Source organism: Dermacentor albipictus, chromosome 10 (assembly GCF_038994185.2).
Source record: "Dermacentor albipictus isolate Rhodes 1998 colony chromosome 10, USDA_Dalb.pri_finalv2, whole genome shotgun sequence".
Classification (NCBI taxonomy): domain Eukaryota; kingdom Metazoa; phylum Arthropoda; class Arachnida; order Ixodida; family Ixodidae; genus Dermacentor; species Dermacentor albipictus.
Genome location: NC_091830.1, coordinates 49,373,527 through 49,440,683, shown reverse-complemented (window position 1 = coordinate 49,440,683; position 67,157 = coordinate 49,373,527). Strand labels below are relative to the sequence as shown.

Here is a 67,157-nt window from a genome sequence, read left to right as displayed (position 1 = left end):
GGAGCGGGAGATGAAAGACGCTAGCCGCTGACGGCGGAGACGAATGAGAATGTCCCCTTCAGTGACTTGAGCGCTGGAAGCTGGCGTCATGCGGACCCGCCCGACCACTTGATGCGTACTTACTTCATGTCTCAGCCGGACCTCTCGTTTCGTAATATCATCTCCTCGCATCAGCTCTTGCTCGCGCTTGTTTAGCTTGCCTGCTTGGGTCTCGTTCGCGCTTGATTCCATAGTCATTGTTTTCCCCGTGCCAGCCGTTATATCGCAAATGAGAACACGTATAGAGCTGCGGACAGAAAATTAATGCATTCGCGCAAACGCTGCCGCCTGTATCGGATACAACAAAATGCACAGTGCTCAAGGCGATGGCACTGGAATTGAGACCAAAAGGAGGAACGGCGTCGTGGTAGGTCGGCTTCACGGCAGCAATTTGCAGTTCCACGTGACTGCGCTTGGCGAATGCCAAGAGAGCAGCACGTGGAAAAGCGAAGACCAACCTTGGATCCCTGCGGGAACCATATACAGTAGCTCCGGGGTCTCAACAACGTCTTACCAACACATGCAGAAGGAGCTCATAAACCCGTACGAGTGAAATTGTTCCAAAGTGTGAACTCAGCGTTGAGGACACCCAGATCCGAAAGAAGAGTCGCGCGAAACATTAGCGTCTTCACAACGCAGCGAAACGTGTTGCAGAATGTCTATATGTGTAGAATGCATACATACAATTATAATAACGAATTCAATTACGTGCAGCCCCATAACTTAGTTAAGCACCTCTGCAACGATGCGATGTGCCCTGCGAGGCAACGATAATGCTCAACCCTCTTAGAGATTGCGAACAATGACGCACAACACCTCAAGCAAACGCGTCTCCTTTTGTGTTCCGTGGACAAAGAACAATGGTGCACGCAAGGCAACGTTTAATATCAACCCATCATTTTCGCATTGGACACAACACCGAAGAAATTACACATTAGTCGGCAACATCACCGCTAATCATCGTCAGTCAAAGCAAACAGCGTACAAAGCTTCGCTTACATCGATTGCCACAGTGCGAGAAGTCCCCACATTTTTACTCTCTGCGCTGTCGGCGATCTTTAATGGCATGTACTGGTCCCGCTGCCACCAAATTTACGCGAGATGGGGCATACAATGTTTTCGCATGATTAAATCTCCACAGCAGCTATTATCATGGGAAAAATTGTTTGGATATTTCTCAACACGTATCTTCAACTTTTACAACGGAGATTTGGCGTTTGATTGAATGTTTTAAAAAGGTTGATCAATTACTGGTAATTTATTATCTAATGGATGCATGGATGAAAAACTTTATTAGGGTCCTCTAGGGCGCGCACTAGCGCGCAGCGGGCCGCTCCCACGTCGGGACAGAGAGGCCGAGTCTCTCCGCCGCGTCGCGGGCCCATTGGACAGCCCATAACTGTTCTTCGAGGCTGGGGCTGTGTAGGACCGCATCCCAACGTGAAGAAGTGTTGTTTTCATCGCTGTGTAACGTGGGACATCGCCAGAGCATGTGAGGTAAATTCGCTAAATCATTGCATAGTGCACATGCATTTGTTGTCTGAATTTCGGGGTACACCTTGTGAAGAAGTAGGGTGTTTGGGTAAGCCCTCGTCTGTAGCATCCTTAGTGTCAAAGCTTGAGGTCTATTGAGTTTGCAATGTGGGAGGGCGTAGATCCTCCGAGCCAAATAAAAGTGCTTAGTAATTTCGGTGTAGGAGGAAGGAGAGTCCTGATTGTCAGTAGCCCCAGCGTCACGCTGCCCGGTAGCTACGCGGTTGGTGATCCCTCGCGCAGCTCCGTGTGCCGACTCGTTGAGGTTGGGCGGGGCACCCTCGATCTGTCCCATGTGGGCTGGAAACCAGATCAATGTGTGTGGCTTGATCTCCTTGCTTCCTAGTATCCTTAGGGCCAGCTCGGATATGGTTCCTTTGGCAAATGCCCTAACAGCTGATATGGAGTCACTGTAGATTGATGTCCTCTTGTCGTCCAATAAGGCCATCGCTATTGCAGCCTGCTCTGCGATCTCAGAGGACGTCGTCCGAATCGGGATTGCGTTTTTTATTTGCCTTTCATGATCTACGCTAACTACAGCGAAGGCCTGTCCGTCGGCGTAGCGCGCTGCGTCTACAAAACTGTTCTCCGAAGCCCGTTCACGAGCCTTTTCCAGGAGAGCCTTCGCGCGCGTCCGACGTCTTCCCACGTTGTGCTCTGGATGGACGTTTCGTGGGATCGGGGCGACAAGGATGCGGTCCCGCTGCTCTCGATGGATGCTACAGAATTTTGTTTTGATTACTGTGGGGGGAACGCCCAGCTCCTGTAAGATGTGTCTTCCGGCTTGTGTGGTAGATAGCCTGACGAACTGGGCCCTCTCCTGTGCTTCCGCTATTTCCTCTAGCGTGTTATGCATGCCAAGTTGAAGTAAGCGTTCCGTGTGAGTGTATATGGGGAGGCCGAGAGCTCTCTTGATTGCCTTCCTGATTAATGCGTTGAGCTTATCCCGCTCCGATCTTTGCCAGTTGTGCATAGCCGCGACGTAAGTGAAATGACACATTACGAACGCATGTACAAATCTCACGAGGTTATCTTCTCCGAGGCCTTGCTGCCGGTTGGCCACTCTTCTGATTAGTCTGATGGCATTGTCCGTCTTCTTAGTGAGTCGCAGCACTGTCTGGTTGTTTGAACCATTCGACTCTACCATCATGCCGAGAATCCGGATAGCATCCACCTTCGGAATATATCCTCCGTCGTTTGTGCGCAGTTTTATGTCGCATTCGGCGAGTGGTTTCCACCCCTTTGGTTTCGGGCCTCTTCGCTTGGGTCGATAAAGTAGCAGTTCCGACTTGTGCGGTGAGCACCGAAGGCCCGTGGACTCAAGGTATCTCTCAGTAGCATCAATCGCCTCTTGCAGGGCCATCTCCACCTGTCCGTCACTACCTCCCGTACACCAGATGGTAACGTCGTCTGCGTATATGGTATGACTGATACCGTCGATAGCAGAGGGTGTCCTGGATAGTCCAATCATGACGAGGTTAAAGAGTTTTTTGAGTTAAAACTAATTAGAATACTAAGTTGGTCGCATTTTCGTAACTGACACGTGGATTTTTCGAAGGTTCGCCCTACTCATCTTTAAACACCCTGTATATAGGTCTGCCACCTCTATTTGTTTCGGAAGGAAGAAAGAACAACGCCATGATTGCACCATGGCAGCACCACCTGTCTGTTTCAGGCTAAAGAGGCAGCCATTTTTGACTCGCTTGCTCCCTTCACCGGAAGGAAATAGTGTTGTAGACTGTCGCTACCCTTCATCTCATCTCGGTAGGATGGATAGCTGGCCGTATTATCTTATCAAGTTGTATATCTGTGATTTGAAACATGCCTTGTGCTTTCTGTTCAATGGCGTATGCCTTCCCACTGCCACATGACAAACGAGCCGGTGTAGGCACATTGCGGCACTTCGTTAAATCGGGTAAACAATAGCAACAGCCAATTTAACATTTGTTGTTGATCTCTGATGTCTGTAAGCATAAAAATAAATTATGCAGATCCCACGCACTGCGATAATCAATGTAAGGTAAGCTTGATGTGCTCGTTGATTTGATTCGCGATAATTGGCGATGGTTTTCACGGCGTTTGTTTAATTTCTCCAGCATTTAGTTCGACACGAGAGTGGTCATTTGATGGTAAAAGTTATCTTGCGTCCACAACTGCTGTTTGTCCGCGTAGTAGGCAGAACACAGAGCGAGACGTGTTTGCTTGAGGCATTGTTCTTGCGCACCACTGTTCTTAATCTTCGAGACGGCACATGGCGTCGTGGCTGAAATGTTAAACTTTAATTCAGTTATGGGGCTCACAGACCACACAGCACACAGACCACACAGCGAGACGTGTTTGCTTGAGGTGCTTTTGTGCACCATTGTTCATAATAATAATAATATTTGGGGTTTTACGTGCCAAAACCACTTTCTGATTATGAGGCACGCCGTAGTGGAGGACTCCGGAAATTTTGACCACCTGGGGTTCTTTAACGTGCACCTAAATCTAAGCACACGGGTGTTTTCGCATTTCGCCCCCATCGAAATGCGGCCGCCGTGGCCGGGATTCGATCCCGCGACCTCGTGCTCAGCAGCCCAACACCATAGCCACTGAGCAACCACGGCGGGTGATTGTTCATAATATTCGAGAAGGTTAGCACTGTCCTTGCCTAACACGGAACACGGCATCATGACTGAAACCTTACAGTTTAATAGAAGTGTGTGTCGACTACTGAGTAGTGCAGAGGACACAGAGTGAGACGTGTTTGCTTGAGGCATTGTTACTGCGCACCATTGTTCATAATCTTCGAGATGGCACATGGCATCGTGGCTGAAATGTTAAATTTTCAGTAGTTCAGTTAAAATTCAGTTAAAATTCAGTTGTGGGGCTATAACTGCGTAGTACACAGATAACAGAGAGAGACCTGTTTGCTTGAGGTGCTTTTCTGCGCCATTGTTCATAACCTTCAGGAAGGTTATCATTGTCATTGCCACACGCGGCACATCACAGCACATGCAGTGTGGATGCGGCTATACGTCTGCACGCAGTTCGTTAACTGTCTGCTTGACAGGGTTGCATGATGCTTATTTTTCATAAATGGCAAAAACGTCCAGCACATTACCTTGAACATAAATTTATCCACTTTTACAAAACTTGTTGCTGAGCTAGTTGCTTCATGACCTAAAGACATCCGTAACAGCGGATGTCTGATGACATCCGATGACATCCCCCCCCCCATATGGCTCTGTCATGCAGTGCGTCAGTGGCGTGTTCTCATGATGGGGCACCGGTCAAGCCCTGTATCGAGCTGCCGCTGCTATTAAAGCCGTGTATCCATGGCTATTAGCTTGGAAGTGCTTGTGTAGTGGTGCGCGAGCGCGTATTTCGTATTTTGGATGTTTCGCGCGCTTTTGTTTTTACTCGGAAAAACCAACGAGGCACAGCTGATCACGAAACAAATGCTTCATTTGGAAGTTATTTGAGGTGCCCTACAACTTTGTAATTTATATGTTTGCAATTCAAGCAATAATTTAAAAGTGCACTAATTAGAAGTATTTATCTACTAGTACTTTGTGATGAAAAAAAAAACACATACTGGGTGTAAGTACATATGACTACGGCTACCATGCAGTCGGTACAATTTCTTTAGTGCTCTTGGGTTCTTGAAAATCATCGACCAACTTGACTACGGACACCCAACACATATATATATATATATATATATATATATATATATATATATATATATATATATATATATATATATATATATATATATATGTCCTAATTTAAAAATGACATCCGTGTTACCGGCGTTCTGAACTGAATTCATTTTCTTTTCTTCGCCAATCACGTGCGTCTTCATCACTTGTGTAATATCATATGAATCATGCACCTCTCAGCATTCTTACAATATCCACGAGTTTATAATTACATAACATTAAAGGAATGTTTAGCTAACCTTTAAATAAAGCATCGCTCTATCATCAAATAAGACATCCACCACCACTTCGATGCTCGTTGTATTAGCATTGATAGACAAATCTCAAAATACGTGGTTATGCCTGAATTCTTGTTCATGCTTTTGTATTGGACAAGCCACACTGCTAGGATTCTCTCTGAATGTCAACCTTCTTTACGTCACTGTATAGGATATATTTTATTAAAAATATAAAATGTACTATCCTATACAGCAAGGCGGTGTCTTGCTCTCCGTCTCAATGCATTGGCGAGGCTTATGTTGGTTCGATCGCACTTATTTCACGTATTAGAAACGACCGCTTGTGTAACTTAACTCTGAAATAAAAGGTAAAGTTAATTATGCCAATTCGGATGTTATATAATTAGAAAGTAGTATACATTTGCAATATCGACCTCCAAGCATCCAACTAAAGATGAGCCTCATTTCCTTGAGACTGAGTGCTCAAGAATGAATTTGACATTTGCATAAGACTCGCGCTTATGGTGTCCTGCGAGACACTTGATGCAATCAGGATAGGCGACCGCCGTCAGGGCACCAACTGCACATTTTTAGCGCTCATTGTTCAAATGACTTGGTTTAAGCATAATAAGCTTCGAGTTTCACTCCGATTTCGCAATGTGAGGATGAACGTCAAGATAGCGGAAATTTTGGCTCGTTGGCTTTGTGTGTCGACTTGCACTTCTTTTTGTGGTCGTTACGTCTGGGCTGCACAATCCGAAGATCAGGATGAACTTTGTGGTGTTTCTTTACAATAGCTTACTGCTGTAAGCGGAGCCAAGGTCTATATTTTTACTGTTGAGCGTTCACATAAGGTGGTACAAACACAATAAGCCTTCAGTTTCAGTTGCCGTCATCGGTGGCAGGATGAACTTTCCGGTGCTTTAACATTATGAACCAGGACGCATTGAGGTGCGAACATTGTGAGTTTTTTGGGGTCCACTATATATCGTAGAAATACGTGTCGCTGCGCATTTCAAAAAAGTGAACACAAGCATTCTACATCGCGCTTTCTATGAACATGGGCAAGCCATACATGCTTGTAACATTGTCTTTGCTTTCACTTTTCCAATCAACTTTTGCTGGTAAATGTTTCACGTTCCTTGCATTTCCCACCCTAGTCGAGGTACTGTTATGTAAAACTCAATGAAATGTGCATGCAGTTAAGCATTGGTTGGAGTTGTTATTGCCAGGAACTACCCGCAGGGTTCGTTAAACTTAATTGCAATTTTTCTTGAAGCGCGGCCCGTGGCGCCGTAGGGAGGTTAAACTTGTTGAGTCATACAAACATGCGCTTAAATGCTTAAATCTCTTTATTTCATTTATTGCCTCTTCTTTAACGTAATGGAAACTGGGCATGTTACTCATCATTGCACAAACGTTCCTTAGCCCCACATTGGTCGCATCTTCAAACAACGTTATTCACTGCGAATATCGAGAAAGGTTGTGAATACCCATCTGTAGCGTTTTTACAGTCATTCGCAACGAATAACGTTATTTTAAAATATGAGCAGTGTAGCCAAGAAAAGTGTATGCAGTGATGAGTAACTACGCAGTTTGCGACACCCGACTAAAAGCTACGACCAACAGGTATTACAAAACCTTGCTTAGCATATTCGGTTGTACATTGTCCAGTGCCACATTACGAATAAATGGACTGTTTATACGGGGCGCCGCTCGTCATGAATAAAAGGGAGTGACGGTTGCTACCTCAAAATAAATTCCACTAAAGAAGAGAATGCATAAAAAGCAGTTAAGCCCTGCGCAGTCTACAAGAATGTCCACGGATAGTCCTCGTAAATGGTCTCTCCCATAACTTAAAGTATGTGGCAGGAGTAATGGCAGTCTTTTTTTTCTATTTTTAAAATGTTAAACTGCTCTTGCTGCACACTGCGCCAACAGGGTAAATTTGGTATGTCATGCTCATTCATGGCAGCTGCTGTTCTGGCATCGGTTCTGTGTTTCGATGAGTTTGATAAGCACGGTGTTACGTTCACCCACAAAAATGCATCTGCCGGTTTTAGTTGGCCCCATAAGGGTGATATTTGGCTGCGTTTATTACATTGTTCACATTATTTGCTAATCTCATTCGCATCTCTAACCTGAAATGCACCTTTCTTGCCCACACTTTCTCGTCCTTGTTGCTTGTTTTTGCGGCTGTTTCCTAAAGCGTTGTCAAGAACGTCAGGAATCATAAAAAAGGTAACTGAAATTTGCACATTTTGTAGCTGAACTCTTTTTCTCGAACAAAAATATATACAAAACTGTCATCACCAAAGGGAACCCCGCGAACACAGTATTCACGCATTATCCGAAGTAATTCGAAATGCACGAAGTCCACATCAAAGCTTTGCCCTTCCCAATCCTTTAGCACGAGGTCAATGAGACCAAAGCTGTTGAGTAAGCTTCTGAAAGACGTGGTAGTTTTGTCGCTATCCCTGTCACTGCAAAATGAAATCTCAATTCATTCTCACCGACCAATCGTCAATCACAATTTCGCACATATCGCACACATATCGCACATATCATTTCATTCAGTGAAATTCTCACAGACTGATCTATAGTAGGCGCACTGAGTGCCCGAATGACGACGTCGCTGAGCTGATCCGGAAAGAAAGCCGTGCACTTTAAGCTGGAACTAAAGGCGAATATTAGGTCAACCTACATGGACAGAATATTCTTCTAGAAATTTCCAGCATAAATTCCCGTGTGCTGACACATTGCCTCGTCACGTACCAACATGCCCCGGAAGGTCCGGCTGCTGCTTCTAAATTCTAACAACCCGTCCTGTATGGCGGATCTGGCATAATCCCTCTCTGAAATGTTCCTAAGCTCTTCTGAGTGAATGTACACTGCATACCTTCCTAAATTTGGTGAACTTCCCTTCTTTCCTTCAACAGACGAGCCTGTTAGAGAAGTAAGCCGCAATTATGTCCTATAGGACATGCATTGATTGCGATAGACGCTTATTAGACAGCTACACGAAGTTAAGGTTAATGGTCTTGCCTGCCGCGTAAACAGCTGTAAAAAATTCCTTTACTAAAGAAATCAACAAGTTTGCAGGTACTGGATAGCATTGACACCTGTCACTCGATGACTGAGGTCACTCGCCGTCACAACGACGGCGTCATGAAGAGCGGTAGCAGCGGCGAGTTAATTCACCTGCGGCATCTCCCTTCAAGGTGACGTAGGGGCGAGAACACAACACACACGAAGCTTTCTACCATCTTGCATTGCACCCACCACAGATTACTCCGAGGATGTGGCGCTCAGCCGTTCCATGCGGAGGCCGGAGCAGAAGAGCAGACGCACGGAAACCTGGACACTTTCTGTTTTCTCGTACTTGTCCGAGGATCGCGCGTGTGCGGGCGTCGCGAGACAAACGGGGCAACTTCCGCTTCTCGGAATCTGCCTTCCTCTAGGTTATGCTGTACCACGGAGTAAAGCATGTTTTGCTCCGCTTTTCGCGAGCAAAGCTGCACGGCATGACGTCAAATAGATACTTCGAAATGAGCTAGCCATATGTTCACATATCGTGGTGCCGCGTCAAAGCGTTGTGCACTGACTGGAAGGTTCGAATGGCGTTTTTGATATACACTTTTATTTGCATTAATATATGATTTCCTTCTTTGAGTACTGCATCAGTTGTTCACTCACCACCACGGTTAACACGGAGGGTTTCTGCTAAGGGGATCGAAGCGACCTGGGTTTAGGTGCCGCTTTACTGCCACGGACCAATGAATAACGACGTGTTGCCACTGCGATTTCATTTTCCAGTAAGACATTCCTTTTCAGATTATGCTTAAACTCTTGTACATAGCAGTGCGGCGCATACGCGTAGCGTCTCCATGTGACACGTACTCCTCCTGCCGCCGTCGACCAAGGCACTGCCAGTGCTGGACTGCCGGAGCACCAATGACGCACTGCGAAGCCGCAGAGTTTTGCAACGTGAGCCAAGTTGACACGGACCAGCCACTAAAGACAAACACAAGCCATTTCGGCACTACAGACTCTGTATCAGTCACTATGATGCCTTTTGGACGGTGCGTTAGGCAACGCTTACATGGAAGCAAAGCGAGCCGGCCTCAGTGGTTCGTAGGCTAATGCACATTAGAAGCAAAAGACCACAGCAAAAAGTCCCCAGGTCCCGAAAAATTCAACAACAGTTCTCAGATGTCTCTCTCGCAACTCACTCGGGCGCACGGCGCTCGGACAAATGCGAGAAAAAGAAAAAGCTCTCGTCAAGCCAACCTGCGCCCCTCCTAGCACGAGCGTATCTCTCCGCTCGCCCACCCAGGCACGCGTGAGAAGACCAAGCCACCATTAATCTCCGCTCACGCTCGCATGCTTTCCCATCTACAGCTTACGGTGACCGTGATCTTATAGCACTTGGACGTTATACGGAAGCTCGTGGCAGCGTTGACGTCAACCCCGACGACGTCTGTGCAAATTGACCAAGAGTATCTGTACAACTGCTGTTGCAATGCAAGATGACTAAGCGATTTGGTAGTCCAAAAACAAGAAAGGGGCTGACAGATGGAATGGCACACTGTGATATAAAGTTTGTGAACAGGGATGAAGTGCCTCAGACAGGCTGGCCAACGTTTCGATAGGAGGACCTTTGACGAAGATAGGTCCTCCTATCGAAACGTTGGCCAGCCTGTCTGAGGCACTTCATCCCTGTTTACAAACTTTATATCAAAGCGATTTGGTAGTAATACAGGTATATTGATGGTATATTTTGATGGTGCGTGTTGTTCATTACCTTTCTTCGGCAGAACAAGACTTCTATGTGTATCCAACTATTCTGCAAGAGAGAACAAAAGACAAAAATTTGGTTCTACGCCTCAGCGACAATCTAACTCTGAATCTTGAAAAGAGCTCGGTGCTTGCTGATAAACTACTGCTTGTTACGAGCAGTCACGAGGGACAACTGTTGGACACGGTAAGCAAGCTTTAGGGTTGCGGCAAACTAGATACCTAGATAACTTAAACGACCTTCGCGATTAGCCAGCTGTGCCATAGATTCCCCGTTTTTTAGTGTGGACACGGCCCCAAATATAATACACGGGGAACATCTGCGTGTTATTGCCAAAAAGAGAAATTTCACGGTCTTCTCGCCAACTTTTCAGAACTCACTGACGCCTGCACTCCTGCGTAATTGCAAACTTTGCGACGACAAGGACGCGTTTAGTACCGGGTTTAGCATAATGTGCAATGAGTACATTTAAAAATTTAATGCAGCGGAAAGAGCGTTTTCGTTATCGCTGTCAGCACAAGAATGACGAGTTGGTCCACGCTTACAAGTGGAAAACAAGCGTTCTGAAAAAGACTGAACAGCTTTCGTATTCAGAATGTCCCGAATATATCTTCTATTAGTTATTAGTCTATTAGAAATTCTATTAGTTGATCCTATAATTTCACTCGATCATATAGAAAGAGCAAGTGTGGGCGCTGAAATATACCATGCTTTGTGACCAAGCAATACGCCAATCGATCCACATTATGCTTGCACATACGGCCGTCTGACATGCATTGATATCTAAGCTAAGCCACAATCTTAAATATATTCAGGGCTGCGAAGAAAGAAGTTGAAAACAGCGCGATGACGGTCTCTCGGATGAACGGCAACATCAGCAACTATCTTTCCAGCCTATGACATATTCTAAACTGCTCCTGTAAACAAAGTCTTATTTAGCGTAACAGTAAAATTTTAGCTCTTTATCTTGCCCACAGGCAGTCTGTTTTACGAACATTGTTTCAGGTATGTTGAGGCATTGTAGTGTTCTTGGTATATGTAATGATATTGTAGATGGTCGAACAAATGCGAACAAAAAATAACTAACATTTGAATACGAAGTGCTTTTATTCTGAAGGCCAAATGCCGAAAACAAGCGATTGCTAGTAATCCAAGCGAACTTTTATTTATACAGAAGAGATAATTATCTTTGGTATATAGCGCAATTGTACTGCGGTTTGCCGCACTCGCAATGTGCCGCACGTGACAGATTGTCGACGCCAGTCAATATATTCCTAAATGAAAACACGCACGCTCGAATTTCGCATTAAGGTGTATCGTAATCATCGGTGAATTTTTTAGGGGCCCTTTAGATTTACTAACACATGTGTAGGCAACCACTGCACCAAATTTGACTAGCTTTGTTGCATTTAAAAGAAAAACCTAAAATGTAGTGACTGCTCTTTTCGAATTTTCGATTTAGGTCGTCAATTTTTCATTAAAAATTCGCGAAAATCGCAGATTTTCATTAAACGAAATTATCAAGTTTACAGCTCTGTAACTCCGCAATGAAAATTTATATCACAAATCTGTGAATTACATGTAATAGTACATCTAAAGCGGACAAAATTGATATGTTACACATGAATCTGAAAAAAAATTGTAATATCGAAATACAGCTTTTGCAGAACCGTTGTAAACAACGTAAGAAATTCACGTAAGACACAATATGATAAATCAAATTTGTCCGCTTTCAATGATCGAGTGGATGCCGCTTACAGAACCGCGATATTTATTCTTGTTGCAGAGTTATTTAGTTGTAAACTTCGTGCTTCTATGTCTTTCGAACTTTCGAATTATGAAAAAAACGTTTAAACAAATTCTAGGCATTAAATCGAAATACCGCTTCCAACAGTCAGTACGATTTAAATTTCTCTCTCAAATGCAACAAACCTCATTAAACTTGGTCCAGTGGTTATCTTATAAAAGGATTTCTGAATTTTACATATATTTGAATAGGCCGCGTCGGAGTTGGGCCTGAGCTAAAGTTTGCTCTTAACATAATAGATATACTTCTGTTTCTTGCGGACAAGATCTTAGATAGCCCAAGCTCCTCGATCTTGTAGTAGAACGTGTTGTGGTTGTAGACGAGACTGTGTTGCTTGCACCAGAGCTCTTATACTGCACGCGAGATTGCAGACCCCCTAGAATATAGTGCGGGCTCTTAAAACGTATATACATGTCGTGCGATCGTCAAACGTCTCATGATGATAAGCAGAGCGCTTGCAGTATATTGTACATCATTTGGAAAATTACTAGGTGATAATCTGGAGCAAGTACTTTGAATGTTGTGGAATGTAGTGCTGGAAAGGCGGAAAAATCGAAGGCGGAAAGACAGAGAGCTGTAGATGTAGGCGTGGAAAATTTACATTATTTCGCACTACGATATTTTTTCTAGTGTAGTGCTTTGTACTGAAGCCCTTCTTTTTTGTCATTTTTTGCGCTTCTTTTCGTCATTTTGCACCCCAATAGCCCAGAAAAGCATAAAGTATTTTGAAGGTTTGCAAGGGCCGTAAAAAGTGTGGGCCAGCGTACTCCCGTGAACCGACTTTGCTGCGAGGAATGTTTTACTAATTTGTGTTTCCTGCACAAGAATTTGTGCCATTATCATAATTTAGTCTCTTGTCTTGATTGTTCCTTCCAAATGAACTGCATTATACACCGAAACAGTGATTCTTCTGCATGTTATGTGGAAAATATCTTTCATTCCGAAAGTGCATCTTAAATTAGTTTAGTAAACTTACCTGAGTTATTTTGTGGCGAAAAAAAATTTCTAGAACTCTTCCTAAATTTACTATGAGAATCGCCCATTTATTTGTATGAAAAAGTAGGCGTTTTTTGTGCACAAGTTAGGATTGGGGTGAAGCAGCAGATCGTAACCATTCGTACAGTACTACTTAAGCTAAATAAAAATTTTTCTGTGGAGCTATAAAGCAATAGTACAATTTTTCGCACAGAATGCCACAGAAGCATCAAATGAAGAATCATAGATTCTTCAACTGATAGCCAACTCCAAAAATGACGTGTATACGCAGGTTGACACTTCAGCTATTCAAGAGGTCCTGTACCAGGACGTGCACCATCAATCCTCTCTCGTCTTACGCCAGAGGGAAGGCGTGGCGCAAGTCGTAAGTCCTTCCTTATGCAACTAGTCTGGCTATACTCGCTGGAAAATATTGGTAATGCACTGCTCCCATATTCCATAACAAATATCGGTAACATATTGGGTAGCATATACCTAAAGCCTCTAGTGTGTGGCGTCGTCCTATACTATAGGCGCGCAATATTCGATATGGCTCTCCTGACGTTACTAGAGAAAATCTCAGTGACATTTCAACCTAGGTTGGGAGTTGAGCTCCCACTACGGGAAAGGCTTTTTTTTCTTCGTTTCTAACTTCCATTTGGGTTGTGATTTGCATACTTCAAATAATGTTACAATTAATTTTCCTAATGCTATCTTTGGCTTCGTTACCTGTGGAATTCATGCGGTAACGGGTACTGTCGCTTTTCTGTGTATTTACTGAGGACTGAAAGTACGAACTTATACCTCGCTCGTTTGAAATATTTTAGGGTGTGAGTCCGCTGGTATGTCCGTCTCGTACAGTAGTATCATAGTTCAAGGCAGCGTTTTGCCCGAAGGACACATCAATATAGCACGAAATAAGGCTCGTAGTTCTACACGCAGTGCAAGTTTCAGCAAACATTCGCTTTCTGAGTACGCACCACCTCACACGTCCTAACACACGAGAAGATAGTCCACCCGACGACCGCGATCACTCCCGGTAACAACACTTACGTTATGTGAAGAGTATTCGGGGGTCGGCCACGAGGAACATGCATAGATGTAAAATGGGCTGCGCTGACGCTACTTGTCGCTGTTTCGCGCCTCCAAAATGTAGCAGCGCATGAGAAATCCAGCAGAGCGCTCATCGAAGCCAATTTATTTTCGTCTGGCCCCTTGCTGTCCGCACAGTATGCTACTCCTGCGCGCGCAGCAATCACGTGACTTAAAACCTGCAGCTCGCCGGCCACACATGCACCCAGTGATATGCTCGGGAAAGGTAGGCTCCGCGAGCAGCTCGTGTTTTCATGACTTGCCTGACTGCATGACGCCGGCATTGGCACCGATGATGCGAGCACGTATCACGTGTCTCTAAAACTTGATTTCGCAACAACATTGCCCCACCTTGCACGACGCAATCTGCTCCTTCTACAAGGGACAGTAGTATTGTCAGAGCGACCTTCGTCTAAAATTCACGGTCTATGGACAGCAGGTGGTGCATCTGATACTCTTTACACACGAGCACTCCACAGCCCTTTGAAGTAAGGGCCGCTTACTGGAAAGGTATTTGACACGAGGGGGCACGCGACAAAAGAGCTTTTCCTTACTGGTAAGTGTCCTTTACGGAAATGGAGATGGCTAAGCGTTTACCGGTGCAACGGCATCATCCCCATCAGGGTTCACTTCAAACGATTTTAGTTCTCCCGTGTGCCCGGTGCATAACATTTCGGCGTAAATCGTTCTTCGCGTTCCCGAGAGTAACGTGAAAGTAGAAGGGCAGATGGCTTCTAAAAGGGAAACCTCATCCGCAGCCCATCAGCAACAGAAAAGTTGCCGGAACACTTCATTTTCTTGGTGGTAGTTTTATTGCTATAAATATTTTACTACCACTAGTGTACCCACAATTTGCCTTGCAGCAAACGACTGTTATTAGAGCCATACACTTGAACGCATGCAACTGGCCCCCAAGTTGATCTCGCCACTGTCACACCGCCATACTGGCCTCGGGCAGCTTCGTCCGCGTGTTTTTCATAGGTGTAGCGTCCTCGCTCTCTGCCCTATTGCATGGAACTATCTAATCTGGCCCTGGAAGCAAACACCCACGATCAGCTTTTCGTCCAGTGGCCAGAGAAAGCAACATGAAATGCTTATCCACATCTGGCAGACATTTTGGACTCACTGCTAGTAACACTGATATTACCAAATGTGCGAATTATAAGGCTGCAAAGCATTTCAAGCTTTACACTTTCTTTTCTTATGCGTTATGCTTTCCTTGTTGTTTCGCATTCACGAGATGCAGAATTTTCTTGCGCTTTGCTCTGCTGCTTACTGATAGCATGAAAAGGAAAACGTGCTATGTGGGTTGTCACTGGGGAAACACTGTTCCGTAAGGGGTCCTTCATCACAGTGTGAACGGATTTACTTCAAAAGCCTTCACCTTTCCCGTGTGTCACCTTGCGCCGTAAATTCTTCTTGGCATTCCTGAGAGTCAGGGCGACTAAAAAGCTAACCAAGTGTGTATTTCTTGAATGACGTCCTTTGTGGCCATTATAAATTAAGATGGCCCGGGCAAGGTTTGACTTGACTCGTAACAGTGCATCGATACCTGTTTCTTTGCCTTCGTATCTTTCTTGAGCCCGTTCAGCCAGTCTTGCGATGCACATGGAACGCTACGAGACTTTTAGTGTAGAACCACCATTCGTAACCAAGGTTACGACGTGCACGTCACTTAAGAGGCAGGCTTAAGATGTATAACTATATTGCGCATCACTGTCTTTTAAAAATATTGAGCCGCCATTCCACTCTGGGAAACTGGATGTACAGCGAAACTGTTGCCAGCTTTGGACAAGCACGACCGACGTTAGGCGACGACCAGACAAGCGGCGTATGTTACGCTCCCATGTTGGTGTGTGGAAGTGCGGTCTACATGCTCATTCCTCTAGGTCCTCCGCTAAGCGCTAGTTTAACTGTGTCCGGGATTGCTCCCATTTTTGTGTGAGCCCCGCACACGCGGACACGAAAACTTTCAGCAAACTAGAGACTAACAGCTCCGCTGTAAAACTTTAGCATAAGCAGATATTTTGTTTTCGTGCACTTTGAAAAGCCAAATATATAAGATATCGGTTTGTGTGTTTTTGCCTGTGAATGAGTTATATTTCCTCCTATTCTACCAGGAAGGTATTATCAACCACGAACTGAGAATAAAGCCTCTACCACAAGACGAACGTTCGTTACAAGATAAGATGCCGCATAAGATCTACAAAGTACAAGAGATACAGGGTACCTATAACGACTTCGGTAAGCGAATTGTTTTTCTGTATGTTAGTCATCATTTTATTGATGCAGAATTTGAACGGGTGGTTTAACCAATCTTATGTCCACATATTTTAACTCCAAAAATGTTTATCACCCATCAAGTTCTTTACAAAGCTTTAAGCATTGAGATTGAAACGCGACTTGAACGCGATTGAAAGGCGCAGCAATCCGTCTCGAACGTTAATGAGGAGAGAGAGAAATTAGCTTTTATTTTGTGAAACGGTAATCCTAGTCCGGGCCAAGTCCACCCTATGTGGGAGGATTCCTTCATCCAGGAACACTCTGGTTAGCGATGCCTCTTAGCCCGGGTAAAAACGCTGCGTTGGCTATACAGGTCGTCAGAGGAAAGCTTGGCCCCCCAATTTTCTGTGGTGGTATTGATCTGCGGTGAGTTGGGGTGCTATTCTTGTGCTTCTATGGGGCGTCCTTCTTTGGAGTCATATTGTGGAGCTTGTGGTGTGGGGTCTGTGGATGTGTCACGCGGGGGGGAATCCTAGGCCATGTGATGAAGGGTTTCTGGGACGTCGCAGTGGGTGCACGTGTGCAAGTATTGCTAGGATAGAATGTGTTCATGATTATTCCCTGTACGTAGAAGTTCGTCTGTAAGCTGCGGAAGATGACTTTTTCCTCTTTGCTCAAATTCTCGTGTGGTAAAGGGCACATTCTTGTGCTGAGTCGGTGGTGTTGCAGAAGCTCAAAGTGCTCTAGGGCGATGTCACTGACGTTGTTGGCCGGCATGGTGTCGGTTGGCATATGCGTCCTTTTTGGCAGCTGCAAGCTGCTGATTGGGACTCAGTGAGCATTACTGCCACTTCCGGGCAGATTGTTATCGCCAGAGGGATTGATGTTTCCGCTGCAGTCTCGGAGGCTCTTGCTTGGATGGTGAAAGCTGCGAGTTCTCTGTCTTGGTGACCCACGACGCTTAAGGCAAAGGAGTTTCGTTTTATATACCGGGCAGCACTGGTGCGCCTCGAATCAGGGTCTCTCGCGTGTTTCTTGCTATGTGCGCGGATTCTGCTTCACCGACACTCCTTGTCGTAAGTTGGATGCATATGGCGCGGTATGCCTGCAAAGCTGATACTGTACTGCAGGACGGGTGGGATTCTTGCTTTCTGGTCTGTGTAGGCAGTGTAGCTTTCACTGTAGTTGGGGTAGCGCGAAACTGTATGCACGTCCGGTGGCAGTGAGCTTGAGCCGCTCTAGTGTGCCGATTTTAAGAGGGTCGGCAAGCGCTTCCCACGTATTGTGGACGCCGAGGTTGAGGAATATCTCCGTTAATGCAATGGGCGGGAGGGTCAAGCCTACGTTGATTGCCTTTCGAATGACAACATTCAGCTTCATGATTTCAGGCGGCTTGAGTGTCAGGTTCCGCAGGTGACACGGCCTGATATTAGGGCTTGGATTATCCTTAGTGTGCCTTGCTACCCTTTGGTTTGTGTTGAGGAAATATCACTTTTAATGCTCCTTGGCAGGGTAGCCTGTTTACTGCAAGAAGTGTTCACCGTAGCTCTCATGATCACTGCAGAGTTCCTTTAAACGTTCTCGCCCTGTAGTTATAATACAATATTGGGGAGTGGGGAAGCTATGCGAGAGCATGAGAACAGGTTATAAATTGCCATCATTTGGTTCTCTTGCCTGCTAAAGGACACGTATTGAGAAGAATCACAGATTTATGATCGACACGGAGTCGATATCGGCCCGACATCTTTGAAATGCAGGTATGTATATATATATATGTATATATATATATATATATATATATATATATATATATATATATATATATATATATATATATATATATATATTTATATATATATATATATAGCATCGGGGAAAGCTTCGCTAGGAACTTGCAAGGCAGAGCTCGTCTGCTTAAAGTTCCGCTCCGATCTCACCTGGAGAGGTTCACGTCAAACCAGCACCGATCACAGACGCGGCAGCTGTGCCCGAACTCTATGCCGAGAAATTCGCGCTGGAAGTGGCCGTTCGCACCTCCCACGGATTTGCGGGCTTGGGGTTAAAAGTTCTCGGTGACACGCAGGCCCGAAAGCGATTCCCGGAGACGCCGCGCATTCAGTCGGCAGAGTTCCTTGTGTCTGGTCTATAACTCGGGATCCTCGGCTCGGCGATGGCGTTTGTCGGCGGCCGCCTCGGCGCGATGGGCCGGATAGGCTCTACTTCGTCGATCGTAGTCCTGCTGAGCTGCGGCAGGCTTGACGCTGGAAGTTTTGGAGCAGTCGCAGGCTGGGATCGCTTTTCGGCGACGTCAAGCGTTTGGGCGACAACTCTCGTGTTCCCTAAACTGAAACTCGAGATACACGACTCGACGTCGCCTCTTAGTCGCAGCTTCGGCGCGGAGTTCCGGATCAGCTCGGCGGGACGCATAGCTTCTCGCTTGGCAGTAGGGCGCTCTTCATGGTAAGCCGCTCCATCTTCGGGCGTCCGGACTTTCTTCGGTCTTCCCATGGCAGCAGCACGTACGCAGGGAGTACATGAGGCGAGAGGTGTGCCACCACGCGGGCTCGAGCTTTTACTAGCCTGTGACATCACAACTCCGCCCTACGCGCGTGGGGTGTGAGGAGGTTACGTGACTCTCGCAGCTGGTTGCTAGGCAACGCGAGGCGGTGCACAGCTAGGCTGAATTTTCTGGTAACGCTCCACGGCAAAAGAAAAGCTTAAACTGCTCCCTGTTAAAAGTGCAAAGGCGGCTTCAAGATCTCCTGGCACACACGTTATTTAAAATATTTTCCTCACTGGTTTGAGTTGTAACCGTCACTATTGCGAAAAATAGTTGGGGAATGTAAAACATAGCGATGCTACATCAGACTCCATCAAGGCAGTGACGTTGAAACAACCGACTCCCTTTTAGCATGGTACGAAATTCTCGTCGACTAGTCCATTTCCCGGTGTAATATGTGTCCCGTTTCGTACTGGTATACGTATATAGCACCTGTTGCTTAATAAATATGTCTGATGTTCTCTCTGCGTATAGGAAAGTCAATACGCTTTAATGTCTATCACCCGCACATGATAACAGCAGCTGGCAAGCACATGACTAGTTGTTATGCCATTACTTTTCCTTTGTTTAACCACAGCTTCAATACGACTCAATAATTTCCAACTTACAGTGCAGCGAAGCAAATATGTATATCTTTTTTTTTGCAGAGCCGACGCTCTCACAAGTTTACCAACGTTCGTATGAGCTCAACCAGCGTAAGAAAAGAGACCGAAGAAATCGGAATGGTAAGTATTGCAGATTTAAATTTGAAGAAATTGGTTATGTTTCACTATTTGTCCTTTTGTTATAATCCGCGCCAATGCACTGAAAAGCATTATCTATCTATCCATCTATCTATCTATCTATCTATCTATCTATCTATCTATCTATCTATCTATCTATCTATCTATCTATCTATCTATCTATCTATCTATCTATCTATCTATCTATCTATCTATCTATCTATCTATCTATCTATCTATCTATCTATCTATCTATCTATCTATCTATCTATCTATCTATCTATCTATCTATCTATCTATCTATCTATCTATCTATCTATCTATCTATCTATCTATCTATCTATCTATCTATCTATCTATCTATCTATCTATCTATCTATCTATCTATCTATCTATCTATCTATCTATCTATCTATCTATCTATCTATCTATCTATCTATCTATCTATCTATCTATCTATCTATCTATCTATCTATCTATCTATCTATCTATCTATCTATAAATTGACGTCAGCTGCGATAACATTTTAGTGGTTGGAGTGCGAGGTCTGTAGTTCTATATATTTTTTTTGTAAAGTAAAATATATGCTAAGTAAATATAGACATATGCTCAGTTATAAAAGCTTTTGCTGAGCTGCACTCTAAAAGATACGAGGGCACTTAAGCACTTATGAGTTGCGAATGCGAAACAATAATTGTTGAATTGAGCGCTTGCGAGCAGTTCTTCGAGTGCTGAACTCCTCGAGGGCAAGCGAGCACATTGAGATGTTTGGCCAATGCCTCCTTGATAGCGTATTTCCGTTGCACATCGATCCGCGACGTCGTGCTACCTCGCACAACTGCCATACAATCTAATGGTGACGCTCTCGAATAAACCACGGTGAATTTTGACGCCACCACATTGCCATGCCGGGCTTGGCAGTGGAAATTTCGACCCGAGTAGCGCGATGTCATAAGGCAGAGTGCACAGGCCTGCTATCAAGGAGGCGCTGGTTTAGACCATTGGGTAAGACATTTGGATTCTGCGCGAACGGTCACTTGTTCGAAAGATACTACCGCCAAAGTGTTTTTTTTTTCGAATTTCTTCTGTTTTCATGCACTAATTTTTGCATAGCGATTACCTAGGCGAAATTAGAATGCAGGTGAGAGCTTGCACGGGCAAGAAACGTGCGTATAACAGAGACTTCCGAGTGTCATGGTGACATGACGTCACGTCGATGCCCTGTCCCCTCACGCAACAGCTGGCGCGCCTGTGTTGCAGCAGTTCCTTTGAACTTCTCTGACCCGTCGAGGTGCGCACGTGAAGTGGTGTTATATATATATATATATATATATATATATATATATATATAGCATCGGGGAAAGCTTCGCTAGGAACTTGCAAGGCAGAGCTCGTCTGCTTAAAGTTCCGCTCCGATCTCACCTGGAGAGGTTCACGTCAAACCAGCACCGATCACAGACGCGGCAGCTGTGCCCGAACTCTATGCCGAGAAATTCGCGCTGGAAGTGGCCGTTCGCACCTCCCACGGATTTGCGGGCTTGGGGTTAAAAGTTCTCGGTGACACGCAGGCCCGAAAGCGATTCCCGGAGACGCCGCGCATTCAGTCGGCAGAGTTCCTTGTGTCTGGTCTATAACTCGGGATCCTCGGCTCGGCGATGGCGTTTGTCGGCGGCCGCCTCGGCGCGATGGGCCGGATAGGCTCTACTTCGTCGATCGTAGTCCTGCTGAGCTGCGGCAGGCTTGACGCTGGAAGTTTTGGAGCAGTCGCAGGCTGGGATCGCTTTTCGGCGACGTCAAGCGTTTGGGCGACAACTCTCGTGTTCCCTAAACTGAAACTCGAGATACACGACTCGACGTCGCCTCTTAGTCGCAGCTTCGGCGCGGAGTTCCGGATCAGCTCAGAACTTAGGTTCCGTTTCTCTACTTTTCGCTCAAGCAGCCATTTAATGGCGTCGCATCAAAATAGTTGCATACTTTGTAGCCTGTTTTTCTCGAATAACAAGACATCAAGAACAAGGCAAGAAGAACAACCTCCTGTATTTTTAAGTTTTCGCGTCTGCTACGCCACTCCAGGAGCGTCAACGCCATCCCGAAGTTGACTGAGTTCCTGAGGAACCCCAGATGTCCCCATGTTTTCAACATTTCGCTTCACATTCTTCATATCTTGGTCAATGCAGTCAAAGAGTTTCTCAATTTCATCAAGTTGAGCAGACAGCCTATGGATAGACTGCTCGAAGCCGTGTATGTTACATGCTAAGCCCAAAAGCAAATAGTGCTTCAAATCCTTCTTGTGAACTACAATATGACATTCGATTCTGTTTTGCGACCCTGGCCAGAAGCAACACCGTTGTTATGAACGCATCGGCGTGTCTCACACTTTTAATTTGTTTAAACGCTTCTCGTCTGGCCTTCTCGTTCAATCCAGAACACATGCCGAAATTGAAAGGATCCTACAAACGGAGGTAGACAAGTCCGAGCCATTTTCGCTCGTTGGAGAACAAGAAAACATTAAAGCCGCTATGGCAAGTAGTTCTTAGTGTTGATAGTGCTACAATTCGTTACAACTCAGTTTAACTAGAAGTAGGGTTGAAATGTTGAACTTTCACCAACCTAGAGAACATACAGAATACCGTTCAAAATTTGGTGTGCGGTGTGCTCCATCACTTCAGCCAAAAAAGAATGCCAAGTTGGAGTATCAAAATGAATCGAGGAGTTCGTGCTCACGAAAGCAATATTCGTGCTATGGGAATGAAAGTTATTTCATGCTGGCAGCTTTGTATGGCAGCATCATTGGCTATCATTTCCACTTTCGCCATACACACATTGGAATGATTTGGAGCCCGTTGCAAGTAGCGTTATACATACAAGGAATACTACTAAAAATGTTTACTTTGCTTTCATGTGTGGCACGTCATAACATGGAAGACAAAGAAGAGGAGCGATCAGCGAACCGAGATAAGTTTCTGTGGAGCTTCACGTTATTTCTGACTCGGTGCACCAAAAGTCATTTAAGAAAAATGAGGAGTTAATTGCTTATCTGGCAGTCATGACAAATGCAGTGAGTACCTCTTCTGACTTCTTAAGGATGCAATTCTGAGTTTTTGCATTCGAAACATTTATGTTTTCTTACTGGGAATCGATTTCTCTTGAATTGTTTATTTATTTCGAAAGGCTGTGCCTGTTCACGGATTATTTACAATATGCTGACATATTTAGGTAAGTGGACTAATTAGTGCGGGCTGTTGTACTCCGTTAACTTGGGAATGGAATTTTCTGTTCTGCCGTTCTTGTGCGGCCGTTATTTGTACCCTCTGGCAAAGTATAGTCGGTGACACCAAAATTTCCCACCGGTCTCTCTTCACTATTACGCAACGACGCATCATTGTGAAGGCGAAGAAATGCTTTTGTGGACCGAGCCATGAAAAGGAAGCGTACCGAACATACGCTTTTTAAACATAGTGCACTTCCAAGTTAGACATACAGTGTGGACATAGATGGCATACTGAAGATGTTTAAATCTGTGGACCCATTCATGGAAAACAAAAAACGTCAGAGAGCCGGAGTATAACTTGACAAATACGCGCATGCGCACGCTAATCCCGTTACTTGACACAGCCATCGAGCGAACAGTCTTGTGTATGATTCATATGAAAGAAGCGCTGTTTCACTTAAAGAGCTAGTGTTCTTCTGTCTTATATTTTGAGTTGCCATTATCTCTCATGCGTTGTGATTATTATATCTGCCGAAAATCTACCTTTCCCAAATGGGGCTCACACATGCAAGCATTGCAGTGCTCGAGAAAATGCCCCTCGTCGTGTTTTTAAAAGTTTTAGGCCGTGCTCCTTGGCTCGTTAATTTAAAGAGTGCCCGGTCTGTCCGATGTAGGGTAGCCGGGAAGCTCGGTAGAAGCAACACTAATATCAGACGTGGTAATGGAAGGGTACTATTCGGGAAAGAGAAACAGTATGATTTACACATCGCTACAGCTATTTCAGTGAGAGATGGCGTGGTTAGATGTCTTGTTGTCGGAAGTATCGAGGACAGTGTGTGCGTGCGTACATTTGTCCACTTATTCGTGGGTCTGTACGGTAAATAAATCCGTTGGAAGTGCCGCCGGTGTCATCGCCAGTGAGTCTTCGCTGTTCTTTGTGCCCTTCTTTGGGCCCGTATGTCTTTCAGCAAGTACACACTAGGCCAAAACAGCTTTTCTCCTGAAGGCTTCTGGATGAAAGTATGGCAAGTATCACTTAGGGTGCGAGAGTATTTAAAGAAGAATTTACAGTTCATTTTAGCTACATACACCGTTGGTTACTAAGGATAGTTCTCCTAAAATGCTAGTGGTGCTACCATGGACTAGGGGGCTTATGAAATATTTGGCGTTCTTGCAAAGCAGTCTCTGGTTGCCAAGACACTCTAGCCGTCGTGGAAGATGTACTGTTGCCGACATTGCTTATAGTGCGAGCGCCTGTTGATGACCGTGGTGTCGACAATAATAACTTTGATGTTCTAGTTGAGGTGATGTCTCTAATGTCCGTAAGAAAATGTGCTTGCGTGGCATCCTTCACGTTAGCAACTTAATATTCAAATTAGGAGCCTTGGATTTTTTTCAACCTGTTGTTCTGCACAGTGGGATGCCACTGGCCTTACTTGAGCCAGACGTTAGCATAGACATGATGGGCCTACGTGACGACATCGAAAGTACCGCCACTGTTGCCTCCCTTGATGATGTCATATTACCAACTGCATTGAACATCTGTCGTCAATGAAACCAGGAACCAAGGTTCACATTCTCTCAAAGCATAGTCTCATCCGTGACTCTAACAAGAATGACAAACCCCGAGCAAGCAAGTTTGAGTAATGCCTGTACAAACTATCGTATAATAGAGTATTAGAGGTTGGATTGCGCCACATTTTGACAAGACACACAGAAGAGAACATTGGCTGCTATAGAGACTAAAACTCCAGGCTGATCCGGCAGAGGTCATATCGAGTCTCACTGGTTGAGTAAAACTATTGATGTACATGTCAAAGAAATGGAAGTAAGCACATTCATTTAAAAGACGTCGGCTGCATCTGGTATCTGGATAAAGAAAAATATGGCTCGTGCTGGTTGTGCGTCGATTAATTACAACTCAGCCATGTTGCAAATAAATAAAGAAAAACACCTTACTGATCTGCCTACAACTGCATTCATTCACTACTGTTTGCTTTGTATTTTTCTTCTACGGACTTGAGAACTAGATTTGCAATGTTTTACAAGCATGAGGTCTTTATATTGGCGACTTCCAATACCTTCGTAAGATAAACCCAAACATCTTGTTCAAGATTCCGATCTGTAATGCCATCTTGTTTATGTAATGCCCCTTATTACCTTCTGCTGTATATGGACGTAGTTATCTGTAGCCTCAAGTAGACAATCTCTCTTTCATATATCCCCAAGACGTTGTCATCCTTTTCAGGATTACTTTCCACGAGTACATTGAGCACAACTGTCCTTTTGACGTAGTCTTTACATGTCTCGACAGGGCTGCACTGACTTTGATCTCTCAGTGCCACCTTTGTGACCTTGAAACTTTAGTCCTCAGCCACCTGAACCAATGAGCACGGCGTTCGATCGGACCTACAGCAAGTCGTCACAGTCACCAGCATGACGCTATCACGCTAGACACGAGGTCATAAAATATTTTTGAATCTGTCCTCTTATATGCGGAGTCTTGCTCCCAAATTTGCTAAGGTTGATTACCGGCTCGCTAGAGCGCTCAACAAAGACGATTTTCATTTTTCCAACATAATCAAGTTTGGATTCACTTAACACTCTGTGTCGCACTTAGGAAGCTAGCGCACACGCGTTTCCCGTACTTTTAATCTCAAATATTTCAAAGTCTCCCTAAGATAAACGACCTAAGTAGATATCATGCACAAAAGGAGATGCGGTGTGGTATTGGACTGCACATCACAAGCGTGGCCTGTGCCTAAAGTTCATGGCCCACTACACTGGCCCCTTCAACATTCTGGCATACCTCAATGACGCCACTTACGCGATTTTCGGCATCACGCGCATCGGAAGCCACGATCGCATTACCAGCCTCGTTCATGTCGCCATTGTTAGAAGTTTGCACCATGGGATTTCCGATCAACTCCCTCTGTTGGCACCGTCTGTAACGTGCATAGCGCTACGATATGGCCGACGACTCGTGAAGAGGAGTGCTATGCCCTCCAGTACTCTGAGTGGCCTTAACACTACACCTCTCGCTGCCAGAAACCATCATATTATATCAAATAAACGCCCCACCTTAACAAAATCACCGAAAAATGGTACGAGAGAACGTGTTTATTGGATGTTCATTTTTGTAGCTAGACTACATTCCCTTTCATTGCCTAATAATACCAATTGTGAATATCTTAAAATAATGCTAACCAAGTTTCAGTGTACTATGTGTGAGGAACAAGTTCGGTGAGGAAGTCATAACTGTAAATGATGGTGTATTTCAGGTGAACCTAAGATATCTGGACATGAGAAATCCGCGGATAAGCTTCATCCTCGTTGGACTTACACGTAGCAGAGTAAGTCTTGCAATCATTGTTCACTGGAATAATAGAACACCACGGAAGAGAATCCTTGGTTCTGCTCTGTAGGTCCACAGTATTAGCGTTGTTTCCACAAGGAGAGATAGTACGTAAGATCTCGAGTGAAGTTGTTATTGGTATTAGCGTATTGTGGCGATATAAAAGTGTGACCAAGAGAAAAGAGCACTTGATACTTTGTTCTGAAGCTTTTGCTCTATGTTCCCACTCACTAGTTGAACAAAAAAACAGCTTGTTTAGGCCAAGGCTGGTTTAGTCCTTCCAAGGCACCTGAAAGATGCCGCTCTTTCCTTGGGATCATTTCCCACATCGTCAACAAACTGACCACGTGTGCCAGCAAGAGGCATGAGGTCGATTATTTACTCCGCCGCAGTATAAGCTTGTCACTAGCGAGCGACTTCTCAGCAAACGGAGGAATAGTGCTTGGAGGGGCGCTCCTCCTGCCGTCCCACAAAGTTCCAGTCCCATCACAGCAAGTTCAAGAAAAATAGTAGGGGAGGAGTAAGAGTGATTTTCGGGACATAACTGCAAAATCACTTAACAAGGGGCTTAAGGCGTGGATAGGGCCACGCAAGTAGTCTGCATTATACGGCACTGATATCTAGAAAAAAATGAAGACCGGGATTCTGTAACTGTAATTATCGGAAGCGTGCGAAGCGTGTGCTCGTAGGTAAGACTGGCGTGCCGTGGTTTTTTGCGCGCTGCTTTGCCAAGCAGCTGGGGCGCAACGTTAACTCACCTAGGCAGCGCCACTTTACTCTCCGAACTAACTACTTTACACATATAACGGCTCTGTGAGAATCACGTGGGACCCATTGCGCACGATCAGTGCTGCCTTCCGCTGCCTTCGAGGCTGTCGCGCAGGCACCACTATGAAGACAAGAGGGCACAGCCTCCCTTCCCGTCTTGCCGCGACCACGAATTACCGCTCAATGTGAGTTCCCACACTAGGAGCACTTATAGCATGCCTTTGTGCCCATACCTGGCTCCAGGCCACACACTTCGCGCCTAGAACCCGTTTTTCAATGCAACGAGAGTTTATTTCTTTCTAGGAGATTAATGACATCACTTTAGAACGTGAAACACTGGTATTGCATTCCTCATGACGTATATCTTATATATTAGGCAATTTATAATTTTTTTATACTATATTATTAGGCATATGGATAGAATTGAACATGCTCTCAGGAACGGAAGAAGCCTAAAAGCAGTGAAGAAGAAACTAGGAATAGGCAAGAATCAGATGTATGCGTTAAGAGACCAAGCCGGCAATATCATTAGTAATATGGATGAGATAGTTCAAGTGGCTGAGGAGTTCTGCAGATATTTATGCAGTACTAGTGGCACCCACGAAGATAATGTGCAAGAGAATAGTCTAGAGGAATTCGAAATCCCACAAGTAACGCCGGAAGAAGTAAAGACCGCCTTGGGAGCTATTAAAAGAGGGAAGGCAGCTGGGGAGGATCAGGTAACAGCAGATTTGTTGAAGGAAGGTTGGCAGATTGTTCTTGAAAAACTGGCCACCCTGTATGCGCAATGCCTCATGACCTCAAGAGTACTGGAATCTTGGAAGAACGCGAACATAATCCTAATCCATAAGAAAGGGGACGCCAAAGACTTGAAAAAGTTATAGACCGATCAGCTTACTGTCCGTTGCCTACAAAGTATTTACTAAGGTAATTGCAAATAGAATCAGGAACACCTTACGCTTCAGTCAACCAAAGACCCAGGTAGGATTCCGTAAAGGCTACTCAACAATAGACCATATTCACACTATTAATCAGATAATACAGAAATGTGCGGAATATAACCAACCCTTATATAGCTTTCATTGATGATGAAAAAGCGTTTGATTTGGTCGAAACCTCAGCAGTCATGGAGGCATTACGGAATCAGGGAGTAGACAAGCCGTATGTAAAAAAAAATGGCTGTGGCTTAGCTAAGGTTACGCCCAGGATGCGAAGCATACTAGCCTTTATTTTAACGCGACAGCGTTAAGGAGCTCGTGTCGCAGAAAAGCCGGTGTCGTCGGTGTCGGTGTCTGCGGCGTTGCACTTCATGAATAAATCGTTGTCGCGCCGAACGCTGCGTTGCTCGACGCTCACCGCGTCCGATGCGGGGGGCGACGCCGCGAGCGACGGCGCGAGTTGGAGCCCCGTTTCTCCTCTGTCGTGACGTCACGGTGTCACGTGGTATTGAAGGCGACACCGCCGCGCCTGAGGAGCTGGGTTGAGCTCTAGTAGTAAGCTTCGCATAAAATACTGAAAAATATCTATAGCGGCTCTACAGCCACCGTAGTCCTCCATAAAGAAAGCAACAAAATCCCAATAAAGAAAGGCATCAGGCAGGGAGATGCGATCTCTCCAATGCAATTCGCAGCATGTTTACAGGAGGTATTCAGAGACCTGGAGTGGAAGGAATTGGGGATAAGAGTTAATGGAGAATACCTTCGTAACTTGCGATTCGCTGATGATATTGCCTTGCTTAGTAACTCAAGGGACCAATTGCAATGCATGCTCACTGACCTGGAGAGGCAAAGCAGAAGAGTGGGTCTAAAAATTAATCTGCAGAAAACTAAAGTAATGTCTAACAGTCTCGGAAGAGAAGAGCAGTTTACGATAGGTAGCGAGACACTGGTAGTGGTAAGGGAATACATCTACTTAGGGCAGGTAGTGACCGTGGATCCGGATCATGAGACTGAAATAATCAGAAGAATAAGAATGGGCTGGAGTGCGTTTGGCAGGCATTCTCAGATCATGAACAGTAGGTTGCCATTATCCATCAAGAGATAAGTGCATAACAGCTGTGTCTCAACAGTACTTACGTACAGCGCGGAAACCTGGAGGCTTACGAAAAGGGTTCTACCTCAATTGAGGACGACGCAACGGGCTATGGAAAGAAGAATTATGGGTGTAACGTTAAGGAATAAGAAAAGATCAGATTGGGTGAGTGAACAAACGCGAGTTAATGACATCATAGTTGAAATCAAGAAACAAAATGGGCATGGGCGGGACATGTAATGAGGAGGGAAGATAACCGATGGTCATTAAGGGTTACGGAATGGATTCCAAGGGAAGGGAAGCGTAGCAGGGGGCGGCAGAAGGTTATGTGGGCGGATGAGATTAAGAAGACTGCAGGGACAACATGACCACAATTAGTACGTGACCGGGGTAGTTGGAGAAGCATGGGAGAGGCCTTTGCCCTGCAGTGGGCATAACCAAGCTGCTGCTGCTGCTGATGATGATGATTAGGCATTTTTGAGCCACTCTTGGCTGGCTAGAGTGATGCTTTAGACGCTGGTGTGAGTAGTTATATACTACTTTGCGTTAAAAGATAAACGTCGCGTAATGGCGCCCAGTTACAAGTACACCGTGCAATACAAAGTATTGTCATCCGACGCGAAATCGAAGCCGCATCTCCTGTCACGACCCCAACCCATGGCCCCGAAAATTACCATGTGACAGTCTCATTGATACAGTCTGTCGTGCGCGAAGAATTGGCCAATGTTGGCTTGATCAACGTCTGCTCAGTTAATCGGCCTCACTACACTCCGTCCTGTAGTGTCATACGCGCTGTAAGATTCATCGGACGATCTCGCCGCTACCACTATTTGTGAGAGTTGTCGGACGATCTACCTCGAGCTGTAGGCCGATCTAACCGCTGCCATTCAGATGTAAGATTTGTAGTCGTAGCTGTAGGAAGGAGCTTGAATCTTCGTCTGGACTTACGAGAGCAGGATTTATTTACATGATATTCGCAGTTGAACATGAGATACATCGACAGTCTAGCGTGACTCCCAAATGGAGCCCGCAAGACGAGCATACAGCAAACAAGCACACAGCTCACGAGTACATTTGGAGAACGACAACAAGCACACACTAGCAGCCGACAATCGCTACTTATAAGCACTCTGCTAGACGTCATATTTCGACGTCATTGAAGATGACCCGCCCTTTTGGAGGAGGAGGAGGGCTCACATACACGTGCCGCACACACACACAGGTGTAATGGTCCGGAGCCGACGTCAGAGGGGCTTCGTAGAACTCTCAGCCGAACCGGGTAGCGCGTCCGTTAAGCACATTGTCTTGCGTCTTGGTCGGCGCGTGGGAAGGAGCCTTCGTCGGCGTTCCCGCGGCAACTCCCCCACTCATAGCAGAACAGGAGGGCGTTGCGTGTTGTGCACAAAGCCTGCTTCGTCGAAGTCGGAGCCATCCCGGGTGGCGTTCCCGGGTAGCACATTGTCTGGTGTCTCGAAAAGCGCATGGGGAGGTTCCGCCAATTACCTCCCGTCGAGAACTTCCATGAGCTGACCCCTCGCCACGTGGCTGCCGGTTATCCGCAGTTCTCTGAAGTGCGCCACCGTCCTGGTTGGATCGAAACACGTGCAGCGGGCTGAAATAGCTGCAGGCTGATCCTAACAGCGCCCACAACCTGAATGCCCCAACGTGGTATCGCAACCCGGCCGAATGGCGTACTCCAGACGACAGGCCTATATGCTTCACTTGTGGCCGTATCGGCCATATTTCACGTCACTGCCGGTCTTCGTGGAATTCGACCCCCTGGTCCTACCACCCATCCCACGGCCCTCATGCTGCTCCTCGGTTCGCCCCGCAAGTGCAGCCAGCAAGTTCCTACCCTCTTCCTACCCGCTCTTCCTACCCGCTCTAGCCGCTCTCCTTCGCAACGTCGCCGCTTGTCCCGATCGGCCCCATCTCGCCAATCACCGTCCCCCAGCTCCTTCTGGTGCACCCTTCCGGAAACCCAACGGGTGCAGCACCTAGAGGTGATGCTGCAAAGCCAACCCGACGCAAAAATCCTCTTCTGACCTTGCCGACACATCGGAACCTCATTAAAGTGAACGTGGATGGTGTACCTGTTACGGCTCTGATTGACACTGGTGCGCACGTATCTGTGATGAATGCTCAGCTTCGGAATCATCTCAAGAAAGTCCTCACTCCTGCTCCGTCGCCTGTGGGCCAAGTCGCCGACCGTGGAACACCAGCCGTTATTGGCATGTGTCCGGCTCGCGTGAGTGTCGCCGAGCATCATACTTCTGTTTTATTTTATGTTCTAGAGCACAGCCCTCACGACCTTATCCTGGGCCTTGACTTTCTGTCTACACATTCCGCTTTGAATGGACTGTTCTGCTGGTGCTGTGAAACTCGCTCTACCTGCTGCTATTGACCCTCCCGATAGTGCTCCGATACGGCTATGTTTCACAGAGCATATTCGCCTCCCTCACCGTGCCGTTACCTACATAGGTGTCTCCCCCGTTCCCTCTGTACCAGATGGTGACTACATCGTATCCCCTAATCCAGATGTCCTGCTCTCGCATAACGTCGCTTTTCCTCACACCGTCATTACCATCTCGAATAACACGTCCTGCCTTCCACATGTGACCTTTGGACTCGGTACACGAGTACTCCCGCGCGGAATATCCCTGGCGCAAATAGCGCCAGCCAGACTATCACATTTCTGCTTTAACTTGTGACAACTCCTCGTGTTCAACTCTTGCTTCGCCATCTGACCCTTCAGACTTGAATGCCCTAACAAAAATGATTGCTCCCGATCTTCCGCCCCAGCGTGGTCAAGAAATGCGTTGCCTCCTTGCCTCATACTAGGACATATTCGACCTTGGAGAGCGCCCTCTAGGACAAGCATCTCTCGTAAAACATCGAATAAACATCGGTGACGCGAGCACGATCCATCGGCGACCCTACCGCGTCTCGCCTACTGAGCGACATATCATTCAACATGAAATTGACAAGATGTTTTCTCGAGACATCATCGAACCTTCTTGCAGCCCATGGGCATCGCCTGTTGTACTAGTTAAAAAGAAGGGCAACAGTTAGCGATTTTGCGTCGGTCATCGACACCTCAGCAAGGTAACAAAGGAAGACGTCTATTCGCTACCACGCATTGACGACGCCCTGGATTGCCTGCATGGAGCACTATATTTTTCGTCCATCGACCTTCGCTCCGGCTACTGGATAATTGCCGTCGACGACATGGACCACGAGAAGACAGCATTTATTACTCCCGATGGCCTGTATCAGTTCAAAGTGATGCCTTTCGGTTTATGTAATGCCCCGGTCACATTTGAACGATGATGGACGCCCTCCTACACGGTTTCAAGTGGTCCATCTGCTTATGTTACCTGGACGCTGTGATCGTCTTTTCGCCGACTTTTGCGACACACCTCGAACGCCTATCGACGATCCTATCTATTTTCCGTCAGGCCGGGCTACAACTAAATTCGTCCAAGTGCCACTTCGGTCATCGGGAAATTTCTGTGCTCGGGCATCTTGTCGATTCTTCTGGTGTACGCCCTGATCACGGTAAAATACGGGCAGTGAAAGACTTTCCCGTGCCAACTTGCACGGAGGGTCGAATAATGCAATAATTTGCATTATTCTACTTACTGTGTTGCATTGATTTATTGTATGTGCAATTGTGTCCTTCGTACATGTACATGTATATATAAGTACGTATATGTGTGTATTATGTGCGTATTATGTGTATATATGTATACATTTTTTTTTGTTGCACTGTTGTCTGCTGTGCTCGTGGGGACAGGGGCCTAGTTAGGCGTGAATAGTCTCGCCTTTTGCTCCGGTGCTATGACAACCTTGTATTGTCAAAATTTTAATAAACTTAAAACTTCAAACTAGTGCATAGGATGTTCGCAGCTTCTTGGGCCTTTGCTCCTACTTCCGTCGGTTTGTCCGAAATTTTGCAAACTTTGCGTGCCCTCTCAGTCAGCTCCTCAAGAAAGACACTGCATTCATTTGGGGCCCTGAGCAAGCTGGTGCTTTCACTGAGCTGATTGGGCTGCTTACGTCCCCGCCAATCCTTGCTCACTTTGATGCGTCAGCCCCAGCAGAAGTCCGTACCGATGCCAGTGGCCACAGTATTGGCGCTATTTTGGCACAGAAACAACAAGGGCGAGAACGTGTTATTGCCTACGCCAGCCGCCTTCTTTCCTCTGCTGAGCGCAATTATTCCATCACTGAACACGAGTGTCTGGCTCTCGTTTGGGCAGTGGGTAAATTCCGCCCCTATTTGTACGGCCGCCAATTGACAGTCATCACTGATCACCACGCTCTGTGCTGGCTTTCGTCGCTCAAGTATCCTTCAGGGCGCCTTGGCCGCTGGGCTCTGCGCCTTCAAGAATACAACTACTCAGTTGTATACAAGACTGGCCACTTACATCAAGTTGCGGACTGCCTGTCGCGCCATTCTGTCGACCCTCCTGACGTTTCTGCGGCTGGCATACCTGTCACCGTTCTCTCTCTGGCTGGTTTTCGCGATATTGGAGCCGAACAACGTCGGGACGCCTCCTTACAAGACCTTCTTCAACGGCTCACTTCAACGACTCCCCATCCTTCCCGTCGCATGTTCGAACTCCATGATGGTATATTGTACCGCTCTAACATGCGCCTGGAGGGCCCTGCCCGACTCTTCATCATTGTGCCTGGGCATCTGCATCAGACTGCTCTCGCCCAGCTTCATGATGTACCGACTGCAGGTCACCTTGGCGTGTCACGGACTTATGACCGCGTTCGTCGGAGCTTGTTTTGGCCTGGTCGATACCGTGACGTCTGCCATTATGTCGCTACGTGTGACCTTTGTCAACGACGCAAAAAGCCGACCACACTCCCTGCTGGTCACCTTCAACCACTTGACGTACCATCAGAACCATTCTTCCGTGTAGGTGTTGATCTTCCAGGCCCTTTTCCTACGTCTGCTTCGGGAAACAAGTGGATTGCTGTAGCAACAGACTACGCCACCCGATATGCAATCACACGGGCTCTTCCGACAAGCTGTGCAACCGATGTCGCCGACTTCCTCCTAGAGAACGTTATCCTTCACCACGGAGCCCCTCGACAGCTCCTCACCGACCGAGGCCGTTACTTTCTTTCTAAAGTTGTCAATGACATTCTACACTCGTGCGCGACTAAACACAAACTTGCTACTGCTTATCATCCACAAAGGAACGGTCAAACTGAGCGCCTTAACCGCACCCTTACTGACATGCTGTCCACGTATGTCTCCGCTGACCATCGCGACTGGGATGTTGCGCTGCCGTTCGTTACTTTCGCCCATAATTCGTCTCGCCATGATATCACAGGCTTGCCTCCATTCTTCCTCTTGTTTCGCAGCGACCCTGCGCTACCTTTCGACACCGTTCTGCCTGCTAGTCTGAATTCCACATCCGAGTACGCCCGTAAAGCCATACTCAAAGCACAAGAAGCACGCCATATTGCCCGACGTCGACTTGTGGAGTCGCAGGAGAATCAGCGGCGCTTATATGACGCCCGCCATCGTGACGTCCATTACACACCGGGCGCCCTGGTTCGCCTTTGGTCACCGTCGCGACGTGTTGGCCTCTCGGAGAAGTTACTTTCACGCTACTCTGGCCCTTACCGTGTCTTGCGTCAAGTAACTGACGTCACGTACGAAATCGCCTCTCTTGAGCCAACCATGACTCAGCAACGCTCCGACGTAGTCGACGTCGCGCGTCTTAAGTTGTATCATTCGCCCACCTCCTAACCAGCACCGAGCCGGTGTTTCAGCCGCCGGGGGTCATGTGGCACGCTGACGAAGAAGATGTTTTAATCCTGGTCGGAAGAACACGACGCTCTGAACTTCGCCCGCTGTCTACCACGTTGTCAGCTGCTACAATTATTGTAAATATCTTGTAAATATACGTCTGAATGTTTTTAACCCCGTAACAGTACTTAACCCAGTTTTTCGGCGACCGATGGCACTTGGCGCTCTTTAGTGACCTCCCTTTGAAGCACCGACCAAGAACAAAGCTCCCTATAAACTATACTTCGACTAGACTCAGCCTTTGCGGTATTGCGTCATGAATGTTCACCAATGCTGGCAACAGAATTAAGAAAATAGGTGCAACTCCATTCTCGCACTTCTCTTTTTCAAAATATGGGCGTAGCTAGCAGACAAATTCGCAACGGCATGATAACCAACTGAACCCCATGGATCTTGAGCAAAGGTGGCTAGTGACTTTAAGAGATGGAAATATAGCAGTGCGCTTTTTGTACCACAACTTTATTGTTGGGCGTCCTATAATACAAGAAAGTAGATAACACCTTAAAACATGTAACACACAAATGACGTCTTCTAGGTTCATGCACTCGCCATTAGCACAACTGAAATGCAAAAAAAGCCACAGAGAAAAGAGGCATACAGTGGAGAAAAATGTTACGTTGTTCTTTCTTTGATACAAAATTGGGCTGGTTTGCAGGCTTCAACACACATTCTATTAACAAGCAGGGCGCAGAGGTTCTTTGTCATCAATATGGCCATGACGATAAAAATCAAGTATGAATTATGTTCTTGGCAGCGTCAGTTTCCGGACTATGTATTTTCGGCGATGTCCACACCACCGGTATTTCGCTCATGACGTGCTATGGACATTGCTGGTTTGAAAGTTCTTTGAAAGGACATCGCCTTGAAAGTTCTTTGAAAGTTCTTTGAAAGGACATCGCCTACGGTTTCGGCCCAAGGAGCTCCTCGCGTGCGATCTCCAACGGCTTAAACCCCCTCAGGACCTCAATAAAGTTCTTGACTGACTGACTGAAAGGACAAGTACTTTCGATGCAAAAAACTGAAATGATCACAGTCTCCTACATTTTCTCAGAGGTACTTGTAGTGTCCTGTACACCTTTCGTATTGGGGTGTGTACAGCGCGCTGGTGCGTTCTTCCTTTGGAACCACTGATGATATAGAAAACAAGCAAAATGCCCTCAAAGAATGAAAATTACTCCAATATTACGCATATGCGCCTCAAAAGCTTTCCCTTGCATTTTCACGCAGGACGATCCTTTCGCTGAACATAAGCAGGGCTTTCTTTATGCGCCAGGTACCTTAAGAGGACTGAGAGAATATAATAATAAAGGCAAAATACCTGGAAATGCTGACATGGTGTATCTTATAACCGGGTAAGTAAACGTATTTTATGTATTTTAGGTTACTCTTAAAGCCGGACGTTACGCTAGCTGCATTATCAGGTGTGCTCGGTCCACCATAAATAAATGTTAGAAACAAATCATTGCAGTTGTGCGCAGAAATGTATAGAGCACCATTTTTTTAGCAAAACCCCATCTTAATAATCTTTTATTACAGCCAAGATCTTGGAAATGAGCAAGATGGAAAGTTGACCAATTTTGTAACAGGTGAGTCGAATATGTTTCGAGGGGACTAAATGTACTTGTGCACATCCTACAGTACTCCATGACTGCGGTGTTAAGATATGTACGACGTAGGTATGTCTACCCTATTTACTCTCATAGACTTAGTGAAGTATCCAACGAAACTTCGATAACTTTGTTGTCATGCGAGGGATTGCAGTCGGTTAATCTTGTCCTGTGTTAAGTGCAGAGCTGAGTTTGTCCTACTGGTCCCCTCACTACGTATTTCATTAGGTGGTCTAAAGGTAGTCTTTTTATTACATTACACACAATACCCCAACAGGTCCCATGTTGAAAAAAATCAATTCACATACTTCTCGCACAAAATTTGAAGTCAGGAAAGTTAAGGGGTGGTGTTAAAATCATAAGAGAAAAACCCTAATACAGAGCAGAGCTTTCCTTTCATTATCAGTCGTCTCAAGAAATATTCGCAGGGCTACCACTAGAGGCAAAACTTAACCACAATGTTCGTGCAGAATTGTCGTATAAATAGTACGTCTACCGACCAACAGCGTTTCGATTGCTTACGAGACACGTACACTTGCTCATAGAATTGCATTTATAGTTTAATAGCAATGTGTGCTATTGAATTCAATTCGCCATTACCAGCACTTTTGGGCAGCGTCATGAACATGGGCTTGGGCGCAGAAACGTACAATTCTCATGAAGCCAGGCGATGTCGAGAGCAAGAGGATAAAATCATGGCCGCCGAGGTTTTATGACGTCGCTCGCTTCTGCAAAAGCACATCCCAGTGATCATAAATGGCACGCTTCATTTTTCTTGTGGCTATTCTCATAGGTTCAATAAGTCATCTGGTGCGTATTGCGATACAAATGATTAACTTCACCTCTCGCACTTTTAAGGTATATCTTTTTCATACAGCGTGGGTCCTTGGTGCAACTTGACGATCAATAAGTGAGAAATTTCGTCTTGTCATGCGGTGCCTCTCTTGCGGAAAGCTAGCTAATACTAAGACTCGAGCTTCCAGTTCTTTCTTACTTTTGAGCTTTGACTACGGGTGAGGCATTAAACCCGAATATTTGTGATTAGTCACTTTGACCTTGGCACAGTGTACCAAACGTTTTAGCTGCAATTTCTGCGAGGCATTGCCAAGACAACGCATCTGGCAGTCTTTGCAACACCTTTGCACATATTCTAATGAAGAATGAATAATTAGGTCGTTAGGAAAGGCAATAACTTATCTGTAATTACCGCAGTCATCAGCAAGGAGCCCAATCTTTACATTAGTCTATAGGGGGCAAATCAATAATAAATACCTTGAACAAAATTAAGATTCTAAATACTTTGTTGTGCCCCTGATGTGAGTGGGCTTAAACTAGATGCAGTGACGTAATGGTAGAAATTATAAGCGATCACTGAAGTAAATTTTAATATCATGAACAGTACTGCTACTTCGGAGGATTGGTTCTAATTGTTTTACTAGTTACTTTTGTGAGACGCCGTAGAAAGCTTTAAAGAAATGTAAAATACAGGTCGATTTGCTTGTGCTTAGCAATGGCTACAGAACCTCTGTTTTTTCTGCAACCTCGATAATTGTTGATAGGCCTTTGAAGAAACAAGAAACCATGCTGGGCCGGAGACAGGGCCGGAGATGGTTCAGGCAGCGTTTGCGTTTTTCAAAGCTCTTACGGTGGCGACGAGTGATAACAGCACGTGCAGTTACCGCAACGACTGGCTTTTTCGATCGACATCGAGAGGCGCATAGCACTTGCCTAGTCGGTTGTCGATCGCGTCGGCTAAACGTCGCGACGAGTGCCTGGCGACAGCATGTCATATAGGCATAATGTGCGAATAACTTATAATTAAGTTACCGCGGATGATTTGTTGTTATATCCAACGAGTGGGGAAGTCTGTCCTGTTTTCGCGCCGGCACAATATGGCTAACACACGATCTACCTTGGATGGCCTTGGTTCCTGCCCGCTGGCGGGATCGTCTTTCTCCGGTGTTGTGCTGTTCCGCGATGTTGTAGGCGCGCGCAGTGGGGCAACTCCGAGTGAAAAAGTAGAGCGCTGGCTCCGCTTGCCTTTGCATTGTGGCTCCCTGTTCTCTTAGAAGCAAAACGGTGCGCTCTTTGCTCAGCGTGCGTGAGAGATACATTGCCATGTTCGGGACCAGCCTCTTACAGTTGAAACAGGAGCTTACGGAACGTTTTGTTCTCTCTTGTCGCAAGAGTTCAACGGGCATTTCTCTCTCTCTCCCAGAAGGGAAGAGTGAAAACAACATTGCACTCTCTCTTGGCCCACGGAGTGAGCAAAGCGTTTAACTCCACTCGACAGTTTGCGGGAGTAAAACAATGCTACGAAGAGTAAATAGGCCCCTTTATTCCTGCGATACTCTCCCTAATTTGTAGAGTAGAATTCCAGCTTCAGTCATCAAGAATGACACTGAAGATGTGATAAAGCGGACACAGTACTGCGTAGATACAGATGGACACCTATTCGAACCCGTCCTCTAAGGAAACGGCTGGTGTTCAACGGCGCTTACGAATTCATAGATAAGGACCATTGAAATGCGGTTGTTTTCTTTTTCTGCTGTTTTTTTTTGGAGAAGTCCCGATTGCCCATTCAGTTCCTTTAGAAGTGCGTGTGTTTCACAACTTTATTTAAATATCCTGCAAATTAATCGCCTACGTCTACGGCGAGCCAGGGGCAGCAGAGAGACCCTGTCTCCCGGCAGCTGCCCGGGCTTTCTGGACGACCCATCGTTCGTCCTGGAGATCTGATCTAGTCAGTGGGGCACATTTAGTTACTTGAACGCAGCGGTTTTGCCAATTCTCTACACGTGGGTCGCTTCCCTCTATGTTTATTTGACTTTTAGCTTTTGCCACGAGCTTGTTTGCTATCGCAATAAAAGTGAGCGAGTTGGCATGCGTTCGTGATGTAGTTCGCGCAGCGCTCACGAATGGACAAAGAACGAAGAAGGTACACACCGGACATGCGCTGCAGAGAGGAGGTAGCAGCAGGAGAGCGACAGCAATCCGTATTATGCGCACAAGAAGGTATCACCTGGGTGCATCGTTGAGTTACTGCCGCACCCTTGCAGTGTCGCCAAAAAGGGTGAAGCATAGACGGCGATAAGAAGCTTTAGCCTTGTGCTTGGACTTCTTTGGTGGTGTTGATCTGTACGCTGGTACAACCATTGTCCCGACGGAGCGCGCAAGGCAAGTTCTGCTGAGCGGAAGGAACAGCACCTTGGCAGGGCTGCGAGGCATCTCACAACCCTGGTGTAATGAATACGTACAGTCGACCAAAAAAGTTTACGGACCACGGGATCTCAGAAAATTCACAATATACAAAATATACGAGCAGCCTTTAAACGCAGCCAGTGAAATTGGGCATCATAATGTTGTCCGCATATGCCACAAAAGGCTGGAAATGGGAATAACAGGCTGTGTCTTGAGACTGAGGAGATATTCAGCTATTTGTCAGATCTCTTGGTCCGTAAACTTTTTTGGTCGACTGTACATACATCTCAGAACACTCGCGTGACGAATGCATGCGCTCCTGATGCGGGCAGGAACGATGGTGTGCTTTTAGTGGCGTGCGCCGAACGCTCTTGAAAAGTCTTCAACTTGAATATTGTTAAGTTCAAGTTAAAAGCAGAAAGGGTAGTTCTTGACACGATTTTTAATGCTATATTATTTTCCGTAGGACTCGCATTTGTCGACGGTGTTTGCACACACAATTTTGTGGGCGAAGGCGAAGACACTGCTAGAACTTACACCGGGACCCACACGATGGCTCATGAGCTCGCGCATATGTAAGTAAACCAAAGTTCAAAATCCTTTTGTTTTAATTTGACGAAAGGTATGAAGTGCATTCAACTGCGTTGTATATTTTTGACACCCTTGCCACCTCCAGCTGCTCGATTTCTGTTTACTAATATTTTGGATGATTATTAATATAGCCAGAGAGTTTGCTCCGTCATTTATTCCTTTAAAATCAACGTCTAAGTAAGGTGTGCGCTCCAGAAGAATGACTATCAGCAATTAATGCATTCGTGGACTCATCGCGCAGACTCGGAGCACCACATGACGAAGCCCGGCCTAAAGATCCAGAATGCGCCTGGTCTCAGGGATACCTGATGAGCTACGTGGACGGCGGAGTGAAAAGATATCAGCTTTCTCCGTGCAGTGAGGACAACATACGGACCGCGTTCAAGTAAGCTGTAGCACAATATTTGACTTGAACCATACATTAAATTTTCAAGTAGGCGATATGGTAACAGCGAAGTGACATCTTTCATTCTGACGTAGTCTAAATGCACTGTCAGTCCTTCGCGCAACTCTTTAAAAAATTATGGGATTTTACGCGCCAAAACCACTTTCTGATTATGAGGCACGCCGTAGTGGAGGACTCCGGAAATTTTGACCACCTGGGGTTCTTTAACGTGCACCTAAATTGACAGTTTAGCAACGCTGCTAAACTGTCTTGGAATTATTTTGCGTGCACGTAGAATAACATGTTTAACTTGAAGACAATTCTAAATGAATAACAACAAAACGCATTTTCGATTTCTCAGCAAGCTTTATGCCGAAAATTAATTTTTTGTTTTTGTTTTTAACGTCGATTGCTTCAACAACCTCTACAGCTGCCACGCATTAAAGCATTTCATTTGTTCATGGGCAAATAATTGTACTGTAAAACTTACTGTACAGTGTATCCATGCATTGTCTGAAATTATTTCTATTGGGAATTTCTTTGTAGACGAGTTGCATAATGTAGCAGAATCTTGCAATATATATATATATATATATATATATATATATATATATATATATATATATATATATATATATATATTGTCATGAACAGTGGTGAAGACAAAGACGTAGTGTGTGGAATTTACTTCCCGTAACGTATTTTTGGCGGACGTTGCGGGCTCTATTCCTCCCGGCCCTCGATCTTCGGAGCCGACGCCACGTTTTTCCCGCCTACATGGCCGAAAACAGTACGCCGTCGTTGCAGGCCACCCTCGCGGCTCTGGCAACCGTCGTCCTTTCGCGTCCCCTCGATCCCGGCACATATTGTGGTACGGACAACAATGACGTCGACGATTGGCTCGAATTGTACGAGCGCGCAACCAAGCACCCCAGGTGGGACGAGAGGCTGATGCTCGCCAACGTCATTTTGTACCTACGGGGCACAGCTCGCGTACCCACGACGAAGAACTGGCGAGTAGCATCGTATGTAAGGAGAAGCTGCGCGAATTCTTCGGGCGATCGGTCGGACGACAAATGACAGCCCGGCATGAACTCGAGGCCAGCTATAACTCAGACGTCAACGGAATCGTACGTCGCATATATCCAAGAAGTACTAGCCTTGTGCCGCACCATTGACAAAGACATGCCAGAGGCAGACAAAGTTGGCCACGTGTTGAAAGGCATAGCTGAAAATGCCTTTAACATATTCGTGCGTAAGCAGTGCAGCACGATTGATTCCATCATAACCGGATGCCATTGGTCTGAACAAGCAAAAAGCAGACGCATTACTCATCGCTTTATCGAACACGGACTCCGAACACGGCTGCGACATCCTCATGTGAAGATCCCGTGACGTCCCCTCCGTTCTCAACGCCTAACTAAACCAGAATTGTTCGCCAGGAGTTCGAAGTCATAGCTCCAGTCGCTTATCAGGCACCTGCTCACGACTATTTGTCGACCATATCCCTCATTCAAGCCGTCTTTCGTCAACAGGTTTCGAATATGGGCATTCCACAAGCCACTTGTCATGCACCTCAGCCCATGTGCGCTTCCGGTCCTCACACAGAACGCTTCTCTGCCCCAATTGCTGCTGCTGCCGCTTCCGCCCCGTGGTTCACACCCCGCTACAGAAACCCATCTGAGTGGCGCACTCCAGACGATTGATCAATCTGCTTTTCTTGCTTTCGCGTTGGCCATATTTCACACCGCTGTCGCAATCGTCGTTATTACCGACCATGGTCCCCGGTAACCACTGACAAGATCGTGACCCGTCTTCTAACACACATCTTCTCGGCAACCCCCTTCCGGCCCATGAATATCACCGTCTATTTTCGCGCTCTGCACCGACGCACGCCGATATTGCCGCTTCATGACACTGGTCTAGCCAATTGCCGTCACCTCAGAGTCGCCAATCGCACTCTCCTCAACGCTGTCGCCTCTCTCCCCCACTTACTCTGGCGACCCACGGGATAACTAGCCAGTGCAGCTCCGGGAGGTGAGGCTTCGTTGACGACAAGGGCCGAAAAACCTCTATTGACCCCAACTTCAAGTGCAATTTGCTCTGTGTTCTCGTCAACAGCGTGACGTTTACTGCTCTCATTGATATTGGCGCACACATATCTGTTATGAGTTCTACGCTCTGACACTGCCTACGAAAAGTGCTGACACCTGCCGTCTGTCCTACTGTGCGAGTAGCTGACGACGCCCGAACACCGGTTCTTGGCACGTGCACTGCCCGCGTTACTGTTGCCGTCCACAACGCTTCAGTTCTATTCGCTGTTCTCGACGCTTGCCCACATGATGTCATTCTTGGCATTGACTTCTTGACCACCCACTCTGCCCTCATCGATTGTTCTACCGGCATATTGCGGCTCGAACTGCCATTGTGTCCTGGTGACGCCGCATTACGTAACACTGGCCTACGTTCTGGGGAGTTTCTACGACTGCCTGCTCATTCTGCTACCAACGTCCTTCTGTCCCTGTTTCCTCCAGTCCCTGATGTCGACTATGTTGTCGCTCCCCTCACAGATCTGATCCTCTTGCGCAACATCTCACTTCCTCACACCATAGTGGTTGCTACCAACAACAGAATGATGCTTCCAGTCCTCAACTTTTCTACTTCGACCCATATTATTCCTCAAGGAATTTCACTGGCCGAACTGTCACCGCTGGAAGAACGTGCAGTTCCTGCATTCGCTGCTGACGCTGAGACCATGCCGCAACCTGTCATACCGGCGCCAACCAAGGCACTTGTGAACAAAATGATATTCGCCGACATATTACCTTCCCAAAGTGAAGTCCGATTTTCTTGCATGGACTTTCTTGCTGTTGAGAGCAGTCCACTATGTCATACACACGCCGTGGCCCACCGCATCGACACTGGAGATGCCATTCCCCTTCACAAGCACCCTAACCGCCAAGTCAACCAAAAGGAGGTAGAGAAAATGTCTGACAAAGACATGATAGATCCTTCCTCTAGCCCTTGGACTTCTTTTGCATCGCTGATTTCAGCCATCACAGCACCACCTGTGGTGGCTAATTTTGACGCAGCTGCTAGAAAAGAGCCTTGCACCGACGCAAGCGGCCATGGTATCGATGATATCCTCGCCCAAACCCAGAACGGAGCTAACCGTGCGATAGCGTGTGCTAGTCGCCACCTGTCCCAGTCGGAAAAAATGACATCATTATTGAGCGGGAGTGCCTAGCTCTCGTATGGGCTTTCATTAAATTCCGTCCGTACCAATATGGACGGCCGTTCGTGGTCAGAACAGACCATCATGCGCTCTTCTGGCTCTCAGCGCTTAAAGACACCACAGCGACGCTCGGTCATTGGGCATTACGATTACAGGAGTACACGTTTTCGGTTGAGTACAAATCTGGCAAGTTGCACGCTGACGCCGAGTACCAGTCCCGTTACGCCGTTGAACCATCCGACTCCACTGAAACAGACCCCGACACCTACTTCTTAGCAACCACAGAATTCATCCATGTGGCCGACGAACAACGTAGGGATCTATCGTTGCTCTCTCTTATTGATCGTCTGCAATCCGGCAGCCCCGACTACTCACTCGACATGCTCTTGCTTCAGGATAACGTTCTTTACCGCCGTAACATGCACCCCGAGGGCGCAGAACTGCTGCTAGTTGTCCCGCGTCATCTACGCAGAGATGTCCTCGTCCAGTTTCATGACACCTCAACTTCCAGGCACTTAAGCGTCTCCAGAACTTATGATCCCATACGACGAAGTTTCTTCTGGAAGGACCTTTAGCGTTCCGTTCGTCGCTACGTATAATCTTGTGACGTGTGTCAGCGGCGCAAGAAACCTGCGACTCAACCTGCTGGTCTCCTTCAGCCAATTGACGTTCCCACCGAGCCGTTTTATCGAGTGGGCCTGGATTTGCTCGGCCCATTTCCAATTTTTATGCAAGGCAACAAATGGATTGCAGTCGCTACAGATAATACCAAGCGATATGCATTTACTCGAACGCTGCCAACTAGTTGTGCCATGGACGTAGCCGACTTCCTACTGTACGATGCCATCCTCCAACATGGGGCTCCACGTCACCTACTCACAGATCGCGGTCGCTACTTCCTGTCTCGTGTGGTTGACGACCTACTTAGATCATGGGCTACTTATCACAACTTCACACGCCTCATTTCACCCTCAAACCAGCGGCCTCACAAAACGTCTCAACCGTACACTGACCGACGTGCTTTCCTTGTACGTTTCTGATGATCACCACTTTTAGGACCTTGCCGTTCCGTTCATCACATTAGCATACAACTCATCGTGTCATGACACTGCCGGCTACTAGCCCTTCTGTCTTCTCTTCTAACTTCGTCCTCACCTTCTCATCTAACCCTTTTTCAGTAGAGTAAGTTTCTAACCAGTAAGTTTCTACTAACCCTTCTATCTTCACCGTCCAATATTACCCTTTGACATCTTGATCTCTTCTGATCCCGCGTCCACGTCCACGACTTCCTACCCGCAAGACGCCATCACGCATGCGCTCGTCGTGCGCACAGTAGCCCGCGCTCGGCTCTCGTCATCGCAGAGTGCACAAAAGTCCCTTTACGATCGCCGACACCGGGATCCTGCTTTACCACCCAGCTCTCTCGTCCTTCTCTGGCTCCCATCTCGTCATGTCGACCTCTGTGACAAGTGAATGTAGCGGTACGTTGGGCCTTACCGCGTGCTGCGCCAGGTGACTCCTGTTACCTATGAGATAATTCCCATGGCACTCACTTCATCAACGGCCACAACACGAAGCGACATCGCACATGTTATCCGCCTCAAACATTACAACTGTGATAACCCATTTCGACCACAACCAGCCGGTGATAATGTGACGAACAGTGGCGAAGACAAAGAAGTTGTAGAAGGGCTGGGGTAAAGTCTCTCCTGTCGGACAGAAAGACCTGCTAAAACTTCTGTGCCCGTGCAGTCTTGACTAGCATGTCCAAGCCGTTTACTGTCGATTAAATACCCCCTGTAAAAATATATATAAAGAGTATGAGTATTTGAACAGGTCAAAGTTGCAAAAAGAAATATTTCATCGTTTCGGCCGGAGGCAGGTCTTTTTCAAGAGTGGTTTTACAGGGGAACGGCAGCTCAATTATACACAGAGTAGAACTTTGCTTCAAGATGGTGCACTCAGTAAGCAAATAAGGAGTTGTAAACATAAAAATAAGCAGAGGATGCGTTGGAATACACATTACAATACAACTTGCTCTTGCGGCATGGCGCCAACGTCAGGCCTGGGCTCGCATACCACCAAAAACAAATAGCGCATTCGCGTGAAATGTTACGTACGCGCAGGAGATATGCTTAAAATGAGGTAACATAATCATGGACGTCCAAGTTTTCAAGAACTACGCGATTGCGTCCTCACAATCTTCCATGAATGTGCGCAAACTGGTAACATAGCGTTGTTGCAACATTTCACCAATATAGTTGCGAAAGTATAATTCCCAAGGAGAACTATGAGAAAACGTCGTCACCACCATGGTCAGACGACTGCTAACAGACACGTAACATATGCAGACGAAAAAAATTACACAATAACGAACGAACATGTTGCGAAGAAACATATCTTTTCGAAGGCATCATTGTGCCTCCGAGTGAATAAAGAAAGGGGAATGAGCAAAGAGGGAGGAGAGCCTGCTGTCACCATGCAAGAAATGTGAGGCGGAACTCAACTTTGAGGTTGCTGGGGATACATCGTTTCCTGGTAGCGCAGTGGGTTAGTTCATGGAGACTGAGTGTTTCCACAATTATATAGGCGCGTGCTACCATTAACTGCATCGGGATGTAAGCTGCTGGCCACAGGTTAGGCGTAGCATAGTACAGGAAACATAGGAGAATGAGACGGCGGGAATCGGAGCACTACAAGAGCTAGGTTTCTCGTGACATGTAAATGAAAAAAGCAGAATGAAAGATGGTTAAAGATTTAAAGAAAGCATAAAAAACTAAAAGAAAAATGACAACAGTGAAAGAGTGCGGATATATGTTTGCCAGTGAGTATATGCGTGCGCGACATAAATGAAGTGATGCAGAGAAACGTAACATCCTTTTTCCTCTTTTACACCATTTGCGGGCTAATGGTGGACTATTCGGATATTTATCTGAGTGTGTTATTGATTTAGTTGATGCACTCCAAATGCGCAATTAATTTATAAATGATATATGATTCACAAGCGTTCTTGACGAGTGGCCTTGCAATGCAGGCTGTCGAATGGTGACCATAAGCCCCTGAAAAGGGTTCCCATGTATGCAATATGTCTTTAGAGTGGGATCTGAGTTTTGTGGTTTTTTTTAAATAAATGAATCCTTTCTTGAGACAATACATTGTCTGGGATGTAGGGGCTAAAGGCAGATGCAACTGCCTGACAAACGTCGATGTTCTGACTATTATACTCTATGCGGGAAAAAGTATCTGTCTCTCCAGTGTATAGATGGCATTACAAGTGGCCGAGTCAAAGTCAACTCATTTTTGATGAAGTTCAGTTTACTTGCAAACAGGCCGTCTATCGTCGTTTACTGCAGGGCACGCAGCCTTGACAAGCTTCACCATTTATTTTAGAAAAGTAATATGTATTTATTGGTCGCAGCCACCATATAAATTTTTTTCAGAAAATTCAGAAAGAACTTCACTCATTTTATGATGCTCTATTATTATGTCCCACTGTGTTCGAGGTATCGAGCTTGTTTTAGGTGTCGAAGACAAAAATTCTAGGACGAGATTAGCTGTATGTGCATCTGACTTAGCAGATTTGTTGCTGTATGAAAGCGTGGCGCGCTTTTCTTTCGTGCTTTTTTCTTTTGACTCGTGAATAACCAAGGATGGGCAATTCTGACGGGCTATGTCTGAATTTTTTGAATTATGGTTTGAATTATGGTTTGAATTATGAACTGCAGTTCTTGTCCTTTGCGCATATGCGCCTAAATTGAGGAGCTTGACTATTGGGAATCGATGTTACACAAATGTTTACGTGGTTAGTGTTAAAGTGAAAGTGCGTAGACTTCTAAGTCAAAGGTTTAGAGCAGAGAGCAACGTAGCTTTTCCGTGTCCCATTTTGATCAAAATTGCTCATTGTTGAAACGTTGCACGCTTAGACGATTGATATTTTATATATAACCCAGCGCCTTTTATTGCCACCCCAAGAACAAAAACGCCACACATTCATTTCGTGCGCTTGTAAGGTGAAGGTATTCTGGCCGCTTCTAGCATCAGTACTTGTAGCTTTCTTATCAATTGAATATTTCAGCTCAAACTTACTTGAGAAAAATGTTTTCTTTGCTAAACGGGCATTGTGGTGCTGATCGTGACAAAGCTAAAAAAATATTTTTCTAAGTGAGTCTGAGCTCCGATTGCTTTGCCGACCAATGTTTCGCACACTCATTAAAAAAGCCTATATATACTATATATAAGTGAGACCCCGCCACCTTTGGAAAAGGTAAACAGTGGTTGTGTTTTTATCATATGGCCACCGGTGAACTCTACGCTGAACCTGTCTAATGATGCGGCTACCACATCGAAGCGAAGCCTCAGCCCACAATATATGCAAATTTATTAGGAATCTAAACAAAGTCTTTGAAAAGCATTTGCAGTTCCACGCTCATATAATATGTAAGAATTTATGAGTACAACATACTAAGCCACAAGTCCTTTCCGCAAGCATTAGCAGTTTGTGCTGATGTCACGTTACTGTCGAACATGTTTCTTTATCCAAAATATGCGCTTTTCCTAAGTGGCCCCCATAGAAGCCGTTATAATGCCTTAGCTCCACAAGGCCAATATAAGTAACCTGCACCGTATTTCCCACATTCAACCAATGCAATAATCATTTACGCTCATTTGTCGCAGGAAGCTAAAATCGGAATGCCTAGAGGTGAAGGCGAAGCACAACTACCAGAAAGACTACAGGAAGTTCCCTGGCCAAACAGTTCGCGAAGAGTTCTTTTGTAGGAAGGTCTTGAAACACCCCAAAGAAAGCCGAGAGAAGGTGGTAGTGAAAAAGATGAGCAACCGAAATGCACGTATATTTTTCTTCCACAATGAAATTACTGACTACATTAATAAGGAGTCAACGAAATTTGTTCCTGGCTAGTTGGTTCATGCTTTGCTCATATTTTATTAATAAGGAGGTCGTTGTTCTTTAGGTCAAATGTTTAGATCATTTCTGGAAGCCTGGCTTATTATGTTTGACAGGTTTATAACATACATTTTCTTTCCCATTCCTCCTCTCGCTCAGCAGCCGTCTTCTTACGCACTCGCGCTTTTTTTTAGCGTGCCAGAGGTTAGCTCAGCTTCAATGGGACCCATAAACGTTCTGCTAATTCAAACCCTCTCACTCATCTTTCAAAGCTTTCTAGGCTTTCAAGGCTTTCAAGGTTTGTCAAGTTTGTCTTTCAAGATTTATCACTGACAAGGTCGCAAAGGGCTCTGTGCTGCAATGGACTCCAATTTACAATGCAGTTTTTTTTATTTTCCTTTTTTTGACGTGCAACGTCCTTCGCTAGGTCAAATGGAATCGCTTGCTATAACCGCATGTAACGAATTTGTGTTGTACTATCATTGTTTTTTTTTCGGCACCGTACGACCCACGTACCTTACTTTGCTCTCGTTGAGTAGATGTAGGCAATTCTTACTCTTTTAGTGTATTACGCGTTTTCTTTAAGTAGAACTCCTTTCGCTGGGTCAGGTGGGGTTGCTTGCTTAAACCGCATGTAACAAATTTGTCAAATTCGAGTGAGCGAGGCAAACCGCACCGCCATTCTTTTCTTCCCTACTCGTTTTAAGTGCTATTCAAGCTTGTTACAAATGCCCAGTGTACCTAGCCGCTTTCACTGTTTCCTTCTTACGTGATTACGCATGGTTCGGAACAACGCTGTTAGAACCATTTCGGAATAGTGCTACATAGTGCTACCTACCGCGTTCAGAAGTATTCCGTTAGCTTTGCGCTGCTTTCTAGCATGAATTGGTTATAGCTTTCTCCTTCCAGTCCCCCTAAGTCACGGCCGATGGCTCGCCTCTCGATGTAAGCCACGGCTTGTTCCTTGTAATCATTTATTGCACGGCTGTCTCCCTGCACGAAGTGTAAAAGCCATTTTTGGCGGATGACGCCCTCTGGGTCACAGACACGTTTGCCACCCCACCGCTTACTTTCTGCAAACGGACGCAGTCGTCTATAGGTCTTGGCGTGGAATGCCGTGGCCTGGCGACAAGGTCTCGAAGTGTCGCTTTCTCGAAGTGTCGCTCTGTAGCTCAAACCGTAGCATGCGTGCGAAAGTTAGCCGCACTCATCCTCACTCCCGCTCTTTCCTGTCCTTAACCAGCAACGAGTTGGCACTCCTGCAGCCGTGGTGCTGTTTCACGGCAGTCTCTCAACACTGGCCACGTGGCGGCCTCGAAATGATGACGATGTAGGCGCGCTTAGGATCGTGCATGCGTTCTTGATACTGCGCGTGGTTATAAATAACCGCTGTAAATGCATTTCGCCTCTTTGCTTTCTCGTAACAGTATGAACCCATATTTCTGCATGCGATACAGCGTCTGCGTTGTCCGCGAGGTGCTTTTTTAGATCATAGTTTTGATTTTCTCGCCTGTGGCAAAGACACTAGTCTTTTCCTTGAGCTGGAGAACTCAAAGACTTGAACAATACTTCAACGAGAAACTGAAATATTCAATAAACTAAATAATATATTGACACGTGTACTTATCTTCATCGCGCAACCACGTTTCGCCGCTTAACAACTGTAATCGCAGAGCGAGGGACGCGCCTGCATGTATCCGACGTTTCTGGAAAGTTATCGACGCTTCTATCCGCGTGTCTGTTGTCGCCGAACCTTGTGTTATCAGATTTCATCGCGTGACACGAATGGTGTAGAACTTTGTGGAAGACACGCGGGTCCCATCAGTTAATCTGGAACATTCGACGACTGATCTATAAAAGCCGACGCGCTTGACCCGCTGATGAGATTTTCGACGATCGCCGAGCGTGTTCGCCGCTTTCGTTGTGCTATAAGTGTAGCCTGTTTTGTGGGCACAGGTTCGCCCAATAAAAGCTAGTTTTGTATTCCACCGTACTGCTTCTTTCGTCACCGTCACTACCACGTGACATCTGGTGGAGGGGCTTGTGCGTTCATGTACCGAACGCCCCCGCAAAGCCGCGATCCAAGCCCAAAGCCCGAGGACAAAACTAACATCGCCGAAGACCAGCGTGCTAGCCGCAGACTGCAAGGACTGCCCCGAGAGCACGAACTTCTACCTGAGTCGACAAAGAAGATCGTGGTCAAAACAACCCCAATGGCTGCCCCAGCGTCCCCCGTTATCCTACAACAACCTCGGGACCCACCGACCTTCCATGGAGCAGCGACTGAAGACCCAGAATCCTGGTTGGAGACCTACGAACGAATCGCGACTTTTAACAACTGGGACTCCGACGACAAGCTGCGGCATGTATACTTTGCCTTAGAAGATGCCGCCAGAACGTGGTTTGAGAACCGGGAGTCGACCTTGACGACATGGGACCTCTTCCGTACCGGCTTCCTGCGCACCTTTACGAGCGTCGTGCGCAAGGAAAGGGCCGAAGCCATGCTGGACGCCCGAGTGCAGCTACCTAACGAGAACGTCGCCATCTTCACGGAAGAAATGAAACGTCTGTTCCGCCATGCCGACCCGGATATGCCTGAGGAGAAGAAAGTCCGCCTTCTCATGCGTGGTGTGAAGGAAGAACTTTTCGGCGCAATGATACGAAGCCCACCGAAGACCGTAGAAGAGTTCCTTCGCGAGGCCACCAGCATCGAGAAGACACTCGAAATGCGGAACCGGCAATTCAACCGCCGTACAAGCTCTACCCACTACGCCGGAGTTCAGTCACTCGCCGCCGACGACCTACGCGAGACTATCCGAGCTGTCGTGCGGGAGGAGCTACAAAAGCTGTTCCCATCATCACAGCCTCAAGTGGCTTCGATTGCCGACGCCGTGCGTGAGGAGCTCCAACAACAACTTGGAGTAGCCCCTGAATCGCCGCAGCGTGAGCCGCAAGCGATGACCTACGCCGCCGTCGCACGCCGTCAAGGACCCCCTCCGCGAGCACGCCAGGGCCCTGTCACGCCACAGTTTCGTCGTCCGCCGCCGCCGCCGCCAGCACGACCACCCGTCGCCCAGCGCACCTACGCGAGGAAGACGGACATCTGGCGTGCTCCTGACCACCGCCCGCTCTGCTACCACTGCGGAGAAGCGGGTCACGTCTACCGACGATGTCCGTACAGGGAGATGGGGCTGCGAGGTTTCGCCGTCAACGCGCCGCGTCCACAGCTTGGCGAGCGCCCACGTGACATCGCCGATTACCTCGCCGCTACTCAGTGGAGCCCTCAACGGCCGTCCCGTTCGCCATCACCAGGCCGCTACCTGTCGCCGCAGCTCCGACCATACACTGGCCCAGCCCGGGGCCGGTCAGCGAGCCCATACCCGGAAAACTAAAAGCAGCAACCGATGGAGGTGCGGTTGCTGTTCGTCGAACTGACCAAGATCCTCCGCCGCCGACGAAGACGACGAAGAAACCATCTCGACGACCTAATGACGACACGCCGCCGTCCCGACGAAGTCTGGAAGCCAAAACTACACCGACGAAAGACGACTTGACGACGCGACGTTCCAACTTCATTTCAACACGACGCAGCCGTGATCCAACGCCAAGACCAAACTGCAATGCCAGACAAAGAACAACCGACCTCGACGTGCTTCTCGACGGCCACAAAGTCACTGCCTTAGTCGACACAGGGGCCGATTACTCCGTAATGAGTGGACACATCGCCGCCCAGTTGAAGAAAGTGAGGACCGCATGGGAAGGCCCTCAGATTCGCACCGCTGGAGGACACCTCATCACGCCGACTGGGATCTGCACGGCAAGAATAACCATTCATGACCGGACTTACCCTGCCACCTTCGTTATCCTCCAACAGTGTTCACGAGACGTCATTCTCGGTATGGACTTCCTGGACCAACACGGCGCAATCATCAACCTCAAGTCGAAGTCAGTAACGCTGTCGGAAGATAAAGCAATGCCGCCGGAGAGCCCTCGTAGTCACCACGCCTTGAGTGTGCTTGAAGATCAAGTGAGCATCCCGCCTCGCTGCAGCATTGTTATTTCGGTCAGCACCGAAACACCCGCTGACGTAGAAGGCGTCATCGAAGGCGACCAACGTCTACTGCTAGACCGTGAAATTTGCGTCGCAAGAGGGATCGCTCGACTGCATGGAGGGAAAACTGAAGTGTTGCTGACAAACTTCAGCCAGGAGTTCAAGCACATCAACAAGGGCACGACGATCGCGTACATCGAGGAAATTCTGGAAACAAGTAATGCGTTTGTCCTATCGGATTCCGCCACATCTACCCCGACGACCATGGTTCCCGAACCAGACTACGACATTAATCCAAATCTCCCTATGATTAAGCAACAGCAGCTGAGAAGTCTGCTCCGACGATACAAAGGCTGCTTTTCGACGTCATCGAGGATTCGACAAACACCAGTCGCCAAGCATCGCATAATCACCGAGGAATGCGCTCGACCACTCCGTCAGAGCCCTTACCGAGTTTCGGCGCGAGAACGTGAAGCTATAAGAGAACAAGTCGACGAAATGCTGCGCGACGACATCATCCAGCCATCGAAAAGCCCGTGGGCATCCCCTGTTGTTCTGGTAAAGAAAAAGGACGGAACCCTACGTTTCTGCGTCGATTATCGGCGTCTGAACAAGATCACGAAGAAGGACGTATACCCCCTCCCACGGATAGACGACGCATTGGATCGGCTCTGCAACGCTAAATACTTCTCGTCCATGGATCTCAAGTCTGGCTATTGGCAAATAGAAGTCGACGAAAGAGATCGCGAAAAGACCGCCTTCATCACCCCAGACGGCCTCTACGAGTTCAAGGTTATGCCATTCGGACTGTGCTCGGCGCCTGCAACGTTCCAGCGCGTGATGGACACGGTTTTAGCAGGATTGAAGTGGCAGACCTGTCTCGTATACTTGGATGACGTCGTTGTCTTCGCCGAAAATTTCGACGTTCACCTTAGGCGGCTGGCAACAGTACTAGAGGCCATCAGGACATCAGGACTTACTCTGAAGCCGGAAAAGTGCCACTTCGCTTACGAGGAGCTTCTATTTTTAGGCCACGTCATCAGCAAATCTGGAGTCCGCCCCGACCCGCAGAAGACAGCTGCCATAGCAAAGTTCCCACAGCCCATCGACAAGAAGGCAGTGCGTAGATTTCTTGGCATGTGCGCCTACTACAGGCGATTTGTCAAGAACTTTTCACGCATCGCTGAGCCGCTGACGCAGCTAACTAAATGTGACGTCGAGTTCAAGTGGGAAACGCCGCAGGCCGAGGCATTTCAAGAACTCAAACGACGCATGCAGTCGCCGCCCGTACTTGCGCACTTCGACGAGAACGCCGATACCGAAATCCACACTGACGCCAGTAGCCTAGGCCTCGGCGCCGTCCTGGTCCAGAGAAAAGATGGACATGAACACGTGATAGCTTACGCTAGCCGGTCGTTGTCAAAAGCGGAAGGCAATTATTCTACAACCGAAAAGGAATGCCTCGCCATCGTTTGGGCTACAGCGAAATTTCGCCCTTACCTATATGGCAGGCCATTCAAAGTCGTCAGCGACCATCACGCCTTGTGCTGGCTAGCGAATTTAAAGGATCCCTCAGGACGGCTGGCACGGTGGAGCCTCAGGCTACAAGAATACGACATCACTGTAACATACAAGTCCGGACGAAAACATTCAGACGCCGATTGCCTATCACGCGCCCCCATTGACCCGCCGCCGCAAGATGACGAGGATGACGAAGCCTTCCTTGGTATAATAAGCGCGGAAGACTTCGCCGAACAACAACGAGCGGACCCGGAACTTAAAGGCCTCGTCGATTATTTGGAAGGGCACACCGACGTTGTCCCCAGGGCATTTAAGCGCGGATTATCTTCCTTCACGCTTCAAGACAGTCTACTCGTGAAGAAGAACTTCTCACCAGTCCGCGCCAATTACCTTCTTGTTGTCCCGTCAGGACTTCGTCCAGAAGTATTGCACGCCCTACATGACGATCCGACCGCTGGACACCTCGGTTTTTCCCGGACACTATCGAGGATTCAAGAAAAGTATTATTGGCCGCGCCTGACCGCCGACGTCGCCCGTTATGTCAGAACATGCCGAGACTGTCAGCGACGCAAGACACCGCCGACAAGGCCAACCGGATTACTACAGCCAATCGAGCCTCCTTGCCGACCATTCCAGCAGATCGGGATGGACTTGCTGGGACCCTTTCCGACGTCAACAACCGGAAATAAGTGGATCGTCGTGGCGACCGACTACCTCACCCGCTTCGCTGAAACTAAAGCACTGCCGAAAGGTAGCGCAGCCGAAGTGGCGAAATTCTTTGTCGAAAACATCCTGCTTCGACATGGCGCCCCAGAAGTCCTCATCACCGACAGAGGAACGGCCTTTACAGCGGAGCTTACCCAAGCCATTCTGAAATACAGTCATACAAGGCACAGGAGGACCACGGCCTACCACCCGCAGACGAATGGCCTTACGGAGCGGCTGAATAAGACCCTCGCCGACATGCTAGCGATGTACGTCGACGTCGAACACAAGACCTGGGATGCCGTCCTGCCGTACGTAACATTCGCTTACAACACGGCGGTGCAAGAAACAACACAGATCACGCCGTTTAATCTGGTTTACGGCAGGAACCCGACGACGACGCTCGACGCCATGCTGCCCCACATCACTGACGAAGAGAATGTTGACGTCGCTAGCTACCTCCAGCGCGCCGAAGAAGCCCGACAGCTCGCCCGCCTACGGATCAAGACCCAGCAGCGTACCGACAGCCGACACTACAACCTCCGAAGACGCTTCGTCGAGTACCAGCCCGGGGACCGTGTTTGGGTATGGACCCCGATACGCCGGCGAGGACTCAGTGAAAAGCTGCTGCGACGCTATTTCGGACCCTACAAGGTCATCCGACGTATTGGCGCACTAGACTATGAGGTCGTGCCAGACGGCATTTCGCACTCACAGCGGCGCCGCGCACGATCTGAAGTGGTCCACGTGGTGCGCCTTAAACCATTTTACGGACGCTGATGAACTTCCTTAGTTTGTTGTTTTCTTTGCTACGAGTGCTTTTCTTTGTTACTTTCGTTTGTTTGCAGCATCGGGTCGATGCTTTTTAAGAGGGGGGTAATGACACGTGTACTTATCTTTGTCGCGCAACCACGTTTCGCCGCTTAACAACTGTAATCGCAGAGCGAGGGACGCGCCTGCATGTATCCGACGTTTCTGGAAAGTTATCGACGCTTCTATCCGCGTGTCTGTTGTCGCCGAACCTTGTGTTATCAGATTTCATCGCGTGACACGAATGGTGTAGAACTTTGTGGAAGACACGCGGGTCCCATCAGTTAATCTGGAACATTCGACGACTGATCTATAAAAGCCGACGCGCTTGACCCGCTGATGAGATTTTCGACGATCGCCGAGCGTGTTCGCCGCTTTCGTTGTGCTATAAGTGTAGCCTGTTTTGTGGGCACAGGTTCGCCCAATAAAAGCTAATTTTGTATTCCACCGTACTGCTTCTTTCGTCACCGTCACTACCACGTGACAATATTTTACCGATTAGGCGTTTACTAGTTACATTACTGCAAATATTTTACTTCATGACTTGCGGCCCAAATGTTCGAGAGGAATGCCGACTTAAAGCGTCTTCTGAGCATGGAACTGGCTTCTAGATATGCGCCGTAAAACGTGGGGTAACTATCCACTGTTGTTACACTTACTTTTTTTAACAGGACATCATTTTATGTGAATAAGCATGAAGTAACTGGACCGCTAATCTATTTCTTCGCTCGCTTTATAAATACAAAGACTGGTGTATTGCGTTAATTCATTCCAAGTGGAATGCCTTGCGAACTCACAAAATACCAATTCGCAAATTACAATAATTTCCGGAAAATAAATACTTCAAACAGTCCTTACCTAAATTTTGGTTATGAGTTGACCTTGAATGTTCATTTGTCGCGCAGGCATGCGCTAGTATTCCAGGTCAACCTCTAGAATTGTTGTATGAGCTTGAGGTGATTTTCTTATGTGAGAGATGAATTGAGATGAATTAGTTTATGGTATGAGAAATAATTAACCCCGCATGAGCACAACGTTACTAGCAATAGCAATTAGCCTTACAATAGACGTCTTATGTCGTAGAATGGGTGCGTTTTGAAATGTCTTACTCCCTAGCACTTTTCATTAGGTACAACCCAGTACACTGAAAAACGTTTCTTTTTCAATCGTTAATCCACCATTTCTCAATTAATATGCTCTGAATTTCTCGTAGGCACATTTAAAGAGACCTTGAAGCAAGCATAAATTGGTGTCACCTGCATGCATATTAATGCATCCAGGTGTCACCTGGAAGTGATATTCCAGTGATATTCCATTTCCAGGTGACCCGGAAATGTCACCTGGAAGTGATATTAATGCTGTCGCATTATTATTACTTAGGATCAATGATAATTTTCTTAGATATCGCAACATGGGAAAGTTCTCCTTATGCAACATTTCTTGTACTTTCAGAATCCCGAGTTTACCAGGAAGTGGAAAATGGAGTGTTGCCTTGCGGCTTACGGCCGTTTAACCTGCCGAAAAGCAACCATGCCTTCTGGTATGGCGTGTGCTCGAGGAAAGGTATGTAACCTCGGGTGAATTCTTTTTGGGGAATGCGTAGCAGCAAGGTAGTGTGGTCGGAAATAAATTGCTGCAAAGGGAAAAAAGTACGTGTTTTATGTTTATTAAACAGCAGGTGTAACTGACATACGTGTACGATGGAAAATATAATGGGTTTGCAACGTAAATATCAGTCATGCAGGTTGCGAAAACAAAACTAACGTGACCGCTCATCTAGGAGAATTGTGAGAACCAAATAATAACGGGCTAAACGCGAAATATATTTCCAGATTTTATATATTGCAACGAATAGCGATTACACGCAAATGCTTTTCAAGAATGTACATTTTAATCATAGCCTAGACATTAAAGTGCATTAATCCGTCAACGACCTCTGTTCTAGCAATTCAAATAAATATACTGTAGTTTCTAAATAGCATACATAATATATACAAACTAATGTTCACATTCAGTGGTATAACCAGGTTTCACCATATTTTATTTTTTCCTCTTTCAGACGTGCAAAAGAAATGTCTGCGGAGTCCACACTTGGGAACAGTTCAAGTGAATTTACGTCTTTCTAATCTATGGATTAGCACAAATTAAGTATAATTTTCTCAAGAAATAAAACACTTGCACCAAATTCACCAGATTTGGCACTTTAACCAAATGCTCGTCGCAGGTACCACGACCATGTGGGGGCCGCTGGCAGCCCTAAAAAGTTGTGGGCAATTTATATAAAATCCAACTGACCTGCCATGCGTGTACTAAAAAATGGAGAAAACCACTACAAGGAGGTAACAGTATCGATGAATTACCCGTATGCATGCCGTGTTGTCAATTATCTTTTGTTTCAGAAAAAGAAGGCGATTAACGGTTTTCAGTGAGTCACCTCCATTCCGTATGTCACTCTCAATCCAACGCATCCGATTAGATCCGAGATATTGTCCACTTTACTAGCAATGCTTGTATGGCGATACTTCCAAGTAGAATGCAATTGATCTGCAGTATTTAATTTTCGAACTAATCAAAGTAGACATGTTGAGTTGAGAGCGCTTCATTGAATACAGTATTAGTTACAGTTTCATGCAAACATGAATTTTCATTGACAGCTGGATATGCGGTCATCTCTGCAGCTTGTAAGTGAGGAAAAACTGCTTCCAGCTGTCGCGTGTAACATGACAATGATAGCGTCACAACAAGGAAACAGCACGTTGCCAGATGGTGCGGTAATGCGACTGGTATATTTTGCCTAGTTTTGGCCCTCTTCGAGGCTATCTATTTATCTACCTGCCTGGACAACTCCACAGCCTTTTTCGCTCACTAAGGCTCTGCGCACATAGCAATACGACGCTTCTTGACTTGCAGAATGTTGTCATGGTCATATACTGCAACAGCGACAAGGGTTATGTTCCTGGAAATTTGCTTTACGTTGTCAGTCCCGCACGTTCATCTGGACGGTGCCGTCTGCCCATCCATTCAGTTTTGTTGACGACAAGTATTTTCAACACCGACAACACATTGCTATTACTCCTCTCATCGTCAAGACGCCTCGTTATCTTTAGATTCGCCATTGCCACTGCGTGAAGAAAAAAAGGACTTTTCTGATTTGAATCTACGTCAAGTAAGCAAAGTGCAGGTATATGTGGAGAGCACTAACCACTGAGCGATCACACAATTTTTTATGCGAAGCATAATACTGGAGCTCAACCCAGCTCCTCAGGCGCGGCGGTGTCGCCTTCAATACCACGTGACACGGTGACGTCACGACAGAGGAGAAACGGCGCTCCAACTCGCGCCGTCGCTCGCGGCGTCGCATGGCGTCGCCTTCAAGGCTGACCACGTGACACCGTGACGTCACGACAGAGGAGAAACGGGGCTCCAACTCGCGCCGTCGCGGCGGTATATAAGCAGCTGCGCTTGCCTCTGCTAGACACTCCGAGGTGAGATGCCTCCTGGAGACAGAGCTGCTCGTTGGAATGAGAAGCGAAGGTTGCGGCGGGCTACAGAGACTGTTTCTAGGTGGCTTTGCTACGCCACAGCGACTACGCGCCCCGCATCGGACGCGGTGAGCGTCGAGCAACGCAGCGTTCGGCGCGACAACGAAATGTGCGCCTGAGCAAGCGCCGCACGCCTGAGCCGACGCCGACGACACCGGCTTTTCTGCGACACGAGCTCCTTAACGCTGTCGCGTTAAAATAAAGGCTAGTATGCTCCGCATCCTGGGCTTAACCTTAGCTAAGCCACAGCCATTTTTTTCTCTTTACAGCGTGAAAAAATAAACGTTATTGGACATGCAGTGCAAGGCTTTTCGCTGACGGACTGTGACATTTGTTGCATCTGCCTATGCATATTGGCAGCCTGAACCAGGTATGACTGTAGTGGACAATATTTAGTGCATCGAGTAGAGAATGCTATAGACGAGATGATGGTGTGTTTTCTTGAAATTTTCACTTCCCTTACTTGTGAAAACAGCGTCGGTGTCACATAAGAGGTGTGCGTGGGCATGATGGTGATGAGCCTCGAACACAGCAGACAACCATAGTGCAGGATGCGACGAAAATTAAGCACTGTAGTGGGTGAAAAGCAACGTCGAAAAGAACGACTACATCAATGCCTTTCATAAATTACAACATTTTCAAAAAATGCTTACGAAATGTTCTTTCATCTCTGTCTGATGCGCCTACAGAACAAAATCCACGATTATCTGTTCCGCTTTGGAAAGTCTTCTAAAAAAAAGGCTCAATTTCAGATTAGATCGAATAAAAGAAATTCTTACAGTCCTTGGTGGAATGAAGAATGCATTCGAGACGACAGAAAAAGAAAAGCTGCTTGGAAAAAATTATTGCATAACAAGAGTCCCAAAAATTGCAGTGACTATAAATTTTTCGAGCTGTCTTTAAACATACAGTTACTAAAGCCAAAGATGAATTCGATTGTAAGCAATTCGACTTCTTCTCTAACAATAAAAATAAGCGTGCATTGTTCCGTTTTCTCCGCGGTAGAAACGTTGTTCCGCGTCAAATTAATATTGACTCTATAATCTTAAGTAGCGATGAAATGAAACAATCACTAGAAGAAATCGCAAAGGGATTAGAAATTAGGTTTTCTTCTGTCTTGCCAAGTTGTTCTCACTTACGAAGGGCATCAGATGATTTTACAGAAATCTCCATGTTAGAATTGGCTGAAATCGTCGAGCGACTTCGAGATTCGGCTCCCGGCGCGGATGGGGTAACATCTACTATGATCAGAATTTTATTTAAGAAAGCTTCTGATGACCTTTTAGCTATTGTAAATTACTCAATTCGGTTCTCATGGATTCCGTCAGCGTAAAAAATTGCTAAAGTCATCTTTATTCTTAAAAATCATGGGGAAGGATATACAATCGATAACATTAGGCCGATTGCGCTAACTTCAAATTTGGTTAAATTAATTGAAAGAATTCTACATGCCCGTATGATTAAATTTTTACAGAACAAAAACTTGCTTAGTCCCTGCCAAATTGGATTCCGACCACCATGTTGAATTTGACATGCTCACGTGGACTTAGAAAGTAGAATAAAATTAGCACGGCGGCAGAAGGAAATAAGTGCTCTTGTGACATTAGACATTTCCAAAGCCTACGACAGTGTAGAACACTTAATTTTATTACATATATTGCGAAATCTAGAGATACGAAATTATTTTTCAAACTGGATTGGTGAATTCTTAAATGGAAGAACATTTTACTGCTGTCTAAGAGGCGTTTCCTCGAGTGTATATAATCAATCACGAGGTGCTCCTCAAGAAGCTGTCACTTCACCATTACTATTTATGACTCTGATGTGTTCTATTCCTCTTCATCAAGATGTACAAACATACGTATACACGGATGACACTGCTTTCTAAGCATCAGACAGTGATATTAACTTTCTATATTATCGACTACAGAACTACCTCAACAGCATAGAAACCTGGTTAAACAAAATTCACCTTTCACTTAACGTTAGAAAATGCTCGATTTGCTTTTTCCCCTTAGCAATCCCGTTAACATATCGATATCCTATCGCCTCGAGACTATACCTCAAGTGGAGTCGGTGAAATATTTAGGTGTAGTATATGACGGCTCCCTCAGCTGGCTCGACCTATTGACTATATAGTTAAAGAAAGGAGTGCGAGCAGTTGGTATGCTACGTAAGCTGTGCAACAGTCGGTCCGGAATGCGGAGAGCTCCACTTTTAATGATATACAAAATGTATGTGCGGCCCACTTTAGAATTTTGATGTGTTTTATTTTCTGGTGCTCCATTTTATAAATTACGTCCCCTTGTTCTACTTGAGCGGTAAGCCCTACGACTGTGTTGCGGATTACCGAAATGTGTTGCCAATAACATACTACACCAAGAAGTCAGGTTGCCGTCAATATTGTGTAGATTTCGTTTACTGACAGTGCAAACAGTCTTAAAATTGTATGAATCCCCTATTACAAGATTGCAATACATATTCATTTCCCAGCCTGCGATATTCTTCGGAGTACACTGGCATTGTTTTCATACACCACAGGTGGTCTTCCTACAAACATGCATCAATCCCTTAAATGTACGTCTCTGGGAGGTAGCGACTATTTGTGATGTGCGAGAGAACCTACAAATTATATATGATGACATCTACCCAAATAATGCAAAACTTCCCTCTTATAATATGGTAAACGTCTTATTACAGGACCATTTATTGAGTTTATCTATAAGTACGGTCATAGCGACAGACGCCTCCGAGTGTGAAGAAAAATCTGGAATTGGCATTTTCTCTCCCGCTTTAGACTGGTCATTTGCAATCAGGATTCCGGACTTCTTTTCCATATTTTTGGCGGAATTCCTAGCTGTAGTTCTAGCCTTACGCAAACTAAATTCGTCAATATTGGTGGTAGTGACAATAACAGATTCTTTATCCTTATGTTTCTCACTCACAGCGAATGGTGTCACTAATCTTTTACGTACATTTCATTTTCTAGTGCCTGCCCACATAAATTTATTAGATTGCTTTGGGTGCCTACAAATGAAGGATTAGTCATGAACGAAATGGCTGACAGTAGCGAGAGCGGCCCTCAGTGGCCCTGTATTACCATTACTTCCTCCAATAGTTTACCTAACGACTACTAGAATCAGGAGATATACAATTATTCAAGACTTCTTGAACCCAGCTGTAGCTAACTTTTCAGAATATCGACACCTCCTATTCCCTTGGCGCAAAAAGTTCTTTCACACCAGAATAACTGAAGTCGTCTTTACCCGATTACGTTGTCGAATACCAAAATTAAACTTCTATCGTCACAGGGCTGGTCTGGTGCCCTCCCCTCTGTGCCCAGTCTGTGGAGAAGATGAAACAATAGAAAAATTTTTTCATATTCTGCCACCGTTTTACTTATTTAAGAAAAAATATTCTAGAATCAAGATTTACACAGCTTGGTTTAAGCTTTTCAGTTTTAAATATCCTTTCTCTATGAGCCTCCTCTCTTGGAAAGTGCCCCAGGGATATTTGCTCAACCATGGCGGAATTTGTAATTGCTACAAAGAGATTGTCTTGGATTCTTAAACATATTATTTCTGTTCATTTCCTCGAGTTAGCATTACCAATTTTAGTATTTAATAAAGATTGCCTAATTTCATCCAAACCATGGCCAATCCTCCACAGTGGGTGTGCGCTATCTCATAAGGAATACCATGCCACATCATACCATACCACACCAACAGCAACGTGTCGGCGCTGCAAGGTATTTTACATATTTGCTCAAGTTATTCACAGCCACAAAAATTGCATTTATATCAGCACCGCAAGTATATAGGCCGAATAAAATCCCTCATACCTCGTAGGGGGTACTGTGTGTCCTTCCGTTCATGACACCAGTTTAAGTAAAGGTTTGGGTGTCACAGTTGATTAATGCTCAGGCGGGACCTTCACAACGACTCAACGGCTCAAAAATGTAAAATGCCTTTAACGCAGCAACAGCCTGCTCAGCTGTGGTCCTGAACTTTTAGCTTGCACGAAAACTGAGTTTAATAAATGGTGTACGAAAATTTCAGATATGAAATTGATCTCGAATGTCACGCTCCAGTCACGTCGGGCTGGTAGGTACTTGGGCTTTGTCCACCTGAGCATCCAAAACAAATGAATGCGTGTCAGTTTTATTCAAGTTCTCCAAACTCCTTGCACTGACAACGCTACCTGACGTTCCTAAGATACAAAAACAAAAATGAACATTATGAATCGTGATTAGCTGGACCAAATACATTCAGATGGCAAGGTGTTAAACCCCTCGTGAAAAAAAAAGGATTCAACATGAGCCTTTGGCCAAGCAGCTGCGAATCACAAGTTCAATAAAAGAGTGCTTTATAAGTTATAAATCTAGCCTACTCAGAGAGGGAGAGTCTCGGAGTGGTCGACTGTTCACGTGAGCAGTTCGCATTCCTGATAACCCGAGCAGGATAAGCCGGCTTACATTACTACACTATAGAAGCACCATTTGCAAGTTTGCATGCTTTTGCCGTGCGTTTGAGCAACATTGGTGAAAAAACGTTTTTCAGGGCTGGACAGTGTCGCAACAGTTCCGAGAAAACAGATGCTTCTTGGAAAGCATTGAAGGCTATGGATTTCACATATATTGGGCTTTCATGCGTACCAAGAGCTTATAAATTGATAATCTGTTATCGATGAGTGTTAGAATAACATGTAAAGGCCCTCTATATAAGCACACCTAAATTACGAAAGCACAGCTGTCCCCAAACAATGTATCGACGTATTTTCAATGCAGGAATGTGGAGCGAACCGGCCGGTGGATCGCCGGAGAATACAAGCGCAGCATAACTCCGCAAATACTAACCAAAAACATTTTCGGTTAAAGTACTCTCACACGTTTTAAGTACAGCAAAATAATTACACAATCACTTCAATTTTAAAAATTTAGCTATATCTTCACCAACCAGTGATTTCATTAAAATATTTATATTCTAATCACTTTAGCAAAAAAACGGCGTTTTGGTCATGTAAGTGCTATGATTCTAGCGGACCGAACATTGGCTGGGTCATTTGAAGAGAAAGAGCTTAGCTAGCTGTGCTCTCATGTTTTGTTGATTTTTGGACAGCTACTGTGCTTAGAAATTTATAAAAAAAATTAATTACAGCGTTCAATGTCTGAGCGGATTCTGAATCTCTTGTTAAAACAGTCAGATACAACGGCCTTCAGCGATGAAGCAATCCGATGTAAATACTTCCGCAGAAGCAGTAACCTGAGACCTGACACCAGGTGCACCCAGTGGAAGGCTGCCGAAGCAACAAACAGAAACCAATTTCTGTTTCAGTGTTCGTTTTTTCCAGAGCCTCCCACAAGCCGAAACTCCTTTACCATATTGGCATGTGTGCTTCTTTATTTTTTTCGAGTTAGCGCTTTTCACCGTCTAACAAATGTTATCGCTCAGTGCTGGATGCATCCGCATGTATCAGAAGTTTCTCGAATGTTATCGATGGTTCTATTTTCTGCCTCTTGTCATTAAAGCATGTGCAACTTGACTGCATCAGCGACGCGAATTGTGTAGTACTTTCTGGAAGGCACGCGGGCACCAGGAATACTCTGGAATTGTCGATGACGCATGTATAGAAGCTGACGCTCTTGACCGGCGGATCAGATTCCTATAATCGCCAATGTGTTCGCCGCTATCCTTGTGCTTTGAGTGTAACTTGCTTTTGTGGGCTCAAGTTCGCCCAATAAAAGTCAGTTTTGTTATTCACAGTTTTGCTTTTGTATTCTTCACGGTTGCTACCACGTGATAATGTGACCAAACAAATGCTCGGATAAAGCCTTTCAAGGGTGCCTCAGCCAATGTGTTTTGTTATCACCACACAATGTCTGCCCGGAAGTACTTACTGTCTTCTAACTTACCTTGCCATGCTCAATACGGGTAACATTAACCGGTTTCACCTAGTGGAAAAGATAAGGAGTCATAAAAATCTTACTCTGCATCGGTAATTCTTCCTTCTTGTTTATAATCAAACACTGTTTGAATCTTCGCTAAGAAATTGTCAATGTGGAGTAACTATAAAGAAGCATTATAACTGTATTTCCAGAGACTAATGTCACCAAATGAGCTTAGTTGTTTGGGTGATTGAGACCTGGGGATGGGGGTATAGGAGGGGAGTACGAACATTTAAAATCAAATATTTTGTGCATGGAAACTTGTACATTGATACACAAAAAGGGACAATAAATTAAAATTATTAACACCAAGAGGTAACAGCATAAACCACTGAAGAAAACAAAGAGACAAAGTAAAGTATATCACTTACGACTAGGATCTCTCCAATGTGTTTTGCGAACAAATCAATATATGAGGATGAAACGGCTTCTTCCGACAGGGAGTTCCATTCTTTGATAGCCTTTCGAAAACAGCTATACTTGAAACAATCGGTATGAATAACAGGGGAACGAATAAAGATTGAATTACGATGTCTAGCGGTTTCACCGGAAAAAAAATCAAAAACGTCTGTGTACCTAACATGAACATGATATGAATAATTAGGTAAATATACTTAGGTCTTCCATATTTAGTTCTAGCCTGTAATGTCGGTAGGTCTACTTGAACACAAAGTTGAGAATTGGAGTCCATCCGCCGATATTTATTGAATATGAATCTGACTGCCAGATGCTGTATTCTTTCAATTTTGATATGTTTATAGCAGTGTAAGGGTCCCTGACAGCATTAGCGTATTCAATTATAGGTGTATCTAATGTTTTATAAGGTAGAAGTTTTGTTTCTTGAGTTGCAAATGGTAAATTACGCCTCAGACAGCAGAGTGACTTGTTGGCCTTGGGACACACAAAATCTATGCGGTGGTTCCAGCGAAGATCACTTGTGAAAATCATGCCAAGATACTTGCTGATCAACTCGCATAAGTTCATGAGTATTAATAAGATAAGTATAGTTTAAGTAATTTAACTTCACAACTCACGAAGTCATACCTCATAGCTATATATATATATATATATATATATATATATATATATATATATATATATATATATATATATATATATATTAAACATATATGTGTGTGTCTGTATGTGTGTGTGTTTGTGTGAGTGGTGGCGCTGGCTAACACTCCCAGGGTTTTACTAGGAAACATAAACACCCAAGAAAGTTGCTGGGGAAACGGCGCAGTGGTAGCGCAATTGGTAGAGCATCGCACGCGAAACGCCAAGGTCGCGGGGTCGTTCCCCACCTGCGGCAAGTTGCTTTTTCATCCACTTGCATTTCCTTTAATTCATCGTTTCTCTATTTCATTTATTAAGCACAAGTAATTCCCCTATGTTGTCCTTAGTGTCAGTGTTTGCTGGAGTCTTATTTCATATATACATATATATATATATATGTATATATATATATATATATATATATATATATATATATATATATATATATATATATATATATATATATATATATATATATGTGTGTGTGTGTGTGTGTGTGTGCGTGTGTATGTGTGTGTGTGTATAGTGCACAGGGTTTAATCTGTTAAAAGCTCTGTAGTGTTTGCTGGCTGTCCAGGTGCTGGTGCATTCTTCGTAGCAGTATTACTCGACATGTAGGCAGGAACAAAACCTAATGCTGACCTTCAACTCAACCTTTCGTTAGAGGCACGTTGTCAAATAGGGACAAGGACACACCATTCACGGCACGATTTGACAAAGAAAGGAAAGAAGGCGCA

General features: G+C 46.0%; 1 protein-coding gene across 3 annotated transcripts; it reads left to right on the top strand.

The window, feature by feature from the left end:
• Window positions 1-22,607: 22,607 nt before the first annotated feature.
• LOC139050695 (venom metalloproteinase BumaMPs1-like) lies at window positions 22,608-58,059 on the top strand. 3 transcript variants are annotated; one of them, XM_070527316.1, is made up of 9 exons: window positions 22,608-22,729; window positions 26,164-26,235; window positions 36,097-36,221; window positions 36,406-36,455; window positions 40,144-40,252; window positions 40,510-40,653; window positions 48,563-48,717; window positions 57,332-57,441; window positions 57,938-58,059. In XM_070527316.1, exons 1-9 carry the CDS (start codon window positions 22,718-22,720, stop codon window positions 57,986-57,988), a joined length of 828 nt encoding a protein of 275 aa, XP_070383417.1. In that variant the 5' UTR covers window positions 22,608-22,717; the 3' UTR covers window positions 57,989-58,059. The 3 variants fall into 3 exon arrangements, with proteins under 3 accessions (XP_070383417.1, XP_070383418.1, XP_070383419.1); XM_070527318.1 differs by having other exon boundaries at window positions 22,692-22,729; window positions 36,143-36,221; XM_070527317.1 differs by lacking the exon at window positions 26,164-26,235.
• The last annotated feature ends 9,098 nt before the right edge of the window (window positions 58,060-67,157 follow it).

What these genes read in the sequence shown, in the direction of transcription:
- LOC139050695 (XM_070527316.1), top strand. An exon ending in TTGGACTTACACGTAGCAGA is followed by an intron (nt 26,236 to 36,096) that starts GTAAGTCTTGCA and finishes ATTTTCACGCAG; the next exon opens with GACGATCCTTTCGCTGAACA. An exon ending in ATGGTGTATCTTATAACCGG is followed by an intron (nt 36,222 to 36,405) that starts GTAAGTAAACGT and finishes CTTTTATTACAG; the next exon opens with CCAAGATCTTGGAAATGAGC.